The sequence below is a fragment of the Arachis stenosperma genome, chromosome 10, assembly GCF_014773155.1.
Source record: "Arachis stenosperma cultivar V10309 chromosome 10, arast.V10309.gnm1.PFL2, whole genome shotgun sequence".
NCBI classification, from domain to species: Eukaryota; Viridiplantae; Streptophyta; class Magnoliopsida; order Fabales; family Fabaceae; genus Arachis; species Arachis stenosperma.
This window is the reverse complement of record NC_080386.1, coordinates 129,604,095-129,676,183: the sequence shown is the minus strand read 5'-3', so window position 1 is coordinate 129,676,183 and position 72,089 is coordinate 129,604,095. Positions and strand designations below refer to the sequence as shown.

Genomic DNA, 72,089 nt, shown 5'->3' with positions numbered 1-72,089 from the left:
AAACGGCAACTTTGAAAGTGCACCAGCAACTTAATAGAGATTGGAATAATATGAGACTAAAAGCTAAGTGAACTACAACAAGTATAGTTATTAATATTCAATTTTGAAGATTTCGTATTAACTAGAGAGTTAGTTATGATTTTTCAAAGTTGAATAGTAAAATCTGATTTTCTGCATTACTTTCAAATGGAGTTAGAAACTTTGAAAAGCTATAACTAATTATGTAATGATCGGAATTGCATGAGACCAAGTCTGGGTTAACCTTGGAAATATAAGAAACTAAACTGGAAAATTTGAGACCTTTTTATTAAATATACAATTTATGAAAAATTTTTAAAGTTAGGTTGTTAAATCTGTCCTGCAGCAGAAAAGGTCAAACAGGGCAGCAACTTGTTTGTCTTGCTGCAATTTCTACGAGCTGAGTTTTGGAGTAAAACCAATTTTGTTATAAAATTTGATTAACTTGATTTGTTGCTCTAAAATTTCAGAATTTTAGGAGTTAAGGATTGGGAGTTGTGAATTTTTGAATATTGGTGGTCAAAGCTGGAAAGAAACAGATTTCAGCAAGCTATGCATCAACTTCCAATACTTGTAACTCTTAGAATTGAACGAAAATTGGATTGCAACCAAGACACACTTGTTTCTGGATGAGCTAGGAGTTTTCAAACCAAAATTTAGCTTAATTGGAGTTTTGTAATAAAAGTTATTCAAATTGAAAGGAGACAAAATAGAATTGTCTTCTGTATTTTGATCTGTAGAATCAGGATCAGGGACTTCTTGCAAGGATTTTGATTTTTCTTGATCTTTGGTTCCACTTTGATTCTGTTCAATTTAATTTCCTGCATCGTTTCCTTCTACAGCACTTGAAATTGAGTTAGATTTACCAAAAGTAATATGTATGGTCTCTTCAATGATTCTATGTTTCTTGAGAAAAACTCTATAGGCTTTACTAGTAGTTAAGTACCCTACAAAGATACCTTCATCAGATTTTGGATAAAATTTACCAAGATTGTCTCTTGTGTTTAAAACAAAGCATTTAAATCCAAAAATATAAAAGTATTTAAGGTTAAGTATAGAGTTTTCTTTAGAAACTTTCGAACGATGGTTCTATTTAGAATATAGCATGTTGTATTTACAGCTTTAGCCCATAAAAATTTTGGAATGTCACATTCATATAGCATGGCTCTTGCCATTTCTTGAAGACTTCTATTCCTTCTTTCCACAACATCACTTTGTTGAGGTGTTCTAGGATAAGAGAAATTGTGTGATATAGCAAACTCATCACAAAAAGTTTCAAAATCTTGGTTTTTAAATTTCTTTTCATGATCACTTCTAATAGAAGCAGTTTTCAATTCATTTTGAATCTTTTTGCATAAAATAATGAAAGTTGAAAAAGCATCATTTTTGTGAGTTAAAAAAAGAACCCATCCAAATTTTGTATAATCATCAACTACTACTAAGCCATAGTGTTTACCACCTAGGCTTTGGGTCCTAGTAGGACCAAAAAGATCAATATGTAGCAACTCCAATGGTCTTTTAGTTGAGATGTCATCCTTGGATTTAAAAGAGTTTTTAGTTTGTTTACTCATTTGATAAGCATCACAAGTGATATATTTGTCAAATTGGATCTTAGGAAGACCTCTAACCAGATTCTTTTTCACAAGCTTAGAAATTTGAAACATGCTAGCATGTCCCAATTTCTTATTCCACAACCATTTCTTGAATTCCATAGAAGTAAAGCAAGCTACATTTTGTTCCTTAAGTTCCTTTAAGGTGAGACCATACACATTATTACATCTTTTAGCAATGAACAAAGTTTTACCCGACTGTTTACAAACAACTAAGCATTCCAACTTTTTGAAAATAACCTAATATCCTAAATCACATAGTTGACTAATGCTTAGAAGATTATGTTTCAGTCCACCAATCAAGAATACATTATCAATGAAGGTAGAAAAACTCTTACCAACCTTACCTACAACCACTATCTTCCCTTTTCCACCATCACCGAATATCACAAAGCCTCCATCGTATTTGTTGAGCTTGATGAAGAATGTGGACTTTTCGTTCATGTGCCTTGAGCATCCACTATCCAAGTACCACAAGTCCTTCTTCTTCTTAGATGCAAGGAAAATCTACATAACACTTTTAAGTGACTTTAGGTATCCAAATCATTTTGGATCCTTTGATGTTAAACCGTCTTGATTATATTGTCCAAAAGCATTATATTTGCTAATCACTTTATAAACTTTATTCCCAATCTTTCTTTCAAAGATGAAGCATTGAATTGATGAATGGCCAAATTTATTGCATGTATGACAAAATTTTTTATTTGCAGAATTTTTAAAGTGATTTGAGATTTGAAATATTTTATTTTTTTCGACGTTGAGGCTTCATTTTTTAAACATGGTTTTTCAAAAACAATTTTAGATTTGTCATCATACCTGGTGCACGAAATCGTGATTGTTCATTCCTTGGTAACAGCGCTAAAAAAAACTTAATACGCACGTTCATAATCTTAGTTCTTCTTCACAACTTCGCACAACTAACCAGCAAGTGCGCTGGGTCGTCCAAGTAATAAACCTTACGTGAGTAAGGGTCGATCCCATGGAGATTGTCGGCTTGAAGCAAGCTATGGTCATCTTTGTAAATCTCAGTCAGGCGGATTCAAATGGTTATGGGATATTTGATAATTAAAATATAAAATATAAAATAGGATAGAGATACGTATGCAATCCATTGGTGAGAATTTCAGATAAGCGTATGGAGATGCTTTTGTTCCTTCTGAACCTCTGCTTTCCTACTGTCTTCATCCAATCATTCATACTCCTTTCCATGGCAAGCTGTATGTTGGGCATCACCGTTGTCAATGGCTACATCCCGTCCCCTCAGTGAAAATGGTCCAATTGCGCTGTCACCGCATGGCTAATCATCTATCGGTTCTCGATCATGCTGGAATAGGATCCAGTAATCCTTTTGCGTCTGTCACTACGCCCAGCACTCACGAGTTTGAAGCTCGTCACAACCATCCCTTCCCAGATCCTACTAGGAATACCACAGACAAGGTTTAGACTTTCTGGATCTCAAGAATGGCCGCCAATAATTCTATCCTATATCATGAAGACTCTGATCGTGAATCAGGAGGCTAAGAGATATGCATTCAAGCTTGTTTTCATGTAGAACGGAAGTGTTTGTCAGACACACGTTCATAAGTGAGAATGGTGATGAGCGTCACATAATCATCACATTCATCATGTTCTTGTGTGCGAATGAATATCTTAGAGAAGAAATAGGCTCGAGTTGAATAGAAAAATAATAGTACTTTGCATTAATTCATGAGGAATAGCAGAGCTCCACACCTTAATCTATGGGGTGTAGAAACTCCACCGTTAAAAAGCCCTGGATGTCTACTTTCCAACGCGATTGAGAGCGCGCCATTTGGGTTTCTGTAGCTCCATAAAATCCATTTCGAGTGCAGGGAGGTCAGAATCCAACAGCATCTGCAGTCCTTCTTCAGCCTCTGAATCAGATTTTTGCTCAAGTCCCTCAATTTCAGCCAGAAAAATACCTGAAATCACAGAAAAATATACAAACTCATAGTAAAGTCCAGAATTGTGATTTTTATTTAAAAACTAATAAAAATATACTAAAAACTAACTAATTCATACTAGAAACTGTGTAAAAACAATGCCAAAAAGCGTATGAATTATCCGCTCATCACAACACCAAACTTAAATTGTTGCTTCTCCCCAAGCAACTGAAAATCAAATAGGATAAAAAGAAGAGAATATACTATAAATTCTAAAATATCAATGAAAATTAGCTCCAATCAGATGAGCGGAACTAGTAGCTTTTTGCCTCTGAACAGTTTTGGCATCTCACTTTATCTTTTGAAGTTCAGAATGATTGGCATCTATAAGAACTTAGAATTCAGATAGTGTTATTGATTCTCCTAGTTCAGTATGTAGACTCTTAAACACAGCTACTTTATGAGTCTTGGCCATGGCCCTAAGCACTTTGTTTTCTAGTATTACCACCGGATACATAAATGCCATAGACACATAACTGGGTGAACCTTTTCAGATTGTGACACAGCTTTGCTAAAGTCCCCAATTAGAGGTGTCCAGGGTTCTTAAGCACACTCTTTTTTTTTTGCTTTGGACCTCGACTTTAACCGCTCAGTCTCAAGTTTTCACTTGACACCTTCACGCCACAAGCACATGGTTAGGGATAGCTTGGTTTAGCCGCTTAGGCCAAGATTCTATTCCTTTGGGCCCTCTTATCCACTGATGCTCAAAGCCTTGGATCCTTACCCTTGCCTTTTGGTTTTAAGCGCTATTGGCTTTTTTTGCTCTTGCCTTTTGGTTTAAAGAGCTTTTGGCTTTTTCTGCTTGCTTTCTTTTTCTTTTATTTTTGCCATTTTTTCTTATTTTTTCGCAAGCTTTTCTCTATTCACTGCTTTTTCTTGCTTCAAGAATCAATTTTTTTTATTTTTCAAATCATCAGATAACATTTCTCCTTTTTCATCGTTCTTTCAAGAACCAACAATTTTAACATTCATAAACAACAAATTCAAAAGACATATGCACTGTTCAAGCATTCATTCAGAAAACAAAAAGTATTGTCACCACATCAAAATAATTAAACTAGTTTCAAGGATGAATTCAAAATCATGTACTTCTTGTTCTTTTGTGATTAAAAACATTTTTCATTTAAGAAAGGTGATGGATTCATAGGACATTCATAGCTTTAAGACATAGACACTTAGACACTAGTGATCATGTAATAAGACACAAACATAAATAAACATAAAGCATAGTAGACGAAAAATAGAGAAAAAATAGATAGACAAAGAGATTAAGGAACGGGTCCACCTTAGTGAGGGTGGCGTCTTCTTCCTCTTGAAGAACCAATGGTGTTCTTGAGCTCCTCTATGTCTCTTCCTTGTCTTTGTTGCTCCTCCCTCATAGCTCTTTGATCTTCTCTAATCTCATGGAGAATGATGAAGTGCTCTTGGTGCTCCATCCTTAGTTGTCCCATGTTGGAACTTAATTCTCCTAAGGAGGTGTTAATTTGCTCCCAATAGTTTTGTGGAGAAAAGTGCATCCCTTGAGGCATCTCAGAGATTTCATGATGAGGAATTTCCTCATGCTCTTGTTGAGGTCCATGATCTCTTGTTTGCTCCATCCTTTTCTTAGTAATGGGCTTGTCCTCATCAATGAGAATGTCTCCCTCTATGTCAATCCCAGTCAAATTGCAGAGGTGGCAAATGAGGTGAGAAAAGGCTAACCTTGCCAAATTGGAGGACTTGTCAGCCAGCTTGTAGAGTTCTTGAGGTATAATCTCATGAACTTCCACTTCCTCCCCAATCATGATACTATGGATCATGATGGCCCGATCCATAGTTACTTCAGATTGGTTGCTAGTAGGAATGATAGAGCGTTGGATGAACTCCAACTATCCTCTAGCCACAGGCTTAAGGTCCGGTCTTCTCAATTGAACTGGCTTGCCTCTTGAGTCAACTTTTCATTGAGCTCCTTCCACACATATGTCCATGAGGACATGGTCTAACCTTTGATCAAAGTTGACCCTTCTAGTGTAGGGGCGTGCGTTTTCTTGCATCTTTGGCAAGTTGAACGCCAACCTTACATTTTTCGGACTAAAATCTAAGTATTTCCCCCGAACCATTGTAAGCCAATTCTTTGGGTTTGGGTTTATACTTTGATCATGGTTCCTAGTGATCCATGCGTTTGCATAGAACTCTTGAACCATTAAGATTCTGACTTGTTGAATAGGATTAGAGAGAACTTTCCATCCTTTTCTTCTAATCTCTTGTTGGATCTCCGGATACTCGCTCTTTTTGAGCTTAAAAGGGACCTCAGGGATCACCTTTTTCTTGGCCACAACTTCATAGAAGTGGTCTTGATGGACCTTTGAGATGAATATCTCCATCTCCCATGACTCAGAGGTGGAAGCAATTGCCTTCTCTTTCCTCTTTCTTGAGGTTTCTCTGGCCTTAGGTGCCATTGATGGTTATGGAAAACAAAAAGCAATGCTTTTACCACACCAAACTTAAAAGGTTTGCTCGTCCTCGAGCAAAAGAAGAAAAAAAGTAGTAGAAGAAGAAGAAAATGGAGGAGATGGAGTTAGAGAGTGTATTCGGCCAAGGGGGAGAAGTAGTGGTTGTAATGTGTGAAAATGGAGTAGTGTTGAGGGGTTTATATAGGGGTGGGGGGAGGTTAGTTTTCGGCCATTAGGGTTGGGTTTGGGAGGGAAAAGAATTTGAAATTAGAGGTAGGTGGGGTTTATGGGGAAGAGGTAATAAGGTGATTGGTGAAGGGTATTTGGGAAAGAGTGTTATGAAAAGGTGTGAAGAGGAGAGAAGAAGAGGTGGGGTAGGTGGGGATCCTGTGGGGTCCACAGATCCAGAGGGGTCAAGGACTTAGCATCCCTACTCCAATTAGGCGTGCAAAACGCCCTTAGAATGCATGTCTGGCGTTAAACGCCAGCTTGCTGCTTGTTTCTGGCGTTTAACGCCAACTTTTCTCCTATTCTTGGCGTTAAACGCCACTTCCATGCTCTGTTCTGGCGTTAAACGCCAGTCTGGTGTTTGTTTCTGGCGTTTAACGCCAGCTTGATGCTTCTTTCTGGCGTTAAATGCCAGTTTGATGCTTCTTACTGGCGTTTAAATGCCAGTAAGCTCTTCCTCTAGGGTGAGCTATTTTTAATGCTATTTTTCATTCTGTTTTTGATTTTTCAGTTGTTTTTGTGACTTCACATGATCATCAACCTAAAGAAAATATAAAATAGCAATGGAAAATAAATAGATATAATTAAATAACATTGGGTTGCCTCCCAACAATCGCTTCTTTAATGTCAATAGCTTGACAATGAGCTCTCATGGAGCCTCACAGATAATCAGAGCAATGTTGGAGCCTCTCAACACCAAACTTAGAGTTTGGTTGTGGCCTCCCAATATCAAACTTAGAGTTTGAATGTGGGGGTTTTGTTTGGCTCTGTTCTGAGAGAAGCTTCACATGCTTCCTCTCCATGGTTATAGAAGGAGAACCTTGAGTCTTAAATACAAGGTAGTCTTCATTCAACTGAAGGATCAACTCTCCTCTGTCAACATCAATTACAGCCTTTGTTGTGGTTAGGAAGGGTCTACCAAGGATGATGGATTCATCCTCATCCTTTCCAGTGTCTAGGATTATGAAATCAACAGGGATGTAAAGGCCTTCAACCTTTACTAACACGTCCTTTACCTGTCCATAAGCCTTTTTCATGGATTTTTCTGTCATCTCTAATGAGATTCTTGCAGGTTGTACCTCAAAGATTCCCAGTTTCTCCATTACAGAGAGTGGCATGAGGTTTATCTCTGACCCAAGGTCACACAGAGCCTTCTCAAAAGTCCTGGTGCCTATGGTACAAGGTATGAAGAACTTTTCGGAATCCGGTTTCTTCTGAGGCAATGTCTGCCTCATCAATGCACTTAGTTCATTTGTGAACAAGGGGGTTCATCCTCCCAAGTTTCATTACCAAATAAACTAGCATTCAACTTCATGATTGCTCCTAGATACTTAGAAACTTGCTCTGCAATGGTGTCTTCATCCTCTTCAGAGGAAGAATATTCATCTGAGCTCATGAATGGCAGAAGGAGGTTCAATGGAATCTCTAGGGTCTCTGTATGAGCCTCAGATTCCTTTGGTTCCTCAAAGGGAAACTCCTTTCTGTCCAGAGGATGTCCCATGAGGCTTTTCTCACTGGGACTCACGTCCTCCTCACTCTCTCTAGGTTCGGCCATGTTGGTCATAGTTATGGCCTTGCACTCTCTCTTAGGATTTTTTTCTGTATTGCTTGGGAGAGTACTAGGAGGAGTTTCAGTAATCTTCTTACTCAGCTGACCCACCTGTGCCTCCAAATTTCTAATGGAGGACCTTGTTTCATTCATGAAACTTAGTGTGGTCTTAGATAGATCAGTGATAAACCCCATTTTGAAGGTTTATCTTGTATTGAATTTAGGGTATTTTGATAACCTTTTCTCGTATTTAACCTATGAATTGGCATGGTTTTGTAATCTCTCCCGTATTTGTGCCTAAGTGTAAAAACATGCTTTTTAAGCCTTATTTTGATGAATTCTAGTTCTTCTTTGATTCCATAAGATGCCTTGATATGTTTGCTAGTAATTTCAGGATTGAAATAGGCTAGGCATGGATCAAAGGAGCAAGGAAGGAAGCATGCAAGTGGAGAGAAGCACAAAAAGTCAAAGAATTGATCTAGGCCATGCACGCGCACGCGCACAAGGCGCTCGCGCGCACATTGCGAAACAAGCCAAGGACACGCATGCGTACCGTGCGCGCACGCGTCGATGACAGCACATGACCTCACTAATGCAACACGTGCCTGGCGATTTGAGAGGGTTTCTGAACCCATTTTCGGCGCCAATTGCTAAGGAAAAGGAATAAAAGGATGAAGGATTAAGGGGAAGGCATTATCATCATCAAGAATAACCATCAATAATCACTTAGGATTAGTTTAGAGTTTCTAGAGAGAGAAGCTCTCACTTCTCTCTAGAATTAGGATTAGGTTTAGTGCTTAGATCTAGGTTTTAATCTTTGCTTTCTTCTACTTCTACACATCAATTCCTTGTAGTTACATTCATTCTTCTTCTATTCTTTTGTTATAATCTCTCTTATGTTGTTCTTGTATTTTGTTATAGATCTAGTATTGTTCCTTTTACTCTCTTTCAATTCAATAAAGGTAATTCATAATAAATGTGTTTCTTTTGATTGTTGTTGTTAATTCTTTGCAATAATTGTTGCTAGATTTCATTCTTGTTGTTGATTTACTATGTTTTCCTTTTATGCCTTCCAAGTGTTTGATGAAATGCTTGGTTGGATTTTAGTGTAGGTTTTGTTCCTCTTGGCCTAGGTAGAATAATTAGTGACTCTTGAGTTATCTAATTCTTTTGTTGATTGATAATTAGAAGTTGCTAATTAATTTGAATGCCTCTAAAGCTAGTCATTCTTTTAGGAGTTGATTAGGACTTGAGGAATCAAATTGATTCATCCACTTGACTTTCCTCCATGGTTAGAGGTTAACTAAGTGATAGCAATGAACAATTCTCATCACAATTGAGAAAGGTAACTAGGATAGGATTTCTAGTTCTCACACCTTACCAAGAGCCTTTTGTAGTTGTTAGTTTACTTTCTTGCCATTTATCTTTCATGCTTCTTATCAAAACCCCAAAATAATTCACAACCAATAACAAAACACTTTATTGTAAATCCTAGGGAGAACGACCCGAGGTTTAAATACTTCGGTTTATAAATTTTAGGGGTTTGTACTAGTGACAAACAACTTTTTGTATGAAAGGATTATTGTTTGGTTTAGAGACTATACTTCGATGAGATTTTATTTGTGAAATTCTAAACCGTCAAAAATCCAATCATCAAAATGGCGCCGTTGCCGGGGAATTGCAATGGTGTTGTGTTATTGGTTATTGTATATATGTAAATATTGTGAATATGTTTACTTTTTGCATCTTTGTTAGTTTTTAGTTTGTTCTCTTTATTTGTTACTATTTTTTTTGTTTTTGCCCTCTCTTGCTACCATGAATTCTCATTTTGGCTATGAGTATGATTACAACTATGTTGTAGGAGATGTGAATTTCAATGACAACATGCATCAAGGATGGGACAACCAAAGGTGGGAGAAGCCATATGCATATGATCAATCCTCTTGGCAACAACCTCCACCAATGCACTATGAAGAAGAGCCATTCTATGATGCATACCAATCAAATGGCTATGGTGAATCTCCTTGTGACTTTCAAGAACCACCACCATATGCCTATGAGTCATATCCTCAACATGAGCCTCAACCACACTCACAAGCCTATTTTCAACAAACACCTCCATATGACCATGATCCTTACCCACCATACCAACCTCCTTTTGAACCATATGAGCCATACATGGAACCACAATTCCAAGATTACTACTCCCAAGAACCACCTCAATACACACCACCACCTTACCAAGAAGAACCACCTTCCTATAATGAACCCTTTTTCCAAGACAATGAACCTTCTTATCCACCCCAATCCTCAATGGATGAAATCCTTAGCCTTATACTTCAAGGGCAAGGAGAAATGCAAAGGGAGACACTAGAATTTATGGCTACCTTAGCCAAGGTAATAAGCACTTTAGCCTCCCAATGCTTGAGCACTCAAAGCACTCCCATGGTCACATGTGGAGAATTAATTAAAGAGCATAGCATGAAGGAGAGATTGGAAACTCCGGTGAAAAATGAGGAATACCACTTTGTATTAGAATAATTGGAGAAGCCTATGACTATTGAAGAAAAGGAAGAAGTGGTTGAAGACTTAGGAGATGCGGAACCTCCATGGGAACCTAGAGTTGAACAAAATCCCTCCAAGAAGATTGAGGTTGATGTTGAGGAGGAATGTGCACAACCTCCAAGGCATATTCCATATGAAGACTTGGAAGGAATGGAGCAAGAGTTGAGTTCCCGTGGTGATGAAGATCATGCATCCAATCTTCTTGGTGGTGAATCCTTTGAACTTGAAGAACCTTCTCCCAATGAATTTGAAAGTGATGTGGAAGTAGATTTCTCTCAACCTCCCAATTATGACTTGAGTGATGGAGAGGAGTTAGATGAAGTTGATGAACAAAGGATTGAGAATGAAGAAGTTTATGAAGAGGTGGTGATTGACAAGGAAGCAAACAAGGGAGTAGAGCTTGCAAGCACATTGGAGATACCTCTCCCCAAGCCACCACCATCCATTCTCTCATTCAAGTGGGTAAATTCCTTATGCTCAAGCTTTATTATTCCCCTTGAATATGGTTTGCTTAAGATGGATGGTCAACTAAGACATATTTATGGCTTTAAGAGTAAAAAGGAGATGGTTAGTGGTTTGAAATATCATTCTTGGTTCATTATGGTTGCATACTCAAAGCTTAATTGTAAAGGTTGGTGTATAACTAGAATACATGGGCCTAGAAGAATGTTTGGTCACTTTGTTGAGAATTCACCTTGCTCACCACCCACATGGATTAATGATAATCAACTTGGAGATGGGTGTGAAGACAAAATATGGGATCCGGGAACACATGAGGATCATTGGGAGCCTATGGTTTGTGAAGAACTCCATCAAAGCTTGGAGATATTAATCTTGAATAATGAAGCTTATTGGAAGTCCAAGTATTGGTGGAAGTTCCAAGATGAATACAAGCACAAGCCACCTTGAGAGGAGCTCCCCATAAGTCCAACTTAAGGACAATAAACAAAAGTGCTAGGTGGGAGACAACCCACCATGGTAAAATCCTTTCATTTTCTTTTTTTGTACATATTGGTAGAACTAGTTTAATTTCATGTTTAGATTAGTTGGTTGAGTTTAATTAGTATTTTATCATGTTAAATAAGGTTTTATGGTATTTTGGTAGATGCTTGGAGGTTTAGAATGCTTGGATTGGTGCAAAAACATAGCAAAATTTTTTTTGAAAAACAGAGCACCATCCACGCGTACGCGCACTTCACGCGCACGCGTGCATCAAGCATTTTCGACCACCCACGCGCGCGCGCCATGCGTGCGTATGCGTGGATTGAGAAGTTCCACATTCCATACATTTTTCAGAGAGTTATGCCTACGCCACGCCAACGTTGTGCCTTTGGCACAACCCCACTTGCGCGCATGCGCACATGACGCGTACGCGCCACTCTCGAAATAAACCATCCGCACGCGCGCGGCATGCGCGCGTACGCGTGGATTTCCTTCCTTCACCACATTTCTTTTCTTCTCCTCTTTCTATTTCTTTCCTCCTCCTTTCTTTTTCCCTCCTCCTACCCCTCATCCAACACTTCCAAACACCATGGATAACCATTTATTTTAGTTAGTTAATTAGTTAGTCGGTTAGTTTGTTAGTTAGTTTTAGTTTAGTTTTCATTTTATTTTCTCTCTCTTCATCATAAGTGTTGGATTATTGACTTTGTTTATTATGCATTGCTTCCCCCTTATTGCCTAAATGCTAATTTAGCATTAATATTTTTAGATAATCCTTGTTGGATCCTATGATTGAGGTTATATTTTGCTACTTGGTCTTGAGTTTTTCATGCTTATCTTTTGAAAAATACCAAGTGATGAGAATTGCCTTCGAGCTTATAACTCTTCTTGAATTACATGATTTGGCCACCATGTGATTTGAGCCTTATTTTATGATTAGGCAACCTCTTGATGGATGATGTTGTGCATTTACCTTAATGCATTGTATTTCATGATTATATGCATCCATATGTGTTTGACTTGAATGCTTTCATGCTTCTTTAATGCTTGTTTTACCTTACAAGTTTACTTAAAGCATCTCAAGCATACTAGAATGAGTAAAGTGCATGCTTCTTTGGTGACATAGCTTTTTATGCTAATGTGTGTTCTAAACCGCGCAATTTAGAATTCACACACCTAATATTTCTTAATGTCACACTAATTCACTCACTCAATTCTAGTGATTTACCTCATTCCAACAATGTATGCTTCCTTGCTTCTATATCTTTTCATCTTATGGTGTTATATTTTTGTTTTTCATGATGAATGCACCACAAGCAATAACGGAAGCAAGACTAGGAACACGTAGCAATCCGGAGAGTCGTCGTACACCCTTGCTCATCTTTGAATGCACCGAGGACGGTGCAAACTTTTAAGTGTGGGGAGGTCGTCCGACCGGTCGGCGATTTTGGGTGACAAATTTTTAATTCCAACACTTTTGCATTTCATTCTAGGATTTTAGGATTTTTACTCGCATTTTCTTAGTTTTTGCATATATATACACAATAAGCTTAGTCAAAATAACGAAAATTTTCAAGATTTCTATCTATAGGGCACCTTAATTAATTTGAGTGAAAACTTTTCATAGAACTTGCTTGAAATATATATATTGTGGATCATGTTTTTGAGCTAAGAACACAAGAAAGTGAGATTTGAGCCTAATGGTGTGGTTATATCTTATAACCACTTATTTTTCCTTCTTGTGTGCATTATTCTCTTCCTATGATTGTAATCTTTGATTTGTTCGATTCTTTATGTCCATTATTTTGTGTATTCATGCATTTATATGATTGAGGCCATAATTTTATTAGCTCACTTATCCAAATAGCCAACCCTTTTATCTTTCTTTGTTAGCCAAATTTGAGCCTACGATTAACCCACTTGTTCTTAATTTTAGCACATTACAAGCCTTAAAGTGAAAAATAATAAATGTCCTTATTTGGATCTTTGATTAGCTTAGGCTAGAGTGTGTGAGTATCATTCAAGTGTGGGAACCTTGGGACATTGGGTGAATAAAAGGGTAATTTTGTATTGTTATTGAAAGTATTGGGAATTGGGTACATACTCATGTATTGATCAAATGTAAAACCTTATGCATTGATACTCTTGTATATAGAAAGAAAAAAAAATGAGAAAAACAAAAGAAAAAGAAAAGAAAAAAAATAATATGAAAAAGAAAAAAATATAGAAAAAGAATGAAAAAGAAAAAAAAGAGAAAGAAATGAAAAAGGGGACAAAATGCCCCAAAGCAAAGTGTAGCTTAATAAAATCAATGCATATGTGTTGTGAAACGAAAAGGGATACATGAGCATGTGAAAAAGTGAGAAATGGGTAGTTATGTTAGAACTTAATTGTATAGGATGTCATAGGTTAGGTGGGAAGTTTAAGCTTATCAAAGATTCAAATTTCAAGCTCACTTAACCATATATGCATCCTACCTTGACCCTAGCCCCATTACAACCAAAGAAAAGACCTCATGATACTTGTATGCATGCATGAAATATATGTTGATTGTTAGAAGAAGGACAAATCTTGGAAAGCATGATTAGGGGAGAATTGAGAGAATCAACCCTAAACACTTGAGTGAATAGAGTGCAAACACTACCGGTGAGGGTTTGATGCTCAATTACATGTTTTCATCTATGATCATAATTTTCATGCAAGTTTGTAAAAATATATAATAACTCAATTCAATTGTGGATTAGACTTGTTAGTCCCTAGCCCTTGTGCATATATGCTTCTTGGGAATTGATTTATTTTGACCAAGCAATTGCATTCATTTAGATAGTTGCATATAGGTAGATTGCGTTTAGTTAGTTTCCATTGAATAAATGTCATACCCTTGCTTCATTCTTGGTTTAAGCATGAGGACATGCTAAGCTTTAAGTGTGGGGAGTTTGATAAACCCCATTTTGAAGGTTTATCTTGTATTGAATTTAGGGTATTTTGATAACCTTTTCTCGCATTTAACCTATGAATTGGCATGGTTTTGTAATCTCTCCCGTATTTGTGCCTAAGTGTAAAAACATGCTTTTTAAGCCTTATTTTGATGAATTCTAGTTCTTCTTTGATTCCATAAGATGCCTTGATATGTTTGCTAGTAATTCCAGGATTGAAATAGGCTAGGCATGGATCAAAGGAGCAAGGAAGGAAGCATGCAAGTGGAGAGAAGCACAAAAAGTCAAAGAATTGATCTAGGCCATGCACGCGCACGCGCACAAGGCGCTCGCGCGCACATTGCGAAACAAGCCAGGGACGCGCATGCGTACCGTGCGCGCACGCGTCGATGACAGCACATGACCTCACTAATGCAACACGTGCCTGGCGATTTGAGAGGGTTTCTGAACCCATTTTCGGCGCCAATTGCTAAGGAAAAGGAATAAAAGGATGAAGGATTAAGGGGAAGGCATTATCATCATCAAGAATAACCATCAATAATCACTTAGGATTAGTTTAGAGTTTCTAGAGAGAGAAGCTCTCACTTCTCTCTAGAATTAGGATTAGGTTTAGTGCTTAGATCTAGATTTTAATCTTTGCTTTCTTCTACTTCTACACATCAATTCCTTGTAGTTACATTCATTCTTCTTCTATTCTTTTGTTATAATCTCTCTTATGTTGTTCTTGTATTTTGTTATAGATCTAGTATTGTTCCTTTTACTCTCTTTCAATTCAATAAAGGTAATTCATAATAAATGTGTTTCTTTTGATTGTTGTTGTTAATTCTTTGCAATAATTGTTGCTAGATTTCATTCTTGTTGTTGATTTACTATGTTTTCCTTTTATGCCTTCCAAGTGTTTGATGAAATGCTTGGTTGGATTTTAGTGTAGGTTTTGTTCCTCTTGGCCTAGGTAGAATAATTAGTGACTCTTGAGTTATCTAATTCTTTTGTTGATTGATAATTAGAAGTTGCTAATTAATTTGAATGCCTCTAAAGCTAGTCATTCCTTTAGGAGTTGATTAGGACTTGAGGAATCAAATTGATTCATCCACTTGACTTTCCTCCATGGTTAGAGGTTAACTAAGTGATAGCAATGAACAATTCTCATCACAATTGAGAAAGGTAACTAGGATAGGATTTCTAGTTCTCACACCTTACCAAGAGCCTTTTGTAGTTGTTAGTTTACTTTCTTGCCATTTATCTTTCATGCTTCTTATCAAAACCCCAAAATAATTCACAACCAATAACAAAACACTTTATTATAAATCCTAGGGAGAACGATCTGAGGTTTAAATACTTCGGTTTATAAATTTTAGGGGTTTGTACTAGTGACAAACAACTTTTTGTATGATAGGATTATTGTTTGGTTTAGAGACTATACTTCGACGAGATTTTATTTGTGAAATTTTAAACCGTCAAAAATCCAATCATCACTCAGAGACTATGGTTGCCAGGCCAGAATGGCTCTGTTCAGAATTCTCTGTCTGTTGCTGAGAAGATGATGGAAAAGGCTTGCTATTGCTAAACCTATTTCTTCCACCATTATCGTTGAAGCCTTGTTGAGGCTTCTGTTGGTCCTTCCATGAGAAATTTGGATGATTTATCCATGAAGGATTATAGGTGTTTCCATAGGGTTCTCCCATGTAATTCACCTCTGCCATTGCAGGGTTCTCAGGATCATAAGCTTCTTCTTCAGAAGATGCTTCTTTAGTACTGTTGGATGCAGCTTGCAATCCATTCAGACTCTGAGAAATTATATTGACTTGCTGAGTCAATATTTTTTTCTGAGCCAATATGGCATTCAGAGTATCAATTTCAAGAACTCCCTTCTTATGAGGCGTCCCATTGTTCACATGATTCCTCTCTGAGGTGTACATTAACTAGTTATTTGCAACCATTTCAATGAGTTCCTGAGCTTCTGCAGGGGTTTTCACGTGAAGAGATCCTCCTGCAGAATGGTCCAATGACATTTTTGACAACTCAGACAGACCATCATAGAATATACATATGATGCTCCATTCTGGAAGCATGTCAGTAGGACACCTTTTGATCAGTTGCTTATATCTTTCTCAAGCTTCATAGAGGGATTCTCCTTCCTTCTGTCTGAAGGTTTGGATTTCCACTCTAAGCTTGCTCATCTTTTGAGGAGGAAAGAATTTGGCCAGGAAAGCACTGACGAGCTTATCCCAAGAGTTCAGGCTATCCTTAGGTTGTGAATCCAACCATGTTCTAGCTCTGTCTCTTACAGCTAAAGGAAAAAGCATGAGCCTGTAGACCTTGGGATCAACTCCATTGGTCTTGACAGTGTCACAGATTTGTAAGAATTCAGCTAAAAACTGATGAGGATCTTCCATTGGAAGTCCATGAAACTTGCAATTCTGCTGCATTAGAGAAACTAATTGAGGCTTAAGCTCAAAATTGTTTGCTTTAATTGTAGAAAGTGATATGCTTCTTTTGTAGAAGTTAGAAGATGGTGCAATAAAGTCACCAAGCATCTTCCTTGCATCTCCACCATTGTTATTATTCTCGGCCATGTCTCCTTCTTTTTCAAAAATTTCTGTCAAGTTTTCTCCAAAGAGTTGTGCTTTAGCTTCCCTTAGCTTCCTCTTCAGAGTCCTTTCAGGTTCCGGATCAGCTTCAACAAGAATATTCTTATCCTTGTTCCTGCTCATATGAAAAAGAAGAGAACAAAGAAAATATGGAATCCTCTATGTCACAGTATAGAGATTCCTTATGTAAGTAGGAGAAGAGGAGAAATAGAAGAAAGGGAAGAGAAAAACTCGAACACAGAGAGGAAGATGGGGTTCGAATTTTGGGTGGAAGAGAAGTGTTAGTAGATGAATAAATAAATAGAAGGAGATGAGAGAGAGAAGAATTCGAATTTAATTAAAATAAATTAAAAATATTTTTGTTTTTATTTTAAATATTAGTTGTAATTCGAAATTTAAGAAGGGGAATAAAATTAAATTGAAATTTAAAACAATTAGTTAATGAAATGAAATTTTGAAAAAAAATTAGTGATTTTCGAAAATTAGAGAGAGAAAATTAGTTAGGTAGTTTTGAAAAAGATAAGAATCAAACAAAAAAATAAGATTAATTGAAAAAGATTTGAAAATCAATTTTGAAAAGATAAGAAGTTAGAAAAGATTTTGAAATTAAGTTTTGAAAAAGATATGATTGAAAGATATGATTGAAAATCAAATTGAAAAATATTTGAAAAGGAAATTAAAAAGATTTGATTTTGAAAATTAAAGTTGATTACTTGACTAACAAGAAACTAAAAGATATGATTCTAAAATTTAAAGATTGAACCTTTCTTAATAGGCAAGTAACAAACTTTAAAATTTTGAATCAATCACATTAATTGTTAGCAAAGATTTTGAAATTATGAAATGAAATTAAGAAAAAGATTTTGAAAATCATTTTAAAATTTTCGAGAATTATAAAAGAAAAATGAAAAAGATTTGATTTTTGAAAAGGAATTGAAAAAGATAAGATTTTTAAATTGAAAATTTGACTTGACTCATAAGAAACAACTAAATTTTAAAAAGTTTTGAAAAAGTCAACTCAAATTTTTGAAAATTTATGAGATAAAAAGGGAAAGATATTTTTATTTTTGAATTTTAATGAAGAAAGAGAAAAACAATAAAAAGACTCAAAACATGAAAATTTAAGATCAAAACACATGATGCATGCAAGAACACTTTGAATGTCAAGATGAACACCAAGAACACTTTGAATGTCAAGATGAACACCAAGAATTTATTTTTGAAAATTTTTAAGAAAAGACACACATGCAAGATACCAAACTTAGAAATTTTCAATGTTTAGACACTAACAAATTGAAAATGTATATGAAAAACAAGAAAAGACACAAAACATGAAAATGCAAAGATCAAACAAAGAAGATCATCAAGAACAACTTGAAGATTATGAAGAACACCATGCATGAGTTTCGAAAATTGCAAGAAGAATAAAGACATGCAATTGACACCAAACTTAAAAATTGACACCAAACTCAAACAAGAAACATAAAAAATTATTTTTGGTTTTATGATTTTATAAAATTTTTTGGTATTTTTCGAAAATTATTTAGAAAAGAAAAATAAGGATTTCAAAATTTTTAATGAGAATTCCAGGAATCATGCAATGTCAGTCTAAAGCTCCGGTCCAGGAATTAGACATGGCTTACTAGCCAGCCAAACTTTCAGTGAAAGTTCCGGTCCAAAACACTAGACATGGCCAATGGCCAGCCAAGCTTTAAGATACAAACCAGGCATACAACAGCTGAATTGATGAGAATCAAAAAGCTCTTGTGATGATGAGTTGAAACCTCGGTCCAAAAGGTTAGACATGGCTTCACAGCCAGCCAGACTTCAACAGATCATCATGAAACTCTAGAATTCATTCTTAAAAATTCTGAAACCATAGAATAATTTATTTTTTTTGAAAATTTTTCGAGAATAAAAATAATAAAAACAAAAAGATTAAAATTAAAATAAAATTACCTAATCTGAGCAACAAGATGAACCGTCAGTTGTCCAAACTCAAACAATCTCCGGTAACGGCGCCAAAAACTTGGTGCACGAAATCATGATTGTTCATTCCTTGGTAACGGCGCTAAAAAAACTTAATACGCACGTTCATAATCTTAGTTCTTCTTCACAACTTCGCACAACTAACTAGCAAGTGCGCTGGGTCGTCCAAGTAATAAACCTTACGTGAGTAAGGGTCGATCCCACGGAGATTGTCGGCTTGAAGCAAGCTATGGTCATCCTTGTAAATCTCAGTCAGGTGGATTCAAATGGTTATGGGATATTTGATAATTAAAATATAAAATATAAAATAGGATAGAAATACTTATGCAATCCATTAGTGAGAATTTCAGATAAGAGTATGGAGATGCTTTTGTTCCTTCTGAACCTCTGCTTTCCTACTGTCTTCATCCAATCATTCATACTCATTTCCATGGCAAGTTGTATGTTAGGCATCATCGTTGTCAATGGCTACATCCCGTCCTCTCAGTGAAAATGGTCCAATTGCGCTATCACCGCACGGCTAATCATCTGTCGGTTCTCGATCATGCTGGAATAGGATCTAGTAATCCTTTTGCGTCTGTCACTACGCCCAGCACTCGCGAGTTTGAAGCTCGTCACAGCCATCCCTTCCCAGATCCTACTCGAAATACCACAGACAAGGTTTAGACTTTCCGGATCTCAAGAATGGCCGCCAATAATTCTAGCCTATACCACGAAGACTCTGATCGTGAATCAGGAGGCTAAGAGATATGCATTCAAACTTGTTTTCATGTAGAACGGAAGTGTTTATCAGGCATGCGTTCATAAGTGAGAATGGTGATGAGCGTCACATAATCATCACATTCATCATGTTCTTGTGTGCGAATGAATATCTTAGAGAAGAAATAGGCTTGAGTTGAATAGAAAAACAATAGTACTTTGCATTAATTCATGAGAAACAGCAGAGCTCCACACCTTAATCTATAGGGTATAGAAACTCCACCGTTGAAAATACATAAGTGATAATGGTCCAGGCTGGCCATTCTAAATGTCCAGAGATGATCAACAGATATATCAAAGATCTAAAATAAATCACTAACAGTAGTTTTTATACTAAACTAGTAGCAAGGGTTACAGAAATAAGTAAATGATGCAGAAATCTACTTCCGAGCCCACATGGTGTGTGCTTGGGCTGAGCATTGAGTTTTCATGTGTAGATACTTCTTTTGGAGTTAAACGCCAGGTTGTAACCTATTTCTGGCGTTTAACTCTGATTTGCAACTTGTTTCTGGCGTTTAACGCTAGAATAGGGCAGAAAGCTGGCGTTGAACGCCATTTTGCGTCATCCAAACTCGAGCAAAGTATGAATTATTATATATTGCTGGAAAGCCCTGGATGTCTACTTTCCAACGCAATTGAGAGCGCGCCATTTGAGTTTCCGTAGCTCCAGAAAATCCATTTCCAGTGCAGGGAGGTCAGAATCCAACAGCATCTGCAGTCCTTCTTCAGCCTCTGAATCAGATTTTTGCTCAAGTCCCTCAATTTCAGCCAGAAAATACCTGAAATCACAGAAAAACACACAAACTCAAAGTAAAATTCAGAATTGTGATTTTTATTTAAAAACTAATAAAAATATACTAAAAACTAACTAATTCATACTAGAAACTATGTAAAAACAATGCCAAAAAGCGTATAAGTTATCCGCTCATCAATACCCCAAGACAACTTTTTCAAAAAGAGGTCTTTGACTAGCTAATAATTTGTCTAAGCTTTCGGAACTTTGAGCAAATTTAGCTATATCTTGATTTAAACCCTTAATCACTTTGTGCAACCTTTCATTTTCTTCAATGCTATCCAAAAAGACAGTGACATTATTTTTCTTTAAGACTTTTAATTTTAGTTTTAAGCCGTTTGTTTTCTTCAATGAGATTAATAGAGTTTTTGGCTTCTTTCAAATTTTTTAAGGTAAGAATTTTCAGCTTTCAAAATATCATTTTCAAATTCAAGTTCATATCATTGATTCAGAAATTTTCTAATTTTTTCTGTTAGATCATCAATTATTTGATGGAGTTCATCATTAGTGGGTTCAAAATGGTTACCTCATCATCTTGATTGTGATCAGCCATTAGACAAGTTTGAGAGTTGTGGTAAGATTTTTCATCTTTTTCAGAGTCATTTTTCAAATCTTTCCATGATGGTGTAATTACCTTTTTTCTTATCCTTCCTTGTCTTGTTTTCTCTCTTAAACTTGGAACAATCGTACTTGAAATTTCTAGCCTCCTTACAATGATGGAAGATGACTTTGCTAATGTCTCTCTTTGATTCCTTCAAGATACCTCCTCTGCTCCTTTTTTGTCTCATTAGTCTCCTTAGCTTCCTAGCAAAAAATACAATTTCGTCATCTGATAAACTGTTGCTAGAATCATCTTCAAATGACTCAACAGAAGATTTCAGTGCCACTCCTTTCTTTTTTGTGTCATTTTTTATGTGTGTAGTTTCATAAGCAAGTAACTTTCTTCTCAGCTCATCATAAGTTATTTTGTTCAGGTTACTACTTTCGGAGATGATAGTATCCTTGGTTTCTCACTCTTTGGTTAGGCTTCTCAAAATTTTTCTCACAAGCATCTGTTCAGAATGAATTATTCCCATAGCATCCAAGCTATTTATGATGACAAATAATTTTTTGAACATATCATCTATGGTTTCTCCTTTCTTCATAGCAAACATTTAATATTCTTTATTCAACTTGTCAATCCTTGTCTCTTTTTCTTCTTCAGCTTATCAATCCTTGTCAATCCTAGATTTTCTTTGCTGTTTTGCATGTAGATACCTTCCGGTATTTCACAAGCTGATGGCGCAGTTTAGCATGTTGATAGCTTTGCCATTTAACTCCACCTTCTTCTTGTCTTCGTCATTCCATTTTGCTTCTTATTTAGGAGTGACAACTCCTTCAACATTAGTTTTCGTTGGAATTTGTGGTCCATTCAAGATGATCTTCCAAATGTTGTAATCTACAGACTGCATAAAGATATTCATTCATTCTTCCTTTCCATTAGTTGTAATTTTTGACATTAAAGAATGGAGGTCTGTTGTTGGATTGCCCTTCAGTTATCAGTGGCCTAGAGAAGGAGGGTTGAATCTATGCCTCTTTTTATTTTGTTTGCTTTTACTTCAAACTAGATGGAACTTAAGGAATCTGTTAAGTCTTCTTTTGTTGAGAACTCAGGAGACACTTTTATTTTGCCTCTTGTCGATTGAGGAGCCCAAACAAAAGTGTATGGGAGCAGAGTTTCTGTGACGTCTTGCTGGATAGTATAAGCAGGAGACAATTTTATTTTGTCTCATAGAGAATAAAACCAGAATCAGAATAAAGAAAGAAGAGTGACTGACAAACCCCGTTTTGACGGTTTATCTTGTATTGATTTTAAGAGATTTTATCACCTTTTACCCACATTTATTCAATGAAATAGCATGGTTTTGTGATTGTCTCCTTATCTGTGCTTAGATGTGAAAACATGCTTTTTAGGCCTTTAATTTAATGATTTTTATCTTCCTTTGATTCCACTAGATGCCTTGATATGTTTGCTAGTGATTTCAGATTGAAAAGGCTAGGACTGGATCAAAGGAGTGAAAAGGAAAGCATGCAAAGTGGAGAAATCATGAAAAGTCAAAGAAGTTGAAATCGTCCATGGACGCGCACGCGCACCTGGCGCTTGCGCGCACCTGCGAATCATCCCATGGACGCGTACGCGTGCTATGCGCGTACGCGTCGGTGTTGGTTTATGATTTTTTAATGAAAACGTGGCCAACGAATTCTGAAGGGTTGTGGGGCCCAATCCCAACCAACTTTGGCGCCAAAGATGCTATTTAAAGCCAAGGATTGAAGAGAAAGGGGGATTCCAACTCATTAGTTCATTATACACACATTAGGATTAGTTTAGAAGTAGTTTCTAGAGAGAGAAGCTCACTTCTCTCTAGAATTAGGATTAGGATTAGGATTAGTTAGATCTAGGTTTAATCTTTTGCTTTCTTCTACTTCTACATTTCAATTCTTTGTTGTTAGATTCATCTTCTTTACTCTTTTGTTGTAATTTCCTTTATGCTGTTCTTACATTGTTGTAGATCTAGTATTGTTCCCTCTACATTCTTTCAATTCAATAAGAGGTAATTAATAATAATGTTCTTCTTTGCTTTTCCATTGTTAATCTCTTGCCTTTGTAGTTAGATCTCTCTTTAATTCTTGCAATTTATGTTGTTTACTTCTATTGCACTTTATGTGTTTGTTAAAATGTCTCTTTTAGTTTTAGTGTAGATTTTGTTCCTCTTGGCCTAGGTAGAGTAATTAGTGACACTTGAGTTATCTAATTCCTTTGTTGATTGATAATTGGAGAGATTGCTAATTGGTTTGGAGTGCACTAAAGCTAGTCTTTCCTTGGGAGTTGGCTAGGACTTGTGGTCAAGTCAATTCATCCACTTGACTTTCCTTTCTTTAGTAAGGGTTAACTAAGTGGTAGCAATGAACAATTCTCATCACAATTGAGAAGGATAACTAGGATAGAACTTCTAATTTTCATACCTTGCCAAGAGCCTTTTATAGTTGTTAGTTTACTTTCTTGCCATTTATCTTTCATGCTTCATATCAAAACCCCAAAATAACTCACAACCAATAACAAGACACTCTATTGTAATTCCTAGGGAGAACGACCCGAGGTTTCAATACTTCGGTTTATAAATTTAGGGGTTTGTTACTTGTGACAAACAATCTTTTGTATGAAAGGATTATTGTTTGGTTTAGAAACTATACTTTACAACGAGATTTCATTTGAAAAATTCTAAACCGTAAAAAATCCAATCATCAAAATGGCGCCGTTGCCGGGGAGTTGCAATGGTGTTGTGTTATTGGTTATTGTATATATGTGAATATTGTGAATAGCTTGATTTTTGGATTGCTTGCTAGTTTTTGCTAGTCTTAGTATTTTGTTTCATTATTTCTTATTAGTTCTTGTTCCTTACCCTCTCTTGCTATTATGAATTCTCACTTTGGCTATGAGTGTAGTTACAATTATGTTGTAGGAAGTGGAGATTACAATGAAGAAATGTATCAATGATGGGATAACAAAAGGTGGGAGGAGCCATACGCTTATGATCAATCCTCATGGCAACAACCCCCACCAATGCACTATGAAGAAGAGCCATTCTATGATGCATATCAATCCAATGGCTATGGTGAATCACCTTGTGACTTTCAAGAACCACCACCATATGCCTATGAACCATCTCCTCAACATGAGCCTCAACCATACTCACAAGCCTCTTTTCACCAAACATCTTCATATGACCCTAACCTATATCCATCCTACCAACAACCATATGAGCCATATGAGCCACATATAGAGCCACCACCATTCCAACATCAACACTTTCAAGAACCACCTCCAATATATGAAAATTTTCAACCACAAGATGAATACTACTTTCCACCACAACCTCCCATGGAAGAATACTCATATCCATTGATCCAAGAGCCACATGATCCTAATATTATCCAAGAGGAACAAGAGTCAAGGGATCGTCTCAAGGAAGCATTGGATCAATTTCAAGCAACCATGGAGTGTGTTGTGCAACAAGTGGAAAGAGTGGAAAACATAGAACCACCACAACTCTACCAAGAAGAACCACCTTCCTACTATGAACCCTTCCCCCAAAATGATGAATCCTTCCAACCACCCCAATCTCTAATGGATGAAACCCTTGGTGTTCTTGTTCAAGGGCAAGAAGAGATGAAAAGGGATGTGCAAATTTCATGGCCGCCTTGGATGCGGTAACAAATCAATTAGCCTCCCAATGCTTGAACACTCAAGGAACTCCCACGGTACATGTGGAGAATCAATGAAGAACATAGCATGAAGGAGAGATTGGAAACTCCGGTGGGAAATGAGGGAAGTTGCTTTGTATTGGAACAATTGGAGGAAGCTTTAATTGTTGAAGACAAGGAAGAAGTGGTAGAAGACTTAGGAGATGCGGAGCCTGGGAGCATAGAGTTGAAGAAAATCCCTCCAAGATTATTGAAATTGATGCTAGGGAGGAAAGTGCACCTTCCAAGGTATATTCCATATGAAGACTTGGATGGGATAAAGAAAGAATTGAGTTCCCTTGGTGATGAAGATCAAGCATCAAGTCTTAGTGTGAAGAATCCTTGAGCATGAAGAACCTTCTCCGGTTGGATTTGAAAGCATTGAGGAGGTAAATTTTTCTCACCCTCCCTATTATGATTTGAGTAAAGAAAAAGGTCTTGATAAAATTGTTGAACAAAGGATTGAGATTAAGAGATCTTGTGAAGAGGTGGAAGTCCCTAGAAATAGAAGAACGATGGTTGGTTATGCTTGTCAAGATCTTTGGAAGCATCTTTGCCTAGGTTGCCATACACTTCATTGAGTGGGTGAAATTCATTTCTATTAGTTTATTATCCCACTTGAATATGGTTTGCTTGAAACGGAATGGCCAACTTAGGGAAGTTTGTGGGATGAAGCGTAAGCGAAAAAGGTTTTGTGGTGGGCGTTGCAAATCAAGGCTCATTATGGTTGATGCATCAAACATGAGATATAAAGGTTGGAGTAGTGCTCAAATAGATGGGTCTAGGAGGATTTTTGGCCACTATATAGAGAATTCACCTTACTCACCACCCGGTTGGACTAATAATGATGATCAACCTCAAGACGGGTGTGAAAACAAAGTGTGGGATCCCGGATTACAAGAAGAGGATCAACTTTGGGAGCCCCAAGCTTGTGAAGAACTCCATCAACACTTGGCTCAATCCATGAAGAATCTTGGGGCACAATGGAGAACCAAGCATTGGTGGAAGTTCCAAGATGAGTACAAGCACAAGCCACCTTGAGAGAAGCCCCCCATAAGTCCAACTTAAGGACAATAAACAAAAGTGCTAGGTGGGAGACAACCCACCATGGTAAATTCTTTTCATTTTCCCTTTTTGTACATATTGATAGAATTAGTTTAATTTCATGTTTTGTTTAGATAGTTGAGTTTGATTGGTAGTATAATATGATACATAAGGTTTTGGGGCGTTTTGGTAGCTGTTTGGAGGATTGAAAGGCTTGGATTGGTGTAAGAACTTAGAAAAATATTTTTTTGAAAAACAGAACACCATCCACGCGTGCGCGCACATGACGCGTACGCGCACCTGAGCATTTTTCGACCATCCACGCGGACGCGCACTGTACGCGTACGCGTGGATGCAAAAATTCGACCCCAACCAAAAACCCGAGAGTTAGGCCTGCACTGTGCGAACATTGGGCCTAAGGCACAAGTCTATGCACGCGTGCGCGCACTTGGCGCGTACGCGCACATGACCTTAAAATCGCAATGCACGCGCACGCACACTGTGCGCGCGCGCGTCAATTGCACAATCTGCACCCCCGGTACTTTTACCCGAGAGTTGTGCCAGACTTGGGCCGACACTATGCCTCCGGCCTAACTCGACGCACGCGTGCGCGCACTTGTTGCGTACGCGTCCTTCGACCAATATACCCATCGACGCATAAACGTGCATGACGCGCACGCGTCGGTAAAAAAAACAAAAAGAGTTTTTTTTTTCATCTTCCATTTTCTTTTGTTCACTTCATTCGCATCCTTCTACTCTTTCCATTTTCATTTTGTTTCTATAGCATGTTTTCAGTTTTTTTTAAGTGTCATTTCAATAATGGTGTTGGATTCTTACACTCAATTGTTGAGAAATTCTTGCATTATTTTGGTGCTTCTTGACTTGTTTGATATTGTTGGGTGATGAAACTTTTAAATCAATGCTTCATCTTGTATGACTCTTATGTCTTTGTGCATTGATATGACCTCATATTGTCTTTCATGACCCACTTCTTCTTATGTGAACTTGATGTGCCATATGCTCTTCATGCTTTAACTTTACTCTTGCATCGAGCTTAATGATATGCCTTAGCTTACATTGTTTTCTCACTCACATGCTTAGCTAACATGTAGTCGGGAATCATACTCTTATTTGGCATTAGCCCCCGCCTATGTTCTAATTGCCTTGATATCTTTGTTATAGGCTTAATTTTCTTTCTTTCTTTCCTTTTGGGTTGGGCACCAATACGGAAGGAAAGGAAAGTTTCTAAACGGGGCAACAAACAAGTCATCCGCACAACCTTTTGAAGGAGCTCATCAATTGTAGCAACCCGTCCCCCTTACTCATCTTCGAATGCACCGAGGACAGTGCAAACTTTTAAGTGTGGGGAGGTCGTCCGACCGATCGGCGATTTTGGGTGACAAATTTCTAATCCCAACACTTTTGCATTTCATTCTAGGATTTTAGGATTTTTACTTGCATTTTCTTATTTTTGCATATGTATACATAATAAGTTTAGTCAAAATAATGAATTTTCAAGATTTCTATCTATAGGGCACACCAATTGATTTGAGTGAAAACTTTTCATAGAACTTGCTTGAAATATATATATATTGTGGATCATGTTTTTGAGCTAAGAACACAAGCAAGTGAGATTTGAGCCTAATGGTGTGGTTACATCTTATAACCACTTATTTTCCTTCTTGTGTGCATTATTCTCTTTCTATGATTGTGATCTTTGATTTGTTTGATTCTTTATGTCCATTATTTTGTGTATTCATGCATTTATATGATTGAGGCCATCATTTCATTAGCTCACTTACCCAAATAGCCTTACCTTTTATTTTTCATTGTTAGCCAACTTTGAGCCTACGATTAACCCACTTGTTCTTATTTTAGCACATTACAAGCCTTAAAGCGAAAAAAACAATAAATGTCCTTATGTGGATCTTTGATTAGCTTAGGCTAGTGTGTGTGAGTACCCTTCAAGTGTGGGAACCTTGGGACATTTGGGGAATAAAAGGGTAGTTTTGTATTATTATTGGAAATATTGGGAATCGGGTATATGCTCATGTATTGATCAAATGTAAAACCTTATGCATTAAGGTTCTTGTATATAGAAAAAAAAACATGAGAAAAAAATGAAAGAAAAAGAAAAGAAAAAAATAATATGAAAAAGAAAAAAATAGAAAAAGAAAGAAAAAAAAGAGAAAGAAATAAAAAAAAGGGGACAAAACGCCCCCAAAGTGAAGCTCAATAAAAGGGAATCAATGCATAAGTGTTACGAATCAAGAAAAGAAAATGCATGAGTATGTGAAAAAGTGAGAAAATGGGTAGTTAGCGTAGAATTTAATTATATAGGGTATTATATAGGTTAAGTGGAAAGTCTAAACTTATCAAAGATTCAAATATCAAGTCCACTTAACCAAATATGCATCCTACCTTGACCCTAGCCCCATTACAACCTAAAGAAAAGACCTCATGATAAATGTATGCATGCATGAAATATGTGTTGATTGTTAGAAGAAGAACAAATCTTAGAAAGCATGAAATAGAGGAGAATTGAGAGAGTCAACCCTAAACACTTGAGCGAATAGAGTGCAAACACATCCGGTGAGGGTTTGATGCTCAATTACATGTTTCCACCAATGATCATCTCCTTTCATGCAAGTTTGTAAAAATATTTAATAGCTCAATTCAATTGTGGTTTGGCATGGTTGTTAATACCTTTTGCCCTTGTGCTTATATATGCTTCTTGGGAATTAATTTATTTTGACCAAGCAATTGCATTCATTTAGATAGTTGCATATAGGTAGATTGCATTTAGTTAGTTCCATTGAATAAGTACCATACCCTTTACTTCATTCTTGGTTTAAGCATGAGGACATGCTTGGTTTAAGTGTGGGGAGGTTGACAAACCCCGTTTTGACGGTTTATCTTGTATTGATTTTAAGAGATTTTATCACCTTTTACCCACATTTATTCAATGAAATAGCATGGTTTTGTGATTGTCTCCTTATCTGTGCTTAGATGTGAAAACATGCTTTTTAGGCCTTTAATTTGATGATTTTTATCTTCTTTTGATTCCACTAGATGCCTTGATATGTTTGCTAGTGATTTCAGATTGAAAAGGCTAGGAATGGATCAAAGGAGTGAAAAGGAAAGCATGCAAAGTGGAGAAATCATGAAAAGTCAAAGAAGTTGAAATCGTCCATGGACGCGCACGCGCACCTGGCGCTTGCGCGCACCTGCGAATCATCCCATGGACGCGTACGCGTGCTATGCGCGTACGCGTCGGTGTTGGTTTATGATTTTTTAATGAAAACGTGGCCAACGAATTCTGAAGGGTTGTGGGGCCCAATCCCAACCAACTTTGGCGCCAAAGATGCTATTTAAAGCCAAGGATTGAAGAGAAAGGGGGATTCCAACTCATTAGTTCATTATACACACATTAGGATTAGTTTAGAAGTAGTTTCTAGAGAGAGAAGCTCTCACTTCTCTCTAGAATTAGGATTAGGATTAGGATTAGTTCTTAGATCTAGGTTTTAATCTTTGCTTTCTTCTACTTCTACATTTCAATTCTTTGTTGTTAGATTCATCTTCTTCTACTCTTTTGTTGTAATTTCCTTTATGCTGTTCTTACATTTTGTTGTAGATCTAGTATTGTTCCCTCTACATTCTTTCAATCCAATAAGAGGTAATTCATAATAATTGTTCTTCTTTGCTTTTCCATTGTTAATCTCTTGCCTTTGTAGTTAGATCTCTCTTTAATTCTTGCAATTTATGTTGTTTACTTCTATTGCACTTTATGTGTTTGTTAAAATGTCTCTTTTAGTTTTAGTGTAGATTTTGTTCCTCTTGGCCTAGGTAGAGTAATTAGTGACACTTGAGTTATCTAATTCCTTTGTTGATTGATAATTGGAGAGATTGCTAATTGGTTTGGAGTGCACTAAAGCTAGTCTTCCTTGGGAGTTGGCTAGGACTTGTGGCTCAAGTCATTCATCCACTTGACTTTCCTTTCTTTAGTAAGGGTTAACTAAGTGGTAGCAATGAACAATTCTCATCACAATTGAGAAGGATAACTAGGATAGAACTTCTAATTTTCATACCTTGCCAAGAGCCTTTTATAGTTGTTAGTTTACTTTCTTGCCATTTATCTTTCATGCTTCATATCAAAACCCCAAAATAACTCACAACCAATAACAAGACACTCTATTGTAATTCCTAGGGAGAACGACCCGAGGTTTCAATACTTCGGTTTATAAATTTAGGGGTTTGTTACTTGTGACAAACAATCTTTTGTATGAAAGGATTATTGTTTGGTTTAGAAACTATACTTTACAACGAGATTTCATTTGAAAAATTCTAAACCGTCAAAAATCCAATCATCAGTGACACAGCCATATATCCTTATTTAGCCACCATATGCAATATGACCTACATCTAGTCTCCCTCACAATAATGGGGGGATTTTCACTATCTTTTAATAATTACAAATACCAATTTTTGTAGTATTTAATCCAATTCTATCTGGGAGAAACCCAGCTTCTATCCAAGCTAGATTTGACTAGGTACACTCCCTAGATTTTCAACCGCTAAGTGCTCACCCAACTTAGTAAGAAAATTCTCTCAGGATCATGAAAACAAAACAAAAAATGTATAAAGAATTTCTGAAATAAATATTTGAATTTTCTCCAAGTCTAACTCTCTTTGTCTTTTCTCTCAGTGACTTTTTTCTTAATTCCTCACATTAATGCCTTTTTTTCATTGAAACAAAGAAAGATAAACTGAGAAAGCTGAATATTCAATAAAGAACCATGAAGGAGAAGAAGGTATACTTTGTAAGTTATGAAAACTCAAACTTTGTACTCTCGCTCCTTGAATCAACCTCTGGCCGTTTACCCCTTTAATAGAGGAGTAAAGCTTCCAAAGTTTGAAACTTAGCTTCAACAACTTTGATTTCTTCTCTCCCAATATTAGCAGCAGCAGCGGCGCAGAAGAGAGATAGAGTAGCAGTAGTGATTGAACCATACATGCATCCATACCTACCATCTTCTCTTTCATCCTTTTTCAAAATTTTTCAAGGATTTGAGCCATTCATTTGTGCTTTGGCTCCAAGTTTTTTTCTTGACCGTTGATATGTAGCAAAGCTCCATAATCTTTAACTTCTTGATATTTCCAGTTCAGTGCATGCAGAGAAGAGGTTTCTTTAATAATCTTCAATGAAGCACAAAGAAGAAAAGATTTCTCTGATGTAGCCTTTGGATGTAATCTTTGCTTGAAGCCCTAGCTTCTTTGACTTTCTTCTTCTTTCTTGATTTTGGTAACCTACTTTTTCATCCTTGATTTGAATCCTAAGCATAGTTTCCTTTTCTTGCTATACTTTTGGAATGCTTCACATGGGTGAGAGAGAAGAGAGACGAAGAGAAGAGAAAGAATGGTTCGTTGGCTTCAATTTGGTTCAGATGAAAATGAAGTTTTATTTCTTTAGTTAGCATCCATAAGAATGAATGGTTTTGGATCACCAGTTGGGTCTTTGCTTGTTGTTCTACCTTATTGGGTTTGGCCTTATACCTTCTTTTGATCTATATATAATTTCTGCACACTAACTTGTCACTTCTTTGGCTGTGTTAACTTATTTATTGGATCAATTTTAATTACTTTAATTTCCTGAACAATTAACAAACTAATCACACACAATTGGACTTTTAACACAATAATAATATTCAGTTATCATCTATCAATTGTTATTAGGTCTTTAAACTCAACAATATCCTTTCTCCATCATTTGTCCAATATTAAGTAGATTTTGAGCAAGTTTAGAAACTAACAGAACGTCATGAATATTCTTAGTTCTTATCTTGGTGTTAACGCTGATTGTACTTTTGTCATTTGCCTACACGATTGTTCCATCTCCAAATCTAATGCCTGATCGAACAGTTTTGTTGATATCATTAAATAGGCTTTGATCACCTATCATGTGATTACTAGAGTCACTCTCGAGATATCATATGTCATCTTTCTTCTTGCATTCTTCTTGTGAGGAAGCATAGAAGAGACATTTTTCTCCTTCCTTTGCTTCAAAAAAGTTAGTGCGATGATTGATCTTCATCTTGTAGCCTTTCTCCATATGTCCGAACCTTTTATAATTGCAGCACTTTATGTCACTTTTGAAATTTTACTCCAAATTTTTTCATACTTTCTTAGCTGGCAATTTTCTTTGTATCCTTGAGAAGATTATCTTCGTCACAGCTTGTTGGAGGAAGCATAAAGTAATGTAATTTCTTTTTTTATCTTCCTTTAATTTCTTCTTTTCTGCAGCGAAAAGTGCTTCTTGATTCTCTGGCATGGTGACCCTCTGTGAAAAACTCCCACAAATCTTGTGCTTGTAGGTTTTTATTTGAGAATGACAATCCTCATAATTATCTTCTGATAATAAGGGCACGGGAATATTTATATGAGATAGTCATGGTTATGAAGAAATTTATTTGAGTGGGTTACAATGTGATGGATATGTGTAGTTGATAGATAGGAAGAAAGATTCTATGCCTAGTAAATAGCTAAATGTAGCTCTGATACCATTGTTAGTTTTATGAAATAGTTTGAAGTTAGTATAGGTTATTATGGACTTGAATGTTGTAGCAAGAATAGCAAGGATAATTTTGATGAAGGAATAGTTTAGATGAATAGTTAGAGAAATTTGATAATTATACTATTGATAGAATAATGAGAGAATACAAAGACTAATGAGACTTGATGTGTTTGTTAGTTGATTATAATGGATTGTATGATGACCTATTTATAGGGCTCACAAGTTGCTAGATCATAAATTATAAATCATTATAGGTATTACATATTATCTTAGATTTTTTTAGATATTATCCTAGATATTTATAGTACTTGAATTATTTATTTTATTTCTATACTTCTCCATCATAATACCTAGATATTTACTTTTATCAAATAAGATCATGAAAATTCTAGAGAATCCCATAAATGTGTAGTATAATTAATAAGTTGTTAACAAACTAGTTGTACTTCTCATAATTACATAAATTCTCCTAGCTCACCATTCTCCCATAAATGTGTAGTATAATTAATAAGTTGTTAACAAACTAGTTCTACTTCTCATACTTACATAAATTCTCCTAGCTCACCATTCTAGTAGATTACACCAATGTTTTCATTATTCACTTAGCATTCATTTGGTTAGTGGATGTGTCTACCCAAAACATAGATACTGTGACACATATTCATTGTTTGGTTATTGAGACATAAATTTTAGAGTAATTATCCAAATCAGTCCCCGAGGATTTTAGAATTGGACATTTTATTCCCCAAGGAAAATTAATACCCAGATTAATCTCCAAGGTTTTACTCCGGCAGACAAATCAGTCCCCAGTTCATTTTCTGGCAGAATAATTACCCAGATCAATCCTCAAAGATTTTAAAAACGAACATTTTAGTTCCCAAGAAAAATTAATGTACAAATAAATCTCCAAGGTTTCTCTCTGTTAGATATAATAGTTCTCCGTGCAAAAATAAAATAAAATAAAATAATTATTATTAATTACACAATAATATTGTACTATATTTTTTATATTTTTTGAACAAAAATAATAATAAATTTATTCATTAAATTTATATATATATAGTCACTCAATAATAATAATAATAATAATAATAATTGAAAAAGTATCACATCATAATGATTACTAATACATACAAAACAAATTATTCTTGAACGCATACAAATAAACACAACTTATTATAAGTTAATTAAATAACTATTAAATATGTACAATCTACCATCAGCAATCGAATACAAAAATCAAATTTTATAAAGGTTCAGGGTTCAGTCAAGCGCATTGATCAATTGACGTATAAAAGGGTAGAATAATCGTATAGTTTGGAAATCTATGAATTAGAATTTATTTAAAAATTAAATTTTCTTATTTGAGAATAAACAAAAAAATTATTTATTTTTTTTTTGAAAATTTTAATTTTAACTTTTTTTATAAATGAAGTAAAAAAATTTAAAATTAATTTTCATATTAAACAAACTCAATATGTTAAATATAAAAAATAATTTTATTTATATATTTTAATAATAAGTGAATATTTAATAAAATAATTTTGTTAAAAACAAAATTATAAAAGAAAAATTATAACTCATATAAAAATTATTTTAAATTAAAGAATTAAATTTATTTTAAATAATTAAATTGAGTCTCAAATAAAAATAAATTATATTAATTTTTTAAAAAATAGAATTTTTTTTTCAATTCAAATAAGTTTTAAATAAGTTCGTAGCAAAATCTATTTAATAATTAAAGCATATTTATATTATTGATGTCATGCAACTTCACCGTTATTTAGCAATTTGTATGTAATTGATATGATGGCCAGGTCCCAGGACTACTATAATAATGGAGCCACAATGCTCCAAAGATGATGATACTACCTTTTACAACTTTATTTCTCATCATTCTTCTCAATTGAAATAAAGGTTTTGCAAAATAATATTAGTTAAATTTTGATCAACTGATAATATAAAGTGTTTAATATAATTATGCAGTTACATTTTTTTTTAATTATTTACACCATCAATATAAAAAATAATTATTTTATTTTATTAATATAATATTACGTAATTAAAAATACACATAAAATTATTTTATAATATCAGTATATCAAATTAAATACAAATAATATTAACATTCCTCCAAAATAATTGATAGTGCGTTGCTTTTAACTGACTTTTTCAATTATTATTATTATTATTATTATTATTATTATTATTATTATTATTATTATTATTATTATAAGAATTTAATAAATAAATTTATTATTATTTTTTTCAAAAAATACAAAAAATATAATACAATATTATTGTATAATTAATAATAATAATAATTTTATTTTATTTTATTTTTGGACAGCGGACTATTATGTCTAATAGAGAAACATTGGGATTGATTTGTACATTAATTTTTTTTAGACTAAAATGTCCGTTTTTAAAATTTTTGAGGACTGATTTGGGTAATTACTTTGCTGAAAAATGAATTGGAAACTAATTTGTCTGTCGGAATAAAACTTTGAGGATTGATCTGTGTATTAATTTTTTTTAGACTAAAATGTCCAATTCTAAAATCTTCGAAGACTAATTTGAGTAATTACTCTAAATTTTAAAAGACACAATAGTACATAAATTGATACAAATAACATATATTTAGTGTACCTCCAATAAGTTGAGGCACAACATTTGATATAGACACAGATAATTTTTACAATTTTATCCTCATTTCTTTTATTTTCAATTTTACCCTTTCTTCCTCCCTCCCTCCTTTCTTCTCACCTTGTCGCCGTTGTTGTGGTCTGCTCGTGTGCTTTCACCTCCCCTTTGTGCTCTTCTCTCCTTTCCTCCTCATGGCCTCTAGCAATCCTCCAATGCCTTCTCTCTCTACCTCGCCTCTTCCTCATATCTGTGTTCATCTTCCTCCCCCCTTGGTCGCCTCTTCCTCCGTCTTTGGCTCCGGCTCTGCCGCCTCCCATCTTTGTCGTTTTTCTCCTATGTTGTGTTCTTCCTTTTTGTTTTCCTTTTTTTGAAAAATAAGTGGTATTCTTCCATTACTTAATTTTCGGTTATTGATTTCTGGCTAAATGTGTACCGGATGAATCTATGATGGTAGAGATGGGGATAGCAACGGTGAATATCTTATTTTTCCCAAAAGAAATATTATTATGAAGGACAATATAGACTTTTCACAATTTTATTGTGTCTTAATTCTATATTTTATCAAATACAATATATATACACACTAGTAATTTGTATCCATATCTCTAATGTCTTACGAGTATACAACAACCAAGGGCAGCCTTACTCCACCAACCAGACATTATGCAACGGAACAATAGTCACATGTATCCTCATCTCAATGCATTTTTTCATTGTATAGGCCGCACCATCAAAATTGATTAAAAGAAAATATACAACTATTATATACACCAAGGAAACTTCAAAATAACTCAGAAATCACTAGGACTAGGAGGTGAATTATAAAATATCAGGGTATGGCCTAAATGAAGTGTAAAAGAATAAAACGAGAGAAAATGTAAAGGAAGAAGGAAATGGCGAAGGATGAGGAAAAGGAGAAGGTTCTTTTATCCTCGTTTCACTACTATCTCTTCATTTTTTAGACTTCTTGAGGTTGGACTTGCTCAAAGTCAAAAACCTCAAACATCAGACGTCTCACATCACGTTTCCCATAAACAGCATATGAAAGTCCATGAAGAGCTTGTTGAACTGCTGTGTTGGCTGGGTTTCTCAGTCGCCGATTGTGCTCGTACTTATCTTGAACACTTTCACCATATATAATATAATGGTGAAGATGTTTAGCCCTCAAATATCTTCCACAATACTTGTTCATAAGAAGGCGGCGGTGCCTATTTTGTAGCCACAGCCCAGGAGCATCTAAATGCTTCATCAGCAGTCGTTCAGCCATCACCAAATCCTGTACAATATTCAAGAATAAAAATGGAAAAAGATTATATCATAAGCATTGAAGACAACAAAAAGTTTTAGTTATATATTTCAATAGTGAAACCAGAGTGTGGTCAAATGAAATACCTGTATCTTTTGGCCAAGGTATTCTAATCTTTCATAGCAAAATCGAGGATGCTCAAGTTTGTACTTTGATGGATGCAAGAAACATAGCTGCAGTTCGACAACGAATTCAATAAGGTCAGACCTCATAACGTGAGTGCAGTAACCCCAGTCGGGATAAAGGGAAGGCATTAGATGCAACAATATAGCTCTACCTGCAATCCAAGTTCGAGCTCTATGTTCCGGGCTTCGGTAATATCTGGAGTCATATCATTCATTTCCTGTGGATATCCAAGGGTCTGCATAACCTTTGGTTTGCAATCATAATCCCATATATTCCCTCTGAACCGATGCATGCCTGGGGGAACACAGGATCTGAACAACCGCGGATGTGCAAACAGGGCATCTGCAGGAGGCTGAACGCAGAACAGTTAACACCATTGCTTTGTCTCCTAATAGTAACAGATGCGATTTATATAATAAGCCAAGAAATTTGCTAGTATATTTGGCAGCACAGTAGTGCGTAGAAACAGAATTGAATTTATAATTCGGCTAGTCCAAGTTTTAACAGCTATGATATCTACATAATATCTCTAGGTTTTTGCATGCTAACTGTTAAAACAAATAACGCTAAGAAAGAAAGGTTTGTAGAGCTTGCCTTATAGGCAACCATGTCTTGCCAGCTTATCTTGGCTTCAAATTCAGTAGACACATAATCTACATCTTCGAGTTGTCTACGCAGTTTGGGCTGGCAATAGTCAGCATCTGGATCCATTCCAAAGACTTCAAAAAGAACACGGTATACTTCCGGCATACCGAAGCACAAATAGATTGCCCCAAATAGAGCCCAAAAGACAGACCTACAAAATGGAATAAGAAATGCAGAAAATCTGTGAACAATACACTTCAGGAACATATTATGTTAAAGATCAATTCCATTGATTAAGATGGGTCCAAAAAGAGAAATTTAAAAAAAAAATTAAAAAGAAAACTGGGGGTTCTGGAGTTGTCACTCAGCATGGTTTCTCTTTTCACCATACTATCATTTTGATTGTAAGACTCATATGTCTATAATTTACAAACCATGAGCTGTAACACCATGGTCTTGAAAGGAAGATGGCAACAGATAGACATACAAAGTCATGGTCTCATGCCGATGCCACAAAGTCATGGGTAACATTACAAATAATAACATCTATTTACATTAGTTATCCAAGATTACAAGGATCTAGCTTTGGATTACACAGGTAGCTTCTATTTTGACGCTAATAAATAAATAATAAAAAAGAAACACCAAAACAGAAAATAAAAGAGAAAAGATATTTAGCATCCTCCAAGCACCTAAAAACACAAGCTTCATTCATGAGAAGAAATTATTAGGTTACCCTAATTAATCAATTCAATTTCATCAGTCATGGGTACCAATCAAGAAGCATTCCCCATGTGAGAATGCAGGGATGTTCTTAAACTTGAATAAGGGCATATCCTCTTAGTAGAATTCTAGTGTGCTGGTTAGACTAAAGTCCTCTACATCAATCAAAATAATTATTCCATCAGCAAAACTGCGGCAACTTCAAAATACAGAGTACATTCACAGGCAAGGCACTCCCATGGGAGAAATAAAAGACAAAAGCAGACAAGGCACTCTCATGGGATAAATAAACGATAAAAAGCAACTATACTACTATCACATAGTCATCATTGTTTACATAAGGTCCATCATGTAATTTTGTATCATTAACCAAAAAGGATACTAATCTATTGACCAGCAAGTCAAAATACCACTTTGCATAAACACAATTTCACTGTTGAAACTGCATTCTGCTTCACTTCATTTCTAAATGAAAACATCTGTCGTAGAAGTCTTGCATTTGAGAAAATTAACCAGATAAGTAACTTGGACAAGTCCAGCGATATGAGGCTTGAGTTGCATGTACAAAGTTATGCTTCAAATCTCATTGCTACTGTTATTACTTCCAATTGACTAATTTATCTAACAATTCCATTGACCAGAGGCTGTTCACCTCGGAGACCTAATGCGGTTATGAGTACGACCAAGTTTAAGGCACACAGTCCCCCGGATATTCAAGGATCATTGCGGACTGAAGGGACTGGTGTACACCGGATGAAGCGATGTGTGTGCCCACCACTCATTTGCCGAATAGCAGTTGGGGGCCTAGCCCTCTAGTACTGCATTCCACTATGTTCTCCTTGGCTGGCTGTTGGCTGTCGTAAATTGCTCTAGTGGCGAGAGTGGGTCGTTGCGTGCTGGTCAGGGCTAGTCTGGTCAGCCAAACTCGGTCAGGGCTAGACACAACCATGGGTGCCAAGGCCAATTTGGCTGGTCAAACTCGACCAGGGGCCTGTCCTAGCCAGCCAGACACAACCAGGAAGACGGTCAGACTGCCCTGACACTCCCTAATGCCTGTCTGTCAATTCCTTTAAATTTCATCATTGCGGCCATACTCCTCTGGGGATTTTTGGAACCCAAAGACTTTGATTTCTCATAAGGTGCCAGTCGGAGTAGGAGGGGTAAAAAGCTATTGCAGTAAGCAAGTTAGCAAGGGTTCAAATGATTTTGTGATTTTCATTCCGTTCACCAATTACATAACTCCCAGACAATGAATCTAATTTTCTTTCCCTTACCGTCTTAAACTCCCAAACAAGCAACTGGCTCTACATCACACTTTTCTATTCCTCTATTCGAAACTCCCAAACATAGTGCAAAGCGAGTGATGATAGTTAAATAGTAGCACAATAGCATAGAAAGGGACAATGTAGTATAACCAAGACTCAGAGAGAGAGAGAGAGAGAGAGAGAGAGAGAGAGAGAGAGAGAGCTTACTTGACGGGTGGCTCTCTTTCCTTCCTAACAAGCTTATCCATATCATCAAAAGGGAACACCAAATTGTGCAAACTCGCCTCCTTAATCCACCGCGGCATCATCGACTTCCCAATCAAGCCAAACACCCTCTCACGCATCGGACCCGGCCCCTCCCTCGGATATCTCTGAAGAAAAAACTCAGCAAAGGCAAGCTCCAGCACGTACTGCCCAAGAAAGAACAGCCTCGAGTGCCCGCACCTCACGTGCCTCGCACGGGACCTCTCGAACCCCTGGTGCTGAAACGCAAGGTACAGCAGAGAGTCGAGCTGCTTCGCGGGGTTATCATCATCCAATGAAGCTGAAGGTTCTAGAGGATACCCCAAGGCTTGCTTGGCTTCTAGAAGGCAGTCGTCGATCCACGTGTTGTCGGCGGCGTTGAGGCACCTGGAAGGAAGGCAGGAGCTGAGTAAGGGGAATGATTTGAGAGTTAGTTGGGGGCTGTTGAGGAATCTCTCTGCGAGTTTTTTGTCGTCTAGTGGGGGACGCAGGATGAACCTTCTTGGCGGAGATTTTTTCTTTGGGGATGTTATCTTCCTGCGCTCCGCGAGCTCCTTCAGGAGCCGCTGGGGGCTGTTTTCAGGAAGAGGTTGCGGATTCTGTGGGGGCGGGTCATTTACGGCGTTGGCGACGGCGATAATGCGGAGGGAATGGGGACTACCGGTGGTGGTGGTGGTAGTGATGAGGGGTACTTTGGGGTTGTTGGTTTGGAATGGGGAGAGGGAGGATGAGAAGGAGTAATTGCGGGAGAGTATGAAAGAGGAAGTGAGTTCCATTTGAGAAGATGAGGGAAGTTATCGATTGAGCATTGAGACGGTTTGTTTGTTAGATTACTGTTAGAAGGAAAAACTTTATGAGTGCTAAGAGTGGAAGAGAAAAGAGGGTTTTACGCTGAGTTGCAGGGTTCTGGTAATTCTGGACTCAACGACGCTAGTTGGATAAGGTGCACATTGTCTACTTTCTAGTAAAAAGCCATCTTTTAAAAGTTAATTTTCATAGGCTAATTTCATTTATGTCTACTTTCTAGTTGGTAAAATTTTTATTTTTTAAAATAGTTTATGAAAATTAAACTTTTAAAAAATAGCTTTTCAAAAATTATAGTATTTATGTTTGATAAGACTGGATTGGTAAAGTTTTTTCAAGAAGTGTTTGTGTTTTTTACCTCATTTTGTATTTGGTAGATTAAAAAATTCAATAGCCTGGTAGTACTTGCATTGTCTCATTGTCTGGTTGATTTTGCCAGAGTTGCGCTATTGAGACATCAACAGGGCGTAGGCAGTGATCCGGCTATCTTTGACATGGTGCTGATCAATCGGACTCTTGTAGCTTGAATTATGGTTCGATTAGTGAGAAGAGGCCTGGATTTATCAATTTTGGCTCCTTATGATAGATCCTGGTATCCTGCTTTGCATATGTGCATTATAGTTTAAGTGATCCTCATATAAATTTAACTCATCTAACAAAGTAGAAATCTAATATTTAATCAATTATGCAATTAGAGGAACAAAGCATAAAATTAGTGAAATTGAACGGTAATACAGAAGAATTGATATAATGCAACTAAGCAAGCACATAAATATCATGAATATTCTGCTCCTTAGCTTCTAGCAAGGAGTTAACACTTAATCAACATGATCACATTGTACCAGATTTCTTGCTACTCCGTCTTATGGACATTGATGTTAAATTCGACATTGACGTTAAATTCTTAAGAATTCTATTTTCAAAAGTGCAGATCTTCAATGAATTTAATGCAAGGAAGCTAGATGAATTCAACATATTTAAAGGAGTCACGAGATCTACCTCTTTATGGGAATAATAGGCTTGACAGTTGTACTTCAGGTTAGCGCTCTTTGAACTTTTCTCTATATTTTGGCTTTTTTTTTTTTCTGTTTGAGAACATTTTAAGAAAACAATAAAATCGCTATTTTTTTTTGTTCTTCCAGTTTATCATCGTTGAATTCCTCGGAAAATTCACTTCCACAGTCAGGCTTAATTGGAAGCAGTGGTTCATCTGTGTCATTATTGGCTTTATTAGGTAAGAAAATCATTGGCATTTGAACGCTAAGATAATCTTTGAATGCTTATCGAATTTCAAATAACATTCGTTTTTTTCCTTCTTCATTTTTAGTGTTTTCTATTTTTAAAATTTTGTTAAAAAAAATAAAAAACAATAAAATTATATTTTCTATTTTTTATCTCATTTTTTTTCACAAAATTTTGAAAAAAAAAACACTGAAAATAAAAATAAAAAACGAAAACACAAACTAAAGGTATCTTTGTCACCAAAAAAAAAAAAAAAAAAAAAAACTAAAGGTATCTTTATATTTTTATTTGTATTTTCAAAAATATTAATCTAATAGATGCCGTCAACATTAAATGGTAGCTGGAATATGAATGAAATTTCCAATTCAATTAAGTGGTAAGATTAATGATACTAATAATCTATAGAATACTATTCACTAATGTAAGTATTATTACATTAGGTATATATATATAACGATATTACATTATGGGTAAATATTATTATTTTTTGTCAATATTTAGCCAGCAATAATTTGTACCTATATTTACAGACATTTTACACACAATAAGCATATAATTTGTAGTTATATTTATCAAAATTTTATATGCATGAATCAATACAGTTTATACTTACATTTTTTCAGAATTTGCACACATGAATTAATAAAATTTATATTTATTAAAGACAATTTAGTATTTGTGCTGTCCAAATAATAACAAAAAATACTAAAGATTGCTATTCTCCAAAAATTTCTCATATACATATATAGTTCAAATCATAGGAATATATAATAGATTTTTCTCCACGTTTTCAGTTGGCCTCTTGGTTGTTTTGGGAAATTGATACCAGTGCCACACACTCCCATCAATAATAAATTTAGAAGAATTCTTCATGGAAGAACTCAAATGCAAAGTGGTCAGAGTACAACAGGAGAAAGACCTTCCTACTCCAAACTAGTTATATGTTGCTATTTGATTGTAAACTTATTTTCAAGATTTCAACGTCGAAGAACATCAACGCACCAGGTTCTATACTGTAGTGCAGTCACATGTTTTGTTTATTATCAAGATTTTTAAATCAACCGTTAATAGAGTCCGATACTCTCCTTTTTTTTTATATATGACGATATACTATATGATATTTATCTTTCTTTGTTTCAACCAACAATATTTGCATCTCTGCATATGCCCCCACGTTTATGTGGCGAAGTACTTTTTCATTTGTTCAGTAATTTACATTTAGTGATATTGCTGTAATTCTTCATTCATCTTGATAAAAATATTATAATTTTCTTGCATTGATAATATAAACTATCACAATTTTGCTAGGTAGACAATAGAGATGTGAACAATTAACTATATCCCAGACTTATTAAATATGAATAAACCTAATTAATTCAAAATTTGTTGTTTTCATTATTTGCAAATAATTATCAGAAAAAGTTAAAAAAAAATTATTCGAATGAAAACACCAAAATATAATATAAAATAATATATTTAAATATACCTAATAAGATGTTGTGTCAAATTTAAACTTATTTGGAGTCGTTTTTAACAATTTGTATAGTAATAAGAGTTGTATGCAACATTATTTGTAAATAAATCAAATAGTGTAGTAGTAAATCTTATATAATATATATAAATAAGTCAAATAATGTGAGATTTGAATATTTGTAATTGAAACTTCTTATAATTATAATTATTATGACACTTTATTTGTATATATTTATTGTATTTAATTAGTTATTTATGTTTCAGTTGAATAATAATAGATAAGAATTTAAATTTTTTTTTCTAAAGATGATTGGCTGATTCTTATATATTACTATGCATTTAGAAGTGTTGATATGGTATCATTAAAAAAGTAAGATGGCTAAAACTTATTGTATAAAAAATTACTTTTGTAGATTATAAATAGATGAAGAAACAAATTAGATAGTCAATTGGTTATAATATAAAAGGTTGAGGTATTCAACATATATAACACTCGGCAAACATCTCATTCAATTCAACGCTACCTTTTCAATGACAAATTTACAAACATCAATATGAAAGACAGACAAGGGTTAAATAACTAGTTACTCTTAACTTTAGCCTCTTAAATTTACATTATAGAAACATGAAAACATAAAGAACAGCACCTAATGGCAATAATGGTCAAACCAACAATAATGTTTTCCATGATCAAACTCTTCCTCAACAACATCACCTCTACTATGAATCCACCACAGCAAATTGCTTAGAGAGTTTCCATCATCAAAAGCCTTCAAGCTTCTAATCTTCTGCAATGCACTTTCTCTATCATAAGTCCCTTCCATGGCATGGATAAAACCTTTCCACCCTTCACCAACACCTTTCCTATTCAAATTTGCCTTTGTCCATTCCACAAGCTCCTTCACATAACCAACATCAGAGAACAATGTCTCTGTTATAGGCAACAATGGCAGAACCTGAATTCCAAGCCTACATTCTCTCCATTCTGGTGGAGCAAACCAAAGACCACTGTCTCTTTTATTAGCCCAAAGAACACCCATTATTCTATTCTCTTTCACAAAATCTTCATCATACAAGTTTTCTCCTTCTCTTACATGCCACCACATTTGAGCTGCATGCATTTCCAATGCTACAAGAGTTGATCCTGTTGCAATAAGATGGGTGTCGCCATAAGCGAGACCCATCAACGCTGCAGAGTAATATGCATTCACAGCTTCACTTGTGCTCTCTTGGTTTCTTCCATCTGCGAATTCGGTTAGACCTCCAGCCCAAGAATGCAATTTGTAAAGATCAAAACATCTCAAACGGGTGTAACTAGAGTTTGATCTTCTTCCCAAGTTCATGAAATCCGCCATAAGCGAATATGCTTGAGGCTTATACTTTCTTCCCCATGCTGGATCAATCTTTGCAAGCACTGCAATTGCATATAGAAAATATCCCAAATGATAATGATGATCATTGTAAATACTAAATCCGAAATCTGCACTCGAATCTTTAGATCCTTGTGAAGTAACAATTCCTCCCCATTTTGAATCATAGAGAAAACCGTTTCCTTCGAAAGTTCCATCTAACCATGGCTCAATTGCATCCTTCAAAAACTTCCTAATCACCGGGATGACATCATGAAATGAAACCTCTTCAGCTATCAAAGCCAATCTCGCTGCTCTTGTTATGGATTTCCCATAGTAATAGCAAGATGTTGTTGTGATTATTCCTGAGTTGTTCAAAGAATTTACATCTTCAGAAAGTGCTGCAGAAATTTCATCATATGAAGATTCTTTGATTCCTCTAGCGGAATGCCAAGTAACAGAAACAGGGTAACTTTTCAAAACCCATGAGTCTCCAACAATGCCAACAAGGTCCCCATCAATGCTTCTATACTTGAAATCATTCAGAATCGTTACATCACAATCGTTAGTTGACAGAAGCTGAAGGTGAAGAGGGTGAGCTAGCATTAACAACTCACCCCATCCTTTCTTTTCCCATTTGTATTCGACACAAAAAGCTTTCCCGAACGAAGCATCACCAGAGATGGCGAAACAAGTGCTGAACCTATCAAGAAATGACTCGTATTTGGTGTCTGAATCAGGCAACAATGCTATTCTAATAATGCCAGAGAACCCATCAGAGGTAACTTCGGAAAGGCGACTATTAGTCATGGTAACTGCTGCTGTAGTATATATGAGCCATGTCTGACCATTGTTGAGTTGCATGGTGTGCTTAGTCAGAGTGCTGTTCGAGGAGAATGAAGTGATGGCATGAATGGTTGTGATAAGAAGTGGCGAATTATTGGTTACTAATGATGTAACAAAAGGGCTTCCTCTAACAAGGAAGAACCGCAAGTTGCAAGAGGGAATGTCTAAAGTTACACTCAGCTCGCTGTAGGAAGTGATTACATGCTTCAAGTGAGAGTGATCATGATCGGGTTTGGTTATGGAGGAGATGGTTATGTCAGGGTTGAAGACTTGGGATATGAAAGTGGGGGTGGCCAAGTGAGAAGGGTAAGAGAATGAGAGGGAGGAGTTGGAGGATTTGATGAGGTAAGGGTGAATGTATTCGGGTTGATCACCGTTTTTTATGACAAAGTTTTGGAAGAATGAGTTTGTGGGAAGTGGATTTGATAGAAGGTTTTGGGAGAAGAAGTTTGAAGGATCTGGGAGGATTCTGGAATCTGTTTTAGGGAAGAGGAATGGTGTGTTTGGTTGCTTTGGTGGTGATGGAGGTGGAGGTGGTGGGGGCGGTGGCAGTAATGAGGATGGTGATGGTGATGGTGATGATGATGGCATAGGAGGAGGAGGAGGAGGAGGAGGTGGTGATGCTGGTGGAGGAGGAGGTGGTGGTGGTGGCGAAGGAGGAGGAGGAGGAGGAGGAGGAGGAGGAGGAAGTGGTGGTGGTGGTCTTCGTTTTTTACCTTTAATTAATCTTTTTAGCATTGTGAATTTTAATTTGGCACTGCTAAGTAATTATATTGTTTGATTTATGAATGAGATTTGGATTTGGTAGGGGTTTAAGTTAGTTGGAGGGAATGGGTTGTAATTTTTTATATAGTTGGAGGGGAGAGAACGGAGAACCAAAGAAGAAAGGAATTGGGGAATGGGAATTGTATGAAGAAAGGAATTGTTTGATGAAAAATGAAAGGATGATGCCATGCGTGGCTAGTAAGAATACATAAGAAACAATTTCGGGTGTTTAGAAAGGAAAGAATAAAAAAGGGTCTTGCTAATATGAAAAGTTATCTGAATGGGAGATGAGTTCATACTTTATATCCTTCAGGATTCTTGTGGTTAAGTTGGAAAATCACAAGCCTTGTGAATAAATAACTTTCATAGGTATTTGACCCCAGATACAAAATTGAAGGGACAACATACTGGTAAAACGAATTCACATATTTTACTCTTTCAAGTTTCTGCTGCTAACAAATCATTCAAAAGGAAATTACCATCATAGTTACATTACCAATATTTGTATAGTGTTGTTTCCTTTATTAAAGGGTATCCATCAGTTTTAGCCACCTTAACTTCACTAACTCAAAATGCCAAAATTTATGATGTGAACATAACATTAAAGACTCAGAATGAATGCGAACCGCCAAAGACTTTATACTTACAGAGGAATTGTAAGAAACATACACCAAATACATAAATAGGTACAATGCCAGAAACTATGTAACTTATTATCTTTTCAAGTATTTGAAATCATTAACAATACCTAGTGGCAGTAATGACCAAACCAACAGTGTTTCCCATGCGCAAATGAGTCATCCTCATCACCTCTGCTGTGAATCCACCATAAGAGGTTAGTCAACGTGTTACCATCATCGAAACCATTCAAGCTTCGTATCTTTTGCAGCGCACTTTCATTATCATAGATTCCTTGCAGGGCATAGACAAATCCCTTCCATCCTTCTCCAACCCCTTCCCTGTTCAAGACAGGCAATGTCCACTCTACAAGCTGCTTCACAAAATCAACATCCGAGAAAAGGACTTCAGAAATTGGCAGTATTGGTAAGAGCTGAATCCCAAGCCTACATTCTCTCCACTCAGGAGGTGCAAACCATAGTGCACTGTCTCTTTTGTTAGCCCATAGAACCCCAACTACCCTGTTCTCTCTTGTGAAATCTTCCTCATATACATTCCCTCCCTCTTTAACTTGCCACCACATTTGCGCTGCGTGAATTTCCAACGCTGTAAGCGTCGATCCCATCGCAACAAGGTGGGGATCCCCATAAGCCAGACCCATCAATGCTGCCGAATAATATGCATTCACAGCTTCACTAGTACTCTCTTGATTCCTTCCATCTGCAAACTCAGTTAACCCTCCAGCCCAAGAATGCAATTTATACAGATCAAAACACCTCAGACGCGTAAAACTAGAATTCGATCCTCTGCTCAATGTCATAAAATCAGCCATAAGCGAATATGCTTGAGGCTTATACTTCCTTCCCCAAGCAGGATCAATCTTAGCAAGCACTGCAATTCCATATAGAAAATATCCCAAATGATAATGGTGATCATTGTAAATTCCAAACCCAAAATCAGCACCGGAATCATTAGACCCTTGCTTTGTAACAATGCCTCCCCATTTCTTATCATACAGAAATCCATTCCCATTAAAACTTCCGTCGAGCCACGGCTCGATGGTCTCCTTCAAATACTTCCTAACAGCAGGAATCACATCAGGAAAACACACTTCTTCGGCTATCAACGCCAACCTCGCCGCCCTGGCAACCAATTTGCCATAGAAATAGGACGAATTCGTCGATATCCCAGCCGAATTCAGTCCCTCAACATCCCTCACAAGAGCCGAAACAATTTCATCATAAGATCCATCCCTAATACCTCTAATAGAATGCCAAGTTACAGAAACATGATTTGTTTCCAATATCCATGAATCCCCAACAACACCAACAAGATCACCATCAATGCTCTTATACTTCAAATCCTCTAAAACAACAACACCAGAACCAACATTAGACAAAAGCTGAAGATGAAGAGGGTGTGCTAATATCAACAAATCACCCCACCCTTTCTTCTCCCACTTATACTCAACACTATAAGGCTTTGAAAACACAGCATCACCACTCACAGGGTAACAAGAACTGAACCTATCAAGAACCGCCACCTGCCGCGAATCGGAACCCGGCAAAAGAGCTACCCGAATCACACCACAAAACGGATCAGAAGTGATCTCAGAGAGAGTGTGGTTAAGCCTGATCGGTGAAGAAGCATAGAGGAGCCACGTTTGGCCGTTATTGAACTGAAAAGTGAACTTGGTTTGCGATTCATTGGAAGAAGAGAAAGAGAGGATCGCGTGGATGGTTGAGATTGAAAGAGGAGTTGGTTGAGTAACAGAGAAAGTGACAAAGGGGCTTCCCCTAACAAGGAAGAATCTGAGATTAGAAGAAGGAATCTCCAACGTTACACTCAGATCACTGTAGGAGGAGATTTTGTGATTGGAATGAAAGGTTTTTTCGTTTGAATTAGTGATTGTGAGATCGGAGTTGAAGGCTTGGTAGGTGAATGCGGTGTTTGAGATTCGCGAAGGGTATGAGAGGGAAAGAGAGGAATTTGAGGGTTTGATTAGGTAAGGATGAAAGTATTCTGGAACGTCACCGTTTTTGAGAACGAAGTTTTGGAAGAACGAGTTTGTTGGGAGTGGGTTTGAGAGAAGGTTTTGGGAGAAGAAATTGGAAGGTTCTGGAAGCACACTGGAATCAGTCTCTGGGAATATGAATGGAAAACGCTGCTTATTGGTGCGTGGCATTGTTGTTGGAACTGAAAACTCTGGTGATTGTGATGGTGGTTGTGATTCTGATTCTGATTCTGATTCTGGTTTTGGGGTTTTATAGGGTTTAGGGCGTTTTTTGAGGCCTTGTGTGAATGCAATGCTCACCTTGCGTCGCAGTTTCTTCAGCATTTTTTTTTATTTTTATTTTTCACTTTTTTTTTTATTGTGTGGAGGTTGGGATTATGATGGAGGGGTTTGACTATGATTGCATTTTCTTGAAGGAGTTGGTTAAGTTTGTTGAGATGGATTTTATGGAAGCAGGTGGAGAGAGGAGAGTGAAGAGTGGGTGTTTTTATTATTTGGATTGAAGTTGACGGCGGCAGTTGGGAAGGTATATGAATATGTGTTGGCATGTGAAGGAAGAAAGGGAGGTAAGAGGTGCAAGGAAGAGATGGCATCATCATGCGTATCAAGAATTTGTAAGACGTGTGATCTGTGCGTGTGCAAATGAGAATGGAAGTAAGTAACTGCGGGGAAATTATATACAACTCTTCGTGATTAAGAAATTATGACTTATGAATATGTTTTATTCAAAGGGGACGAAAGCAACCAGGAAAATCAACATTCTTTGGCTCTATAAAGTTTTGGTAATTGCTGTATGAGTTTAACCATATAAAAAGTTTTACATAATTATTGATGAGATTCATGTATTTGATAATTTTTCTAGAAATGTGTATAAAATTTTGTTATTTTTGTTAATATAATAATATTTGATTATTTAAGGAGTATTTAAGGTAAAGTATCGAAAGTTTTTTTGGCAAAAGTGGTTTGGGCGGCGTGTCCTGTAGTGTTTTGCGGCGGTGTGATGGACGAATACTCGTAGTGAAGGAGTTAGAAAGAGGAGAAGTTGATGCTTGATGTAAAGACTCACACTTGAAGAAGAGATTGTTAATAGAGTAAATACCCATAGTAGTCCCTGAGATTCATGCAATTACTCATAGTAATCCCTAAGATCCCGATTTCCTTATTGTAGTCCCCCAGATAGAGCTCCGAGTACTCAAACTAGTCCCTGGCTATATTTCAGGTGATGACTCATCACCAGAGCGCTGACATGGCCTCGGATTGCCATGCTGGAGGGTTCCCAACGGGTAGCTGAGCTGGCTAAGTTCCAATTTTTACCCAGATTGGTCCCTTCTAGTATATGTAACCCTAAATCCCCAAATTCTCATACACTCTCCCTCTTCGTCTTGTTCACATCTTCTTCTTCTTTCATACAGTTCTTCCTGTTCATACACTCTCATTCGGGGCTGCTAATCACGTCGATGATGGGTGGAGGTAGCACTGCAGGTGGAAGCTCTGTTCGTTCCCCATCTAGCTGGAACCGGACTAGAACGCAAACGAAGAGCAGAAGATTGACCCCGCCAGAATGGTGCGGCTGTGGCTGTAGGCCAGTTCTCAGATGGTCTGACACAGATTTGAATCCGAATAAACCGTTCTATGGCTGCCCCAATTATAATGTAGGTTAGAATAATTACTTGTGTTGTTATGATTCTCCTCCCATGACTGTTCTTGTGTTGTTATGATTTTTCTCCCCTTACTGTTCTTGTGTTGTTATGATTTTCCTCCCCTAACTGTTCTTGTGTTGTTCATCTCTAAACTTTGATCTTTTATTGGTTACAAACAAGTGGGAAGAGATGGTGCGGACTTTTTGTGTGGGCAGATTCTATGAATGAAGAATAGATTGAAAAGTCAGAATCGTGTGGTGATGAAGTGAAGATCAACTTTGATTGAAGGCTTCGAAGGTTGGAGGAGGATGTCCAGATGCAAAAAGTGATTACCCAATTGTTAATGTTAGCTGTGTGTGTGTTGACAGTGTTGTTGGTGATCCTGTGTTGTAAATGATGAATGAATTGGTGGTTTTGGATTCCTTGTTATCAACAGTTGTAAAAATCTGCTTCTTGATGGAATGAAAAGTGTTGTTAACTATGAAATTGTTGTTAAGATAAATTCTATGGTTTATGAAAAAAATAAAGAAACTGCTTCTTGAATGGTAAACCACATAGCATAGTATATTAACATAAATTTCATTGTTTATCAAAAAACAACAAAAGTTGATTGTAAAAGGCGGCCTAGAAATCATTATGCTGCTATCTGTAGTTTCATCAAAAGCAAGGCCAAGACATACCAAAAAGGCCTTTGAAAGCCTAATATATCATGCATTCAAAAGAAAAAATAATCACCACAAGAAAACAGATTTTTCCAAACCTCCATACATCTCCCTGTTTCATCCCTGTTTCATTCGAGTATTACAGCAACCCCACAAACCCCAGCCAAGATTCAAACCCTAGTCACTACAATGACACCAAAACTCCAGAACCTCAACTACACTGACCAATGCTATGATCAACCAACACTGTATTCAAAATGCAAAGTAAAAAAAAATGAAGGTTACCTTGAGTCCGATCACAACGTCAGAACCTCCTGTTTGTGGTGAAGGAAGGGAAGGGAAGAGCGATAGCAACTTCTGATCAGATGACTTCTTCTCTCAAATTTTCGTAAACCTAGCAAATACAACCATACGGCTACGCCATTGATGGGGAGATGAAGAAGAATTCAGAGGGTGGAAGAAGAAGAGACGAAGTGTTTGTGTTGGGGGAGAAAATTGTTTTTCATACTAAGTAACAACTATACGGCGTCGTTTTTGGCTTTCAAAGGCGCCAAACCCAAAACGACGTCGTTTTGGACACGTCCCACGTGGCAATCTGAGGCCATGTCAGCGCTCCGGTGATGAGTCATCACCTGAAATATGGCCGGGGACTAGTTTGAGTGCTCGGAGCTCTATCTGGAGGACTACAATAGAAAAATCGGGATCTTAGGGATTACTATGAGTAATTGCATGAATCTCATGGATTACTATGGGTATTTACTCATTGTTAATATTATAAGTGTAAGGAGTGTTAAAGTTAATCCCACGTAAAAAAAAACAAAAAAAAGTGAGAAATTTATAACATGAGAGACACGTTAACTTATGTACTTGACATATTTAATAATTCACGCATAGCTTAGATTTTATTACAAAATTAGAGAGGAGAGGAATTTTTTCTTTCGAAAAATAGAATTTATTAATAAACTTTTTAAAAATAAATACAAATAATAAAAATTAATAATTGCTTCAAAAAATTAAGTACTTTTAAAGAAAAATTTTAAATTAATGAACATTTTAAAAATTATTAAAAAAATTATAAATTATTATTATTTTATCGATAACGAATAAAAAAAAGATAAAAAAACGAGATAATTATAGAAAAATAAGTAATTGAAACTCTTCATCATGCTTTATATATTATGATGTCATCTTTGTAATAAAAATATTTTTTTATATATTATCTTTTTGCTTTTCATAAGTTTATAGTTTTTTATTGTTTCATTGTGAGGAAAACTATAAATGTATATGTGCACTAAAAAGGTTCAATAATTGATAATAGATTAGTAAATGAGATTAGGTTATGTACTTTTTTAATTTGTGTCTTGCTCTTTTTTTTTTTTTTTTGACAACGAAAAATAATGACTTTAATGGTGATCTCTCAACTTAATGTTTCATTTTTTATAAAGAGAAACTTGAGATTATTTCAGGATTTTCGTCTTTATCGTTTTAACTCTCTTTTGTACACATTTTATTTCTTTGTATTTTTTATTTAGTTTTTTTTATTTTAAGTTTAGAAATTTTTTCATATGATGTTTAAAATTTGAGGTGGAATTTTAATTTTTATTCATATATTGATTTTAATTGTTTGTGTGATCTCTTCGGATATATATCATTATTATAACTTGAAAAAAATAAATTGATGACATAGCAGATATGTATCATTATCTTGTGTATAATTGACTTTAGTTTTGATTTCTTTAAAAAAAAATTTATACAAATAAAAATATATTACTGTTTTAGTTAAAAAAAAAAGAAAGTTTAATTTTTTTTGAATACTGAAATGATTTGATAAGAAATTTTAGATTAAATTAATTATTTTGTGACTTTATTATCTGTGACTAAATAAGCATATAAGGGCTTTAGGTTTATTTAATTTTAGTATTTTTGTGACTTTCATATAATCGACATGATAATAAAAAAGATCTTGCAAGAGGAATAAAAAAGTTATAAGGAAAAGAAAAAAAGAGAATGGGAGGAATTTCAATTTATATGAATATTATAATAAAAAGTATGGATAGATAAATAAATTTATAATTTATTAATGTTTTTTAGATGTTTACGTTGATAGAAACTAAATTAAAAAAAGTTACATGATATAATAATCAATTTAAAAAATTAAAAAAATTTAATTAAAAATTGAATGAAATTATGTAAATAATTAAACCAAAAAGTGAAGGAAGAAAAAAATTAAAATTCCTAAAAATAGTGAATTTTTTAAGAGAGTCACTCAAATAAAGATGTCAAAAACGTTTTTTTTAAAGATATTTTTAAATCATTAAAATTTAACTCATATAATCGATTAAATTGTATTATTTTTATTAAAATTAGACAGGACAAATAAATTTAGCCAAAAAATTAATAAATTAATTTTGAACCGATCTAAATTAATATTTTTTTATAAAAAATAATTACAATATCTATATAATAAAAAATAATTAAAATACCTCTATTATATATGTGTATATATATTAATTTTAAAAAACTCTAAATCCTAACCCATGAAGACTGAGAAAAAATGAGCTAGAATTTAAAATTTTTAAAATTAATATATATAATAGAAATATTTTAGTCATTTTTTATAATAGAGATATTGTAGTCATTTTCTATAAAAATAATATTAATTTAGACCAATTCAAAATTTAATTTATTATTTTTCGATCAAATTAATTTATTTAACCTAATTTTAATAAAATTTAATACATTTTAATTAATTATACGTGTTAAATTTTAATTATTAAAAAATATATTTTAAAATTTTTTATTTGAGTGGTCCCATTTCTTAATTCTCTGCTGCATAATCAAACTTAGATATGCACACAAATTATCAAGATTATCCATGCAGTTAAACACTTGGCATTTGTTGAGATAACTTAGTAGTTAGTAGTTTGATTACAATGATGCTCAAATTCTTTTTAGCCTTTGTTTTGCTTCACATGCCCCTGTATTTTTTCTCCAGAGCTTCTGTTACAGTATTCCCTCCATGGCATCTTTACTTGACACGTGTCAGTCATCAATTTGCTTAGCTTCATTTCTTGCCTTGTCATTACCTTGAGGTCAACGACTCGGATTGAGTCAAAGGAGCAACATCATGCGAACCAACCAATTTTTAGCGAATTTTTATCACGTTGATTTGATCAATTACTTATCTGCTCGGTTTAACACTTAACCAAACCAATCAATAATCGTAATAAGATATCAACTAGGAATAATTAACTAGAATAAATGAAACTTGTTTGGTACTAGGTGCTAACTCATCAGTTCATGTCAGAAATCATATGCATGTTTTGCTTGTTTCCAAATTTTGATGACTTCCCTTATCAAGATATGATCCCTATGTATGTGTCGGTTACTTGTCTTCATCACGTTGACGCGTTTTTCACTTTTTCCTAATAATTTTGTTTTTCTCATATAATACTTGGTCTTGGGTCTTCGTCAATTATTGGATTGGTGTTTACATTGATGAATATTGGTTTCTTTCTAGAAAAAAATGACCCGATGCATGATACAAGGCCCAAACTTTTTCCTGTTATTTTAATGAACACAAATTTATTTGAATTTGATATTAACGAAATTACTAAGATATTATTCTCATACTTACTAAATCCTTATAAAAGTAAGAGTAAAGTATCGTTTTTATGGGGTAAGTTCTAAAGTTATTCCTAACGTTTTAATCGTTCTATTTAATTTCAAAATTAATTTAATGTTGTTTTACCATTAGAGATTCGTTAACAGAATTGACCGCGAGGACAAAATTGAGACGATTTTAAAACGTTAGAGACTTAAATAGGATGAAAACGTTAGGGACAAAAATGATACATAAAAATAAGGGTAAATCACAATAATAAACCAAGGGGACCAAAATTTTACACGAATCAACCAAAACGAAAATTGCTTCATGAATCTACTGATGCACGCTTATATGTAGTTCGAACCAACTAAATTCGAACTCCATTTCTACATAATTCGAACCAAGTAGGTTCGAATTATACACAAACACACGCACACACTAATTCGAACCAGTTTAGTTCGAATTACACACATAATAATTTCTATGCTGTTAAAAAATTAATTTATTAAAAAAAATTTATTAAGAAATTTAATAATTTAAAAATTAAAAAAAATATATATTTTATTTCATACATTAAAAAAAGCTAACAAAATATTTAATTACGAGACTTCTTTAAAATATTTGTGATCTATCAATTCGAATTTCATACAATACTCTTTTGTCCATTTTTAATAGTTCATGAATATTTTTTAATAAATTTATTTAAATTATACTACAAAAAATATTTTATCCTATGCAAAACAATTTAAAAAAAATAGTTTAAAAAATGTTAGAAGTACTATAAAAATTTGTAATGTTCTAATAACTTAGGTAAATACATTCATGTACTCAAATTTTAAATAAAATATTCTACATAGTCAATAATAATTTAGAAATGAAAGAAAATATTTTATTCCATACAAAATAATTAAAAAATATATTTTATTCTAATACAAAATTTTTTTAAGAAATAGCTTAAAAAATGTTATGAAGACTATAAAAATTTTGTAATATTCTAGTGATTTAGGTAAATACATGATAAAAATATTTTTTCTTTAAGATCTAATATCTTTATAAAATTCTAATAAAATTAAAAGATATTTATCTAAATTACAAGATATGACCCTCAATATACATTTCAAATACTATAAATGATCTAAACTAAATTTTTATTTCATTCAATTTCTCAAATCACATTTCACATCCACTCTCTCTTTCTTTCATCGCCTGCGCTTGTTAAGCTAAAGCACGAAAGCATATAAGTGGGATTCACTTCTGATTAGTGTCATTCATTCTTTCTCGGAAAGAGGCAAGATAGCCTTCGAAAAGACGAAAAGAAAGTGTTGAAGCCAGTCATTTCGATTCACATTCTTGATCTTGGAGTCTTCCACTTCTGTATGCTTTCTATTCCCTTATCGCTTACGTTTTCCTTTCATCTTGTTTACATTGCCGCTGTTATGATCCACACAATTCGCCAAAACGAATGGGGAAAAGGCTGGGATTTGGATTCATCTTTAGTTCTTGCTTCTCTATTGGCCTTTCCATTGCTTGTACTTGTAGATTCCGATCATTGATTCATTATATGCATTCTAGGGTTCATTGAATTAACAAGTTTCAATTTTCAACCGTTTTGGTTTAATAATGTGTTTTTTGGAGGGGAAACAAAAAAATCTTGAATTTTGGTGGTTAGATAGTTTGAATAATATCGTAAAAAAATTTTAAGTTTTTGAGAGATTGATTGAAGTTCTAGCTTTGATTTTGTGTGCTCAAACATTTATGTAAAAATTAGGATTTGAGGAATGGGAAAGAGGAAATCATCAGCAAAGCCAGCTCCAAAGAAGCGGATGGATAAGCTTGACACTGTCTTCAACTGCCCTTTCTGCAATCACGGCGCCAGTGTCGAATGCCGAATGTAAGCTATTTCGTTTAGCGTTTGTAGGGGATTCCATGCTTAATTTGTATTTCCTTGGAGGATTAATGGTTGGGATTCTTTTGAACAGTGATATGAAGAACTTGATAGGGGAAGCTTCTTGCAGGATTTGCCAAGAGAGCTTTAGCACTACTGTCACAGGTTTGTTTCTGAAAACGATCATCTGAACTCATATTCAAGTTTGTTTTTTAAATCTGCTGATGATCCTGGAATGTTTGTTGTCTTTGCAGCTTTATCTGAACCAATAGACATGTATTAAACATTTCTATAGAAAACCTCTCCCTTTCCCATTCTTTCTTCGCTTTGTCTTACAAACACTACTTGATTGAACAATGCAGATACAGTGACTGGATTGATGAATGTGAACGGGTGAACAAACCCGGAAGTTGATGGTGCTTAGTAGTGCGATTATAAGAATCCATTTCGAGCTGTAGCGGATGGAAAATTCTGTATTTGTGTCAGCTCCTACTGCTGCAACTATACATGTTTTGTTCCTATATTACTCTCTAATAGAGTTTGTAAAACTACATGTACGCTAAAACAATGAGAATATGTGTGTTTGTCTAGTGTCAATTTTCAATGCCCAAATAGCTAATTATCTTTTCCATCAAGGAAAGACAAGGTCTTATTGTTTAATAAAACGTAGTTTTGAAAGTGTAGCTATATAAATTAAATGTTATTATTGTATTCTACAATATTTATGTCCAAAATAAATACAGTTATACTTAATTATCTTTTAATTATATCATAATTTTTTTTTAGATTTATTTTTGTTCATGATTATTGATCTATTGTCATGACCAAATTTTCTACAATCTCTTGTGATTCATTGATTTAAAATTTTTCTTAAAAATCACTTAATTTTTTGAAGTAATTCTAAATTTTTATTAGGGTAAAGTATATTTTTTGTCCCTTCAGTTTGGTCAAAATTTTAAAAAATACCCCCTAAGTTTTAAAAAATACTAAACATTTTATATATATGTATCTTGATGATTTGTGTCCTCTACCTTCTTGCTCCTGTACATTTGGGAAAAAAAAATAGATAGATGAAAATAAAAGAAATTAACCAAATTAAAAGATTCAAATTCAGGTTGTGATAACAATTATGTAACTTAAAAACATAGTTAAAAAATAATGATAATAATATTATCCTAATTTAAAAAGATATATAAATCAAAATATATGTTAGTTATTTACAAAAGATAATTTTATTTAAATGTTATGGATATTTATATTTGTCTTCATTTTTTTAAGTGGTATGCTAAAATATGAATTTAGATTTGAAGAAGCTTCATTTTCCTATAAATAGTGAAAAAACAAAAGAAATGAGAATCCTTGTTTTTTTTGTTTTTGAATATCAAAATATAAGAATAATTAATAAACAAAATAGGAGAATATAAAAATTGGGTATCTGACAAAAAATTCATAATTCATCATACATCTTTTTATTAATAATTTCTTAAGTCTTAAAATTTTGTCACATTTTTTACCATAAAAATAATTATATAAACGATTTAAAATTATTCAATTAAATTGATTCTTTATTATAGGGACGAATTCAATTAATTCAATTAAAATCTGTATAATTGAGATATTTAGTTTTGCACTAAATTTTTTGAAAAGACAGAAAAAATGACATTAGTATGAGTTTATGTATAACAAAATGTAAATTAAATGACATTACATCTTATTTATTAAAAATTTATATTATTGTTTATCACCAAAATAAACTAGTTGTGCTCTTCTGAGTTTATGGCTAAAAAAAGTTAAATTTTTAACATAATTAGTATATACGTCTAAATAGACAGTATTATTATTATATAATAAAAAATTATTTTATTACTTTTTATTCTTTTGATCTAATATTCCTTTTTTTATTATCTTTCTGAGTTTTGTTTGCTTTAACTGTATTTCTCCAATTAATATAATAAATTTTGAGTGGACGAACTTGATTTAATATAACATTTAATTATTAATATTAAAATAAAAATATGTATCATCAATACAATTGTAACTGTCGTTAATATAGTAATACTTAATTTATTGTTTATTGGTCTCATTGATACAATAAATTGATCATTCTTTCATATACTTTATAACGGTTAGAATCCTTTTTTCTATAATTCATTGTATACATGTATCACAATATATCATAATAGTATTTTGTATATTACTTTAGCATTAAATAATAATACATTCCAACTAAGATATACTTTTACCTTTTATTAGTTTTGAAAATTTTATTTTTATAATAAAATTCCATATCATAAATAGAAAAAAAATCAAAAGAGTATAATAATGAACGAAATAGATAGTACGAACAAACTGTTCTTATGATAATAAAAATAATGATAATTACATATGGGTTATTTTGTACTGCTCTTATAATCGTAGAAATAATGATAACGGTATCAGTTGTTTTGGGTTATAGTAATAGGAATAAAATGAAAAAAATAATTGGATATCAAACTTTTATATCTCTTTTAATTTATCGGGTAACCAATGAAATAAAATATTACTATTTACAGTATAAATTAAATTAAGAAAATTTAACCTGTAACCTTATAGAAGGAAAAAATAGTTATTATGACAAAAATTAAAATTGTCAATGGTACAATAGTACTATTTCAATTCAACTTTGTGAAAAAAAAAATTTGAATATAAATTTATTAGGTATTAAATAAAATAAAATAAAATATTATTAACACTATAAATTAAATAAAAAAATATCAATACTTTTAGAATTAAAAAAATTAGATGTTTAAAAATAACAAAGCATAACTCACTTCAAAATTTTAGTGTCCAAATTTAAGTTTTAATATGTTTTATGGTAGAATTTTTTTGTTATATTACATAAAGAAACCACTCTCAGAACAAGACAATTCATCGTCTCTTTCTCATTTTCATCTCTATTTCAATAACGGTTATAAAAAAATCATATGTAGGTTGGCAAGCGAGGAAGCCTGCCCCCACCTCGCCCCGCCTAGTGAGGCGGTCATAGAATTCTAGCCCGTCCCGCCTAACTGCGGGCTGGCGGGCTAAACCTGCCAAAACTCCTCCTTTTTTTTACTATTAACTACTAAATAATATATATAATTTCACAACCATATTAATAAATTTATAATTTCTAATGGCATAAAAAATTATATTTTTTATATTCACAAACATTAAATTCTTTGTAATTATAAATATCTAATAAATATAATTATAAACTAAATTTTCATTTAAAATATAAGTATAAATATTCTCTCCAAAGCAAAATAAACATAATCCAAAACATAATTATAAATATTGTCTCTAAAATAACATAAACATAATTCAAAACACTCAATTTTTATCTTCGTACTTTTGTAAGTTAGGTTGGGGGAAGTTAGGTTTTGGCGAAAAAATTGCAAAAATATCAAAAACCTTAGCCCGGCGGGGAAGCCCGTCCCGCCCCGCCAAAGCCCGCAGTTTAAGCGACGCGGGTTAGACGAGCTTTTGCTATTTGACGGTTCCTATTTTTCAGTGCCTTTTTTGGCGGGATACGCGGGTCGGCCCGGCGGGTTTAGGCCCGTTTACCACCCTATATCTAGCTTCTTCTTCAATTCTTTTACTCTATTAATTTACCTTTTAATTTGTTTCATTTTTTTTTTCTAATTTTTCTTACTTCTATTTCCAAGTCTGGATGCACTTCTCTGGATGGAACAATTATTATTAGAATAAAAAAATAGTTATTATGACAAAAATAAAAAAAATAAAAAAAAGAAAATAGTAGAAAAAATAATTATTATGATAGAAATTTAAAATTGTCAATTATGTAATGGGACTATTTCAATTGAAAAAGAATAAAAGAAAATCCAAATTTAAATTTATTAGATATTAAACAAAATAAAATTATATAAAACGTTATTATTTATCGTATAAATTAAATAAAAAATTACCAATATTCTTAAATAAATATTTTATATAATAACTGCTAAGCAGAGAAAAAAATTAAACATCAAACTCCCATATTTTTTTGGTACATTGTTATTTTGTTATAATATAAATAATAATTTTAGAATTATCTAAATATTTTAATATAAATTATTTAATATTATCGAAGCTAAAACAATTAAGAGATAAAATTAATATTTTTTTTAAGAATGATTCTTTTTAAAATTATAAATATACAATAAAAAATTTGAGTACGTTAAAATAGTACCATAATAAAAAAATAATTCAAAAAATAAAATTAACAAACTAATAGAATATATATACACAACTAACCAATCTATCATCATTCAATATATTATTTGGACCAATTCTAATACTTGAATATTTAAAAATAAATTTTTAAATATAAATTATATTTTTTGAATTATGTAAATTTTTTAATATAAATAATTTAATATTGACTGAACAAAAAAAAAATTAAAAAAAATATTTTTTTAATAATGACTTTTATCAAAATTATAAATATATAATAAAAATTTAGAGTACATTCAAATAGTATCACAATAAAAAAAATTCAAATATTAAATTAATAGTATAAATTTTTTAAGTGAACAATTAACTAATCATAATACACTGTATTATAAATACATGTAACATAGTATATTAGAAATAATTGAAAGTTTACTAAGTATGAATTAAAGCTTTTAAAAATGATAATTTATACCCACTAATATTATCATTGTACTATGTATTACTTGGATTTGGATCAATTTTATTATTATTATTATGAGTATCTGAATGTTTAAAAGCAAATCTAATATTGACATGAGATTTATGTATTTTTAAAATCTATGAATGTATAAAATAATATTAATAAGAGATGAAATGAGAAGAGAAAAATGAGTAAGAAGTAACAGATAACATGTGAAAGTTATATCAAGGTGGCCAAGTGAAGTAATGGAAATTTTTCAGAGATGAATAACTGACATTAAGTGGAGAAATTAATTAGAAAGGGTAATACTGTAAAGAAATCTTGGACACCAAACTCATATATTGCCATTATATATTGTTATAGATACATTGCCATTATATATTGGTATAGATGTTTAAAAGCAAATCTAATATTGACATGTGATTAACATATTTAATAATATTAATAAGAGATGAAATGAGAAAACGGGTGACAAAATAAAAAGAGAAATTAACAATATTCTAAGGAATAATAAGCAAAACTTGAAGAATTTTTTCTCAATGAGCTCTGACTCTCTCCTTCCAGATCTCGACAAACGTTCGCCGGAAGAAGAAGATTTAGTCTCAAGAAGTACAAAAAAAGTAAAGATGAATGAAAATAACATAGAAGAACAGGTTATGGATGACATGAAAAAAGGAGGAGGCGCCCCAGAACAGAAAAAGGAGACTGAAAGTAAAAATCAAACCGACAACAAAGGTGATTCAGAGAAATTCATGAAGCCTAAGATATCCTACCGTGACATGGTAGTGGAGAATGGCTTCGAAAAACTGAATCCACAAGAGATTGTAGAAATGGTTTCAGAAGACTATAACTCATAAGATTTAATCATGGACTCTTCTATGGACGATGAAGCTCCCTTCGATCCTAAGTCCAACATTGAGGTCTCTATAGAAGAGTATGACGAGTGGTGTCGACCTTGGAAACTATCGCTGATTGTTAAGCCACTTGGAAAAACCTTTAACCTTCAAGCTCTTGATAGATGGGTACAGAGGAGATGGATGAAAAAAAGAGTGATACGAGTCATGGATCTAGCTGGTAACTTTTTCTTGGTCAAGTTCACGGATCAAGATGACTATGCACATGCACTCTTTGAAGGCCCTTGAATGATAGCTGATCATTATCTCTTGGTGCAAAGGTGGAGACCACTCTTCTTGTCACAAGAGACGGATATTCAGAAAGTAGCAGTATGGGTTAGGATCCCCAACCTACCTACAGAATTATATAATAAATTCTTTCTCTGAAAAGTTGGGAAAGCTCTCGGAACAATGCTCAAAGTGGATGAACTCACCTCCATACACTCTCGAGGGAAATTCGCAAGGATATGCGTGGAAATTGATCTGCGAAAGAAGATGGTTCCGACTATCACAGCCCTTGGCAAAGAGTTCAACATTGTCTATGAAGGACTACACCAAATCTGTTTCAACTGCGGTAAGTATGGGCACAGAATGGAATATTGTAATGAGAGGACGATCGGAACAGCCACTGAAGCTGCCGCCGGGATGACGGAGAACACCCGCTCTGGCCATCGAAAATCCCCTAACGGTCAAGAGACAAATCAGGACACACAGAATTAGGAATCAAATATAGAAAGGAAAGAAAATCTTGCAACAATTATTACGAATGATCCACCAATCACACCTGAAGTTAGGCACCAAAACAAGCAAGTTTCTCAAAATATGGCCACCAATCAGGAAAGCATTAATGAGGAGCAAAATGGTAACCCCTTTGGGCTATGGATGATTGTGAAGAGATATCAAAGAAGGAATAAAACCAAAGCTGATTCTACTGAGAAGGAAAGGAAGGAAAGTTTCCTAAATTCAAGGTTCCACATCCTTGCAGAGGCAAATCAAGAAGATAATCATTCCATTGAAAAGCTACCCTCGAATGAGATCCAAGCTATTAATTCAGGAGATGACAAGGACGCATGTCCAGCAGGACCTAGCAAAAAAATAGCAACAGATCAGAATCTCAGAAGCGAAAATACTCACCATATACAAAAAAATCAACAGAGGCAAAAAAGTTCCATTCCTATCATTAGAGGAAAGCATACAGCAATAAATAAGAGAATAACACCCGCCGCTAAGCAAATCAAGCAGTTCAGTCAAAAGACCAAGATCATCCAAAGCATCCCCATAAATCAGGAGAAAAATAAAATTATAGAAGCACACCAAAGCAGCCATGAAACTTCCCAAAAGAATCAGAAAGACAAGGAAAAAAATACATGATGAATATTGGAGGCAATTTTCTTACCTAAACAAGGAGATTGCTAAAGCTGAGTATGTGCAACCAACTCTTCTAAGGGGCTCTTTAGATCATACAACTAAAGCGCTTATCACTAGTATCATGGGAGGTGGGTATAATAATGAGATCAGTAAGGAAGAAGGGAACAAACCTCCAGACCCAAGCGAATCCAGCTCCAAACCAAAGAAGGACAAAAACATGAATGAACTTGATCTCCAAAAGAGAGAAGTCGCTTACCAGAATGTAGAGATGGATGCTCAAGCCATCAACAGCATGCCAAATGAGGCTCAGTGAATTCTTTTCTTTAAGGGAGTTTTTTTTCAAAACTATTTCCATCGTAATTTTTCTCATGAATATTTTAATTTGGAATTGTAGAGGGGTATCTGCTAAGGGATTCCCCATTATTATTAAAGATTTAACCTATCGGTATAATTTGAATTTGTGTGTCCTCCTTGAAACTCATGTTTCAGGATCTAAAGCTGAGGTGATTATCCGCAAGCTAGGTTTTGATTCTTGGTGTAGAAGCGAAGCTGAAGGTTTTGCAGGAGGCATTTGGTGCCTTTGGAACAAAAAAGAGTGGAATATCGAACCTCTAAAAGTCCATAAGCAATTTATCCACTTGAATATCAAAGACAATGAAAATCGAAATTGGTACTGCACTTGTGTCTACGGCAGCCCACAACCTGGGACCCGGAGTAGCCTTTGGGAGGAGTTAGAAAATTTCGCAGCGACTATCCAAGGACCTTGGTGCATTGGCGGAGATTTTAATTCTATCATTTCCCTTGAAGAAACAGGGGGCAGTTTCAATCTTTCTCAAGACTCAAGAAGATTCCAAGATTGTATTCAGAATTGTGGCCTAAAGGACCTAGGCTTTTCAGGACCCCCCTTTACCTGGCAGAGGAATAGAGTCAAACGAAGACTGGACCGGTTTCTTTGCAATTTGGGTTTCAACGATCTCTTCCCATCAGCCGGAGTTAAACATCTCCCTAAGTTGAAGTCTGACCATATTCCCATCCTTTTAGACTTCAATAACTTAGAAACGAGAAGAAGAGATAAACCTTTCAGGCTTCTTGCGCCTTGGCTCCTTCATGAAGACTACCAAAGATTAGTCAAAAACAGTTGGATCAAAAGCTAAGGTTTGGAATAAAGAGGTTTTCGGTCACATCTTTAGAAAGAAGCAAAGAATCCTCCTCAGACTTGATGGAATCAATCAAAGTCTCTCTTTTAACAATAACCCTTTTCTAGAGAAACTCCATAACGACCTTTGAAGGGAATACGAAAGGATTGTTGTTCAAGAAGAAAGCTATTGGATGCAGATGTCTAGGTACAATATCATCAATTTTGGAGACAAGAACTCTAAATATTTTCATCAAAAAGCAAATGGGAGAAGAAGAAAGAACTATGTCACATCGCTCAAGAACAATGAAGGAGAATGGATTGATGATGTGGAAGAACTCAAACACATGGGTGTATCCTTTTTTAAATCTTTATATGCCCCTGATAATTACTCTTTGGTGTTTCCTAACTTTTCTATTGCAGGTAAATTTCCTAGAATGGCAGAAGATAACCTTGTCCACCTAAACAAGAACATCACTTTCGAGGAAGTCAAGCACGCAGTTTTCAATATGGGTAGCTGGAAGGCTCCCGGGAGTGATGGACTCCCAGCAAAGTTCTTTCAGCATTCCTGGAATACTGTGGCAGATTCCCTAGTAAGTTGGGTTCAAATGATTTTTAGGAACCCAGAAAACATTGCTAGAGTGAACCAAACTCTTATCTCTATCATTCCTAAAGTTCCTTCGCCTGAGAACTTTGCCCAATTCAGACCGATCAGCCTATGTAACGTTTGCTATAAGATCGTTACCAAGGTGATATCTGAAAGGATTAAGCCGACCCTAGGGGCTATCATGTCTAATACTCAAGCAAGCTTCATACCAGGAAGGGTCAGTGCAGACAATATCTTAGTCGCGCAAGAGGTAATACATACGATGAGGACCAGGAATGGAGGAAAAGGTCTTATGGCGATTAAGATAGACTTGGAGAAGGCGTATGATCGACTCAATTGGGGTTTCGTCATTGAGACTCTTAAAGACATTGTCATCCCAGATAATATTGTAAATGTTATTTATCATTGCATCTCCTCTCCAACTATGAATTTGCTTTGGAATGGGTCTCATTCGGAAACTTTCATCCCAACCAGAGGCATAAGACAGGGAGATCCCTTATCCCCTTACCTTTTTGTCTTGTGTATTGAAAGACTTTCCCATTTAATTAACTCCTTGGTGGAAAAGAAAAGTTGGAAACCTATTACTCTATCTAGAAATGGACCTCAATTATCTCATCTCTATTTTGCAGATGATCTCGTTCTCTTTGCTCGAGCAAACAAAGATTAAGTCCAGATCATCAAGAAAGCTTTGAGTATTTTTTGTGAAGCTTCCGGTCAAAAAGTCAGTCTTAGCAAGTCTTGCGTGTTCTTCTCTAAGAATGTCAACCACAATATTAGAGCAGAGCTCAGCAGAGACCTTGGCATTCCCCTAACCAACAACCTAGGAAAGTATCTCGGAGTACCCCTTATTCACGAAAAATGTGGGAAGCAACACTTTCAGCCGATCATTGACAAGATGCACGCCAAGCTGTCCAGTTGGAATATGAAGACTCTCTCGTTAGCAGGAAGGAGCACTCTTGTTCAATCCGTACTCTCAACGATACCAAGCTATACTATGCAGACTACGAAGATGCCTAAGGAAGTCTGTAATCAAATTGACAAGATTTGCAGAGACTTTCTTTGGGGGTCAGACTCAGGAGATAAAAAGATCCATCTTATCAATTGGGACTCTATTTGCAAGCTTAAAGAGTTGGGAGGCCTAGGTTTGCATAAGGCTCAAGAAACAAACAACCTTTATCTCATGAAATTGGCATGGGGTTTAGTCCATAATGACCAAGCACTTTGGGTAAAGGTTATGAAGACTAAGTATGGCTGTGGTGATAGCCCTATCCCCAAGGTGACTAAGAGATTAAATTGCTCGAACGCGTGGAGAGGGATTGCTAAAGTTTGGGACGACTTTCAACGCAATCTTGTTTGGCGTATTGGCGATGGTAAGAGCATCAAGATCTGGAAAAGCCACTGGATCCCTGGTATTGAAAATCTTAGCGAGCTATTGCCCAATCAAATTAGCGATGATAGGGATAACGAAACTCTAGAGGCCTATGCTACGGATGATGGCTGCTGGGATTTGGAAAAATTATCTCATGCCCTCCCAAATGAGGTTGTTGACATGATACGTACTCTGAAAGCTCCAAACCACTCCCTAGGTCGAGACTCTATCAGTTGGCTACCGGAACCACATGGAAGTTTTTCTATTAATTCAGCTTATAAGGCTTATTATGTGGAAGACATAAATCCTGATGAGATTTACAGATTATGTTGGAAAGCAAGAGTGCCTCAGAGACTAAAGACCTTTTCTTGGTTATTAAGCCACAACGCTCTATTAACTAATGCCAAGAGAAGGAATCGAGGACTTACTGATAATGGGTGCTGTCCCAGATGCCCAGATCAAGATGAGAGTCTGCTCCATGTTCTGAGGGATTGTCCTTTTGCCCGAAGTATTTGGTTTAGCAGCTCAAACAGAGACCCACGTGACCCGTTCTTTAGCCAGTCTCTTCATGAATGGCTTACGGATAATCTGAATAAGGTCTCTCGCACTGACAGTGGGACTTCATGGCCCACCTTCTTCCTCACCGCATGTAATGTCATCTGGAGAAAGAGAAACGCTTTAATTTTTCAACAGGAAAACAACCCATACCAACAAGTCATTCCCGAAATCAAAGGAGTAGCTAGGAATTATGATGAAGTTCTAGAACTTACTGAGATAAGTAGAATGACTCTGAGAACAACGGCGTCGGTTTTGGTTGGGTGGAAACCTCCGGAAAATGGTTGGAGTAAAGTTAATGTTGATGGATCAATCCTCCAAGCTTCTAGTTCAGGGGCTTGCGGTGGAATTATTAGGAATTCCAATGGTCTGGTGTTAGCTGGTTTTATGATGAACATTGGCAAGATTACCATTACAGAAGCAGAATTGTGGGCAATTTATATGGGCCTTAAGATTGCAATTGATATGGGATTTAACAAGATTAAGGTAGAATCTGACTCTACCTACGCAGTTAGGTTGATTCAGAATAGCTCAACCTCCCTCCATGGAAGCACGACCCTCATCCGTGCCATCAATGAGCTTCAAACCAAGGCAGGAGAGTTTGAAATTGATCATATTCTGAGAGAAGCTAATTTTAGTGCAGACGAGCTTGCTAAACACGCCCATAACCTACCGGTGGGTCTTCATCAATTTGTTGCTCCACCCCCTTTCATTACTCATACGCTGGATGCAGATAGAAGGGGCATGGAATTTGCTAGAGTGATGAGTGTTTAAGTTTTCCTTTATTTTTCTTGGGCCTTATGCCCCCTTTTCCCATAAAAAAAATAAGCGATGAAATGAGAAGAGAAAAATCAGTAAAAGGTGAAAGATAACAGGTGAAAGTTACGTCAAGGTGGCCAAGTAGAGTAATTGGAGTTTTTTAGAGATGAATAACTGACCTTAAGTGAAGAAATTAATTAGAAAGGGTAACGGTGTAAAGAAATCTTAGACACCAAATTCATGTATTCCTATTATATATTGTTATAGATGATATCATAATATATAAAGCATGATAAAGATTTTTAATTAGTTATTTTTTTATTAATTATTTTGTCTTATTATATTTTTTTATTCGTTATCAATAAAATGATGTAAAATAATTTATAAATTTTTTTAATAATTTTTAAAATGTTTATTGATTTAAAATTTTTTAAAAAAGTACTTAATTTTTTGAAACAATTCTTAATTTTTATTTTTTGTATTTAGTTTAAAAAAGTTTATTAATAAATTCTTTTTTTCGAAAGAAAAAATTTTCTCTCTTCTTTAATTTTGTGTCAGTACTTATAAATTTTGTAATAAAATGTGAATTATTAAATATGTCAAGTACATATATAAATTTTTCATCCAATATTTTTTTGGATTTAAAAAATTTTATAAACATACGTACTCATCAAATAAAAATAAATTATAAATATAAATATTAAATTATAATCTTTATTTATTAAATATATTTACATAATTATTCTAATTTTTGTCTTGTCTTATTTTTTTAATTTTTTTTGTTAGACTATCTTATCTTATTTAAATAGCGTAAAATTTAAGTTTAGATGAAATATTTCATTTGATATTTTTTGTTTAAATAAAAAAAGTTACATTTTATGTATTATTAATTAATTTTATATGCAGTACAATTTTACAGGCACAAACTACAGAATTAAGAAATAAAGATTTATTTAACATATTAATTATAAAATAAATATTAAATAAACTAACGAAATTCTTAATTATTAATATACTTTTTTATCTAATGATAAAATATGTGATGATGATGATTCTCCTCCATTTTAATCTTTTTATGTTTTAAATTCATATGTTTATCTTTATCACGTAGATTTAATATTAGATTATAATATTATAAAATTCTAATAAAATTAAAAGATATTTGTGTAAATTACAAGATATGACCCTCAATATACATTTCAAATACTATAAATGATCTAAACTAAATTTTTATTTCATTCAATTTCTCAAATCACATTTCACATCCACTCTCTCTTTCTTTCATCGCCTGCGCTTGTTAAGCTAAAGCACGAAAGCATATAAGTGGGATTCACTTCTGATTAGTGTCATTCATTCTTTCTCGGAAAGAGGCAAGATAGCCTTCGAAAAGACGAAAAGAAAGTGTTGAAGCCAGTCATTTCGATTCACATTCTTGATCTTGGAGTCTTCCACTTCTGTATGCTTTCTATTCCCTTATCGCTTACGTTTTCCTTTCATCTTGTTTACATTGCCGCTGTTATGATCCACACAATTCGCCAAAACGAATGGGGAAAAGGCTGGGATTTGGATTCATCTTTAGTTCTTGCTTCTCTATTGGCCTTTCCATTGCTTGTACTTGTAGATTCCGATCATTGATTCATTATATGCATTCTAGGGTTCATTGAATTAACAAGTTTCAATTTTCAACCGTTTTGGTTTAATAATGTGTTTTTTGGAGGGGAAACAAAAAAATCTTGAATTTTGGTGGTTAGATAGTTTGAATAATATCGTAAAAAATTTTAAGTTTTTGAGAGATTGATTGAAGTTCTAGCTTTGATTTTGTGTGCTCAAACATTTATGTAAAAATTAGGATTTGAGGAATGGGAAAGAGGAAATCATCAGCAAAGCCAGCTCCAAAGAAGCGGATGGATAAGCTTGACACTGTCTTCAACTGCCCTTTCTGCAATCACGGCGCCAGTGTCGAATGCCGAATGTAAGCTATTTCGTTTAGCGTTTGTAGGGGATTCCATGCTTAATTTGTATTTCCTTGGAGGATTAATGGTTGGGATTCTTTTGAACAGTGATATGAAGAACTTGATAGGGGAAGCTTCTTGCAGGATTTGCCAAGAGAGCTTTAGCACTACTGTCACAGGTTTGTTTCTGAAAACGATCGTCTGAACTCATATTCAAGTTTGTTTTTTAAATCTGCTGATGATCCTGGAATGTTTGTTGTCTTTTGCAGCTTTATCTGAACCAATAGACATGTAAGTTAAACATTTCTATAGAAAACCTCTCCCTTTCCCATTCTTTCTTCGCTTTGTCTTACAAACACAACTACTTGATTGAACAATGCAGATACAGTGACTGGATTGATGAATGTGAACGGGTGAACAACCCGGAAGTTGATGGTGCTTAGTAGTGCGATTATAAGAATCCATTTCGAGCTGTAGCGGATGGAAAATTCTGTATTTGTGTCAGCTCCTACTGCTGCAACTATACATGTTTTGTTCCTATATTACTCTCTAATAGAGTTTGTAAAACTACATGTACGCTAAAACAATGAGAATATGTGTGTTTGTCTAGTGTCAATTTTCAATGCCCAAATAGCTAATTATCTTTTCCATCAAGGAAAGACAAGGTCTTATTGTTTAATAAAACGTAGTTTTGAAAGTGTAGCTATATAAATTAAACGATATTATTGTATTCAACAATGTTTATGTCTAAAATAAATACAGTTATACTTAATTATCTTCTGATTATCTCATAAAATTTTTTTAGGTTTTTTTTGTTCATGATTACTGATCTATGGTCGTAACCAAATTTTCTATAATCTCTTGTGGTTCATTGATTTAAAATTTTCCTTAAAAAAAATTTAATTTTTTTAAGTAATTCTATATTTTTATTAGGATAAAATATATTTTTTGTCCTTACAGTTTGGTCAAAATTTTAAAAATACCCCTTAAGTTTTATTTTGTTTTAATTTTGTCCCAAAAAATTTTAGATTTGTATCAAATATACCATCCATGGTTAAATTTTCAAAAAATTTAAGACCAATCTAACAATAATACATGAAAATTATGCTTGATTTGTTTGAATTGAAGATTGTTCTTATATAATTGTTGTTGAATTAGTCTTAAATTTTTTGAAAAATTAGCCGTCAAGAGTATATTTGATGGAAATTGAAAACTTTGAAACAAAATTAAAACAAAATAAAATTTAACAGTATTTTTAAAATTTTTATTAAATTTTAAGAACAAAAAATATATTTTACCTTTTTTATTATTTGTATTATTTAAAAAAATTTATTAATACATTTTTTTTACGAAAGCAAAAATTTCCTCTCCTCTTTAATTGTGTCAATACTTATAAATTTTGTAATCCAATGTATGTGTAAATTATTAAATAGGTCAAATACATACATAAATCTTTCATCCGCTATTTTTTTTTTGAATTTAAAGAATTTTATAAACATGCCACATACATACTCATCAAATAAAAATAAATTATAAATATAAATAGTAAATTTTAATCTTTATTTATTTAACATATTCACAGAATTATCCTAAATTTTGTCTTATCTTATTTTTCTGATTTTTTTTTGGATTATCTTATCTTATTTAATTAGTGTTAGATTTAGACTTAGATAACTCCCTTTAATATTTCATTTGATATTTTTTTGTTTGAATAAAAAAATTTATATTTTTATGTATTATTAATTAGTTTTATATGCAGAATAATTTCACAGATACAAACTACAAAATTAAGAAATAAAAGTTTATTTAACATATTAATTATAAAATAAATATTAAATAAAATTTAAGTCTAACCAGAATCAGTTGTTCAATACTAACAAAATTCTTAATTATTAATATAATTTTCTATCTAATGATAAAATATGTGATGATAATGATTCTCCTCAATTTTGATCTTTTTATGTTTTCGCATTCATATATTTATCTTTATCATCGAGATTTAACATTAGATTATGATATTATAAAATTCTAATTAAACTAAAAGATATTTGTCTAAATTATAACATATGACTCTCAATACATTTCAAATATAATAAATTATCTAAAATAAATTTTTATTTAAAACATTCGAACATAAAATAATTATTTGATAATATATTATTAAGATAAATATCAAATTGGTATTTAAAAGATTTTGATATTGATAAAATAGTATTTGACTTTTATTATTAACAAATTAATTTTTGAAAAATTTTTAATTTGACAAAATAACAGTAAATAGAAAATGCTAATATGACCGTTGAAAAAGAACTCCGATGATGACAGTGAGCTCCGGCGACGTTTATGGTAATCTCTTTTTTCTTTTTCGTGTTCGCTGATTCTTCTTCTTCAACACGCCACTGTGTCTCCTTCCGCCATGGCCTCACTGTGTTCTTCGTGTTCGTCGCTTCTTCTTCTTCAACACGTCGCTGCGTTCCCTTCTACCATGATAGTATCTCGCCGTATTCTGGTGTTCGCTGCTTCTTTTTCTTCAACATGCCTTGCGTCCCTTCCGCCATGGCAAATATTTATTTCAATAATTTTTAATTGTATAATTGTGAGTGCCAGAATTTTTTAGTTACCAATTTAATATTTACCTCTATATTATTTTAAAAAATCATTATATAATTAAAAAATAGTCAAATAATTATAATTTTGAAGTATTTCAGACACACCTTAATAAAGTATTA

General features: G+C 34.3%; 5 protein-coding genes and 1 long non-coding RNA gene across 8 annotated transcripts; 3 read left to right on the top strand and 3 right to left on the bottom strand.

The window, feature by feature from the left end:
* Positions 1–35,476: 35,476 nt before the first annotated feature.
* Positions 35,477–40,084, bottom strand: LOC130954763 (ribonuclease III domain-containing protein RNC1, chloroplastic-like). 2 transcript variants are annotated; one of them, XM_057881528.1, is made up of 5 exons: positions 39,128–40,084; positions 36,942–37,143; positions 36,499–36,699; positions 36,308–36,394; positions 35,477–36,191 (listed from the first exon to the last, which is right to left on the bottom strand). In XM_057881528.1, the coding sequence occupies exons 1-5, from the start codon at positions 39,937–39,939 to the stop codon at positions 35,874–35,876; spliced, it is 1,620 nt and encodes a 539-aa protein (XP_057737511.1). In that variant the 5' UTR covers positions 39,940–40,084; the 3' UTR covers positions 35,477–35,873. The 2 variants fall into 2 exon arrangements, with proteins under 2 accessions (XP_057737511.1, XP_057737512.1); XM_057881529.1 differs by lacking the exon at positions 39,128–40,084 and having other exon boundaries at positions 36,499–36,689.
* On the top strand, positions 39,875–42,475 carry LOC130954764 (uncharacterized). Of its 2 annotated transcripts, XR_009076410.1 has the most exons (5): positions 39,875–40,106; positions 40,407–40,559; positions 40,899–41,005; positions 41,110–41,201; positions 42,004–42,475. It is a non-coding gene; the product is annotated as an uncharacterized LOC130954764 (long non-coding RNA). The 2 variants fall into 2 exon arrangements; XR_009076409.1 differs by having other exon boundaries at positions 40,407–41,005.
* A 724-nt stretch (positions 42,476–43,199) lies between these two features.
* LOC130956896 (glucan endo-1,3-beta-D-glucosidase ARB_01444-like) lies at positions 43,200–45,615 on the bottom strand. The gene has a single exon (XM_057883838.1). The coding sequence runs from the start codon at positions 45,613–45,615 to the stop codon at positions 43,330–43,332; it is 2,286 nt and encodes a 761-aa protein (XP_057739821.1). The 3' UTR covers positions 43,200–43,329.
* Positions 45,616–46,215: 600 nt separating this feature from the next.
* Positions 46,216–48,830, bottom strand: LOC130956222 (glucan endo-1,3-beta-D-glucosidase 1-like). The gene has a single exon (XM_057883271.1). The coding sequence runs from the start codon at positions 48,596–48,598 to the stop codon at positions 46,391–46,393; it is 2,208 nt and encodes a 735-aa protein (XP_057739254.1). The 5' UTR covers positions 48,599–48,830; the 3' UTR covers positions 46,216–46,390.
* A 6,508-nt stretch (positions 48,831–55,338) lies between these two features.
* Positions 55,339–56,795, top strand: LOC130956489 (transcription elongation factor 1 homolog). The gene is made up of 5 exons (XM_057883541.1): positions 55,339–55,557; positions 55,952–56,074; positions 56,163–56,233; positions 56,323–56,344; positions 56,431–56,795. Exons 2-5 carry the CDS (start codon positions 55,962–55,964, stop codon positions 56,480–56,482), a joined length of 258 nt encoding a protein of 85 aa, XP_057739524.1. The 5' UTR covers positions 55,339–55,557; positions 55,952–55,961; the 3' UTR covers positions 56,483–56,795.
* An 11,847-nt stretch (positions 56,796–68,642) lies between these two features.
* Positions 68,643–70,083, top strand: LOC130956366 (transcription elongation factor 1 homolog). Its single transcript, XM_057883402.1, has 5 exons — positions 68,643–68,864; positions 69,258–69,380; positions 69,469–69,539; positions 69,630–69,651; positions 69,743–70,083. Exons 2-5 carry the CDS (start codon positions 69,268–69,270, stop codon positions 69,801–69,803), a joined length of 267 nt encoding a protein of 88 aa, XP_057739385.1. The 5' UTR covers positions 68,643–68,864; positions 69,258–69,267; the 3' UTR covers positions 69,804–70,083.
* Positions 70,084–72,089: the final 2,006 nt, after the last annotated feature.

Coding starts and splice junctions, on each gene's coding strand:
- LOC130954763 (XM_057881528.1), bottom strand. CDS start 39,939: ATGGAACTCACTTCCTCTTTCATACTCTCCCGCAATTACTCCTTCTCA. Junction 37,144..39,127: donor GAAAGAGAGCCACCCGTCAA/GTAAGCTCTCTC, acceptor TCCATTTTGTAG/GTCTGTCTTTTGGGCTCTAT. Junction 36,700..36,941: donor AAGACATGGTTGCCTATAAG/GCAAGCTCTACA, acceptor TTCTGCGTTCAG/CCTCCTGCAGATGCCCTGTT.
- LOC130956896 (XM_057883838.1), bottom strand. CDS start 45,615: ATGCTAAAAAGATTAATTAAAGGTAAAAAACGAAGACCACCACCACCA.
- LOC130956222 (XM_057883271.1), bottom strand. CDS start 48,598: ATGCTGAAGAAACTGCGACGCAAGGTGAGCATTGCATTCACACAAGGC.
- LOC130956489 (XM_057883541.1), top strand. CDS start 55,962: ATGGGAAAGAGGAAATCATCAGCAAAGCCAGCTCCAAAGAAGCGGATG. Junction 56,075..56,162: donor GCCAGTGTCGAATGCCGAAT/GTAAGCTATTTC, acceptor TCTTTTGAACAG/TGATATGAAGAACTTGATAG. Junction 56,234..56,322: donor CTTTAGCACTACTGTCACAG/GTTTGTTTCTGA, acceptor TTGTCTTTGCAG/CTTTATCTGAACCAATAGAC.
- LOC130956366 (XM_057883402.1), top strand. CDS start 69,268: ATGGGAAAGAGGAAATCATCAGCAAAGCCAGCTCCAAAGAAGCGGATG. Junction 69,381..69,468: donor GCCAGTGTCGAATGCCGAAT/GTAAGCTATTTC, acceptor TCTTTTGAACAG/TGATATGAAGAACTTGATAG. Junction 69,652..69,742: donor TTATCTGAACCAATAGACAT/GTAAGTTAAACA, acceptor TGAACAATGCAG/ATACAGTGACTGGATTGATG.